We start from the raw sequence: 72,089 nt of genomic DNA, 5'->3' as shown, positions 1-72,089 counted from the left end.
GACCTTCCAACCACTGCAGTCCAAGGCGTACTGACCTACACTGTGCGCCAATGCAGCGACTATTCGGCTTCATATATATATATATATATATATATATATATATATATACTCATCTATTGTGTTCGTCCTTTATGTGTGTTCCTATCCCTTTTCCTTATATCTGTTTCTGTATATATGAGTATTTATTCGCCGTTTGGCGGGATTTCGTGTTTGAATGTGTGTGTATATATATATATATATATATATATATATATATATATATATATATATATATATATATATATATATAAAACACACTTTGAAAGTCTCACATGTGTGAGACTTTCAAAGAGTGTTCTATGTGAATAATAATGTATAAAATCTAGCACTAGTGGACACAGACAAAAACACAGAAACACGCACAAAAGAGACTCACTAAGTTTCGAATTTTCGGTGGTCGCAGCCACCTACCTCATGGAAGAGAGGGATAGAACTGAAGGGAATGCGAGGGCTGGAACGATGGATGGAAGGGGAAGGTGGGGAGAGAATTTGGAAGGGAAGGGTTTGGAGGGGGATTGTTAGAAGGGTGGGGGGAATATGGAGGGAGGATGAAAACATGTGCGGGTCAGAGTAATTAATGCCTAATATTAATACCTGGGCAATGCCAGAAATCCAATAGCCAGATGAAGGATTACTCTAATGTTTTGAGTATCAGTGGAATATCAGAGGGTGAGAGGGATGCTAAGATGGATACACTATAGCATTTATCAAAGGGAGTGTTGTGTTCGGAGGCGTGTTTGGGGATAGTGAGCATATCAATCAGGGAAGAATTCTTGCATGAGGCCCAGTGGTTATTGATTCTAATATTAAGGGGTGTGGTACACTGTCCAATATAAAAGGTAGGGCAAAGTTGGCACTTCAGAGGTAAACTACATTGCTAGATGTGCAAGTAGAGTAGGGAATTCGAGGGAGAGACCGCTTTTTAACTCTCTCCCATTTATGTATATATATATATATATATATATATATATATATATATATATATATATATATATATATATATATATATATATATATAATATATTCCGACTTCTTAATACTGAGCCATTTTGTTCAAAGTATTCAGTAGTGTTCTGTTTCTATTCTGTTGTGGAAGTGTGATCACTTTTGCAAAATAAAATTATTTAAGAATGCTGGGTTTCATTTGTTACACCAAGAAACCGTTCGTATTTTTAGGTGCAGATTGAATTCATCGTCTTGTGATAGGATTTGATCCAGATTAATTGATTCCCTTGGCATTCAATTGAATCTTTCCGAAAGAAAGAGATTTTAATCACCCCGTCCATAGACCATAGCAATCAATTATCGAGGAATTGCTGCGCCCATCTTTCATTAATCCAATCACATGCCCTGGATAGTTTCATTCTTTCATCCTTTTAGATCGCCCGTATTAATTTTCCCCCCTTCCAAACCATTACCTGCCCTTTTATCCATTATTGGGCACGGTATCCAATTTCCCTCATCCCCCTACGTCCCTCCCTCCCTGGTATTTTGCTAATCCTCCTCCTGCCATCTCCCTCTTTACTTCCTCAATCTTCTCAACTGCGTCATCTTTTCAAGCAAGCGTCCCTCGATTCAAAGTCCCCCGCCTCCCGTCCCTCTTATCCCCTCTCCCGGCGGGCGCCCCTTCCTTCTCCGCTTTCCCTCCGTAAGAACCGAAAGATGAAACCGCGTAACCCTAATCTTTATTCCTTCCACTCCCTCCTATCTCACACATCCTCTTCCCACACAACTTCCTGTTATTCCCGCTCCCGAACTAAACATTCCCCCCCACCTTGATGGGATCTTTCTAGTATTTTTACGGTATAATCTTGATTGCAAAATGAACCCACTTTATCATTAAAGTAATTTCTATTTGAGGAATGGAATTGCTGGCGAAACTCCTAATTTTGAAACGTCTCCTCTCTAAATTAGTGTTTCGATTCCCACTAAAAAAGGAGATGATTCCTTAGCTAAAAAATGAGCCGCCTTGGTGTTCTTAAGTTTGTTGGGAACTCTCTGAAATTAATACCAAGCTGTTTTTCAGAAGATATTTCCACCTTGTAAAATAATATATTTTTCATTTATTTAACGTTTTTATTTGGGAAATATTTAGGTTACAAAGCCCATTCTGCCACCTAACCACTTGAAAATAAAATGGAGAATAAATTTAATCCGTTAAAGTGAATTTATATGGTACATATTTCGGTTAAGTTGTCAATTCTAAGGTTCGTTAGACGTTTTTTTACGGCCCTCTAATATTTAGATTCTCTTCTTGGATAGTAATTTACCAACTTATTCACTAACTTAGATTTAAATATATAATACGAATGACCAATGAAGCAGTCCACACTCTTGAAATCTCCGACGCCTCTCGTTTTAATTTACTGTAGAGGAGCACTTTTTTTTACATCATCGATACCATGATTCCAAGGCTCCCGTGAACTCCTTCCTCTGCCTTCTTCCTTAGCCCACTGAGAAAACTGGTTGGTTCGTGTTCATCGCCGCCCGACATTCTTTGAGCTGCCGAGTATAAAAACATTTTTCGCAGTCATGGCACCATCATCCCTCATGACGCAGGCAATTGAAGATGATTTGCAATGGGTACTAGAACACGTAAGTGGTGAAAACGGATGATCACGGCTGTTTTAGTGCAATAATGAGCATTAATATCAGTATTGAAAACGCTTCTTACTTCAGCGGTAGGTGTGCATATCCTGTTCGTTGTACGGTGCATTGATCAAGCATGCGTTGTGTTCACAAACATTTCCCGCGTGCTATGAGTTTAATCGCGTCTTACTATCTACATACTCCCAGTCCATTGAAAAAGTTGGATGGCCTCAGATTATGTACTCACCTAATATATTTACTTATTTAAGTGCCATATCTAAACATTTTGTTACATTTTTACCGAGGTTAGTGGAAGTAATCTTAAATTAAAAAATTTCTCAGCCCTTCTCAGGAAAACATTTTCTCAACTGATTCCATTTTTCCTTTTTAACTTGATAATTTTGGGATTTATTGCGAATATTTTTAAAAACAATTTTGCTGAGTTCCAGCATAACTGATTAAAAATCTGTTTTAAAATTGGAATGCATGCCTTTAAATAAAATACTTTATTTTCTTTCAATTTTTGCATTGCTGATGTTTTCATAAAAAATATGCTAATTATGCATGAATCGGTATGCTAATCATGGCGTGATGGCAAGTGACAAATCCATGGCCAGCCGACACGCAGGATTCATTGCTCAAAGACTAACCTGCAAAACGTGCTTTAACTCTGATGATAACTAATGATATCGTTCTCATCCTCGTTGATTCCCAACTTGTAATTCAACTCTATTTGCAACTTTCTCACTCGTCAATGGGAAAAATATTCTATTCCCTTTCTATCTATGTTTAATTTAATTTCGCTACTTTGCGTTTCGATTTACAGCCTCTCACTTGGCCGATTGAAATTGTTTTAGTTGATAGCCAACAGTTTCGCAAAATATTAAATGTTTTTTTGCCTAAAGGAACGAAATAATTAGATCAGATAAGGGATAATGTAACATTACCACAAGTTTAAATGCTTTAGTAATTACGAATTAATCCTCATCAATATTACGTATGAAACACTAATGACATTCAAATACAGAGATAGTTCCCATCTACGCGTAGAAAGTATCCATCGGATACAATCCGTGTGAGCGTCATTGTTGGATATGAAATTGGAGCAATGCAATTACCTACGCTCATAACTGGGAGTGGATAAACGTCAGAAAATAACCCATTCTTTCGATAAAAACTGGATATGAATAAGAATGGCCTAAGTTCACAATCCATGGAATGATTAAACCTTTATGCTGTGCCTATGCTATGAATTATGATATGAATAACGTTATTTGAATGTCAAAATGAAATACACTATGTTATCCCACAGAAGAGCTTTATTGTACGACCCGGGTTTCGTCGAAGATCGACATCATCAGGTACAGAATATTCCCAGTCTAGGTTTAAATACATTTTTCAAACTGTGAGAGGGGGGGCTGGAGGGGGAGAGGGAGGTTTGCAAAAATCGTTAGGAGGTGATTGGGATGAGAGGGAGAAAGGGTTTGGGTGTGGAGATGAGTGTCCAACTTGGGAAGGTACGGCGGTTGAAGGTGAGGGGAGGGGAGGCACCACAGGTGGTAAAGCACCTAGGTACTTACCTAAGTTAAGGAGGGGGGAATTGGAAGAGTCTATAACATCGTTAAGGAGAATATTTGACCCGGGCACATTTCTTTATATTAATTTGAATTTGAATATAATATTTGAATGATAGTTGAGGCTGATACTTTGCGAATCCCATTGCAATGCAAAAGAAAGAATCATAAACCTTCGCGTTTCCAAAATAAATATACTCTGTGGAAACGAAAGTTATTTGATTCTTCCTTGTGCACATTATGATTAACCTCGGAATTTAAAACTGTCCCAATACGCATTGCTTTCGGATGTACGTATGTTTCATTACGTGCAACTGCCTATGGCACGCGATTTCATGTCGGAACTTTCAGTGAACCATTAATTACTCGTAATTATCACTAACCTTTATTTTACGTAAATAACAGAAATCGAATATTTCGTATCCCATCGTTCTTCCACTCCATTGACCACCACAGTTCTTTGCACAGTTCGTCAGGGGGGAGGGGTCGGTCCTTTTGGGGGAGGTGTCCACGAAGGGAGGAGAGTCCGGAACCGTCACTCGAAAAGCGTCGCGTTCGAGAAAAAAACAGGGGTGGGGGATGGGTGGAAATGGGGTTCGGGCGGGGGACTCCGCCGCAACCCACTCCTGCTCCCCCCGACCTCCCCCTCTTTCCTTATTCTCTCCTTCCGCCTCCACCCCACCTTGACTGACTCCCTTCACGGGGCTTGAATGCCCTCCTCCCCTCTCGAACTCCACCATTCACCGACTGCCTGAGCACACAACGCAAACACACACGCACAGACACCCGCTCAACAACCACTTCTCAAATGTCCTCTCCTCTTTGGCCCATTCGCCTTGCACCGCGCTCAATTAGTCCTGGGGGGGGGGCGGAGGGTGTACAGGCAGGTCTTTAAGGAGGGAGTTATGGGGCGGGGGGGTTGGGGTGTGGCCCGAGGGCGTGGAGGTGGGAGAGAGGCGACGACAGAAGCCTGGGATGATGAAAGTAGAAGGTTCTCCTTTTTCCCGTATTTTATTTTCAACCCCGGGTTGTTTAGAAAAGAGCAGTTTAAGGTAGTTTGGAGTTCGGATTTTTTTTACACACACATACCTCTTCAACGTCTTTAACGCTTTAAGAGGAGGGATTGTCGCTGGAGCATCTTCGGCCCTTCACATTTTTTGCCCCTAAATGCATGGCGGGGGAGGAGAAAAAAAGGTCGTCGGGGTTGGGGTGAAAATGAGGGAGGCCGAGAGCATGCTGAGCCGAGGTAAGGTGGCGGGGAAGAGGAGGAGGCCTGAAAAGAAAGGCAGAGACGGAAAGCGAGGAGGACCTTGCTTTACCTCTTCCCGCCACCATTCTCCCACCCCCCCAGGAAACTTGTGTTTTTGCGCTTGTTTTAAAAATGCGGAGGGGGATGAGAAACAGAGATGTAGGACTCGGTCGTGGACAAAGGGACATCACCCCTTCATGCCCGGGAGTTTCACGGACCTCTCTCCCACGCGCTGCGGACCACTGGTTGGTCGGCCGCGCACGTGTTGAGTTTTGGTTTTTGAGTCCCCTCCAGGAATTTCCATCGAGAGCGTTTTGTTTGCGTGCGTGTGTGTGTGTGTGTATGGTGCGTAATTGCGTACGCAGAGGCACTCCGCCGGTCTTTCCTTCTCTTCTCCCCGGACTCGAGCGCGTGTCCATGCGTGCCGATGCGTGCGCGTGCTCCCGTCCTGCCCGCACGCACGACACGGGGGGGGGGAGTGGCGGTGGAGGGAGAGAGGACGATTCTTTCAGCCGCCCACCGCTTCATCTGCGTCTCTCCTACACACCCCGTCCTGACCCTTTCCTGCCCCCCTCCCCTGATCCACCGAAACTCTTCTTCCACCTGCTCGCCTCGCCCACCCCACCTCTCTCCTCTCCGCACTCCACGTTCCTTCGCTCCCGCTTCCACTCCCGCCCTCAACCCCTTCTGCTGCTCTCCCCGCCGCAATCCACTCATCTCCCCGGCCCACTCAACGTTCCCCCTCTTCCCCAGCCCCGTTCCCAAATCCTTGTTCTGCCGCCTTTCCCCTCCGCCACCACTTCCCGCGCCCTCTCTTCCTCATCGGGAACCATTTCACACTTTCAAGTAATGCGGCTCGCCGTCAGACATCCGACACGCGAGCGTTCCGTCAGAAAATATTTTCCTGATTAATGCGAGTAGAATGTTCACACCGTGAGCCACCCAGACTTGAACGCTGCGGACACGCCAGTAACTGCCACTGTCACACCACCGCCGCCACCGGCAGCTGTTTTTTTCTCCCGGACAGGTTGTCTTGAATTATTTGTTCGTGTCAGTCATTGTTGATATTTTTCCCGGCTAGGGACCACACAGGTAGAAACCTCTTTAAGGGAAGGAATTGGTAATGAGTGAAATAATGTCATGAGTTCCCCGTTCATCTTCTTGTAATCAAGAGTTTTATAATATTGAATTTATTTTCTTCGGCGATACTCCTTGACATTAATGTATGCTGATGAAAGCCAGTCTGCTCGTGGGTGTCATGCTGCTAGGAGTCAGTTTATATGATTTTTTCTCAGGTCTCCAGTTTGTCAATATAGATTTCTCTCTACTGTCAATTTTACTACCAAAATTGTTTCATTGAATTAGATTTTATTATGGATAATTGTGCCAATTTATGCCTAGAGTAGGCATTATTTTTATTCAGGTTATATTCTATCATTTACAATTGCCATAGCTTTGAAGAAGGATTTCAATGAAATAACTTTATTAAAAGTTGTCTATATGAAGTGTATGATGAGGTCTCAGGCGTGATATGGTGGAAGCGTAACATATTAAAACCACAGGTATTGCAATTTTCCACTAGATATTTTATTTCAACACTACCGGTTTCGATGTTTTCACATCATCATCAGGTGTGAGCACAAGTGCGTATCTTCTCCACATATATAGTTGCATACAAGGGGTGGGGGTTTAAGGGGGGGAAAAGGAGGGGAAAAAAGGGGACAGGGGAATTCCATGAGGGGAAAGGATGAAAGGAGGGGTCAAAGAGGCGGGGAGGAACAGTGGGAATTCCATTCATTTCCTCTACAGCTCAATGTCTTTATTTTATTACCTGTGCCAATCCGGCTGTCGTATTGTTAATTCTCAGTATTGCCCCCAAAAAACCCCCCACCCCATGGAATTCCCACTGTTCCTCCCCGCCTCTTTGACCCCTCCTTTCATCCTTTCCCCTCATGGAATTCCCCTGTCCCCTTTTTTCCCCTCCTTTTCCCCCCCTTAAACCCCCACCCCTTGTATGCAACTATATATGTGGAGAAGATACGCACTTGTGCTCACACCTGATGATGATGTGAAAACATCGAAACCGGTAGTGTTGAAATAAAATATCTAGTGGAAAATTGCAATACCTGTGGTTTTAATATATGAAGTGTACCTACAGGATCTACTTGTGATGCTCTGCAGAAGTATGTAGATCAGCCTCCCTGGCTGTATCTATTTTACTCTCCGCTGATTCTAGGTTTTTTTCGTATGGTTGTTTCAAAAGGGTGATCCCGAAGGATTTGATCTCTGATGATTCAGCTCAAATCAAGTGAGTCAATGCGTTGGGCTTAGTATATTGAATGGGTGCCGAATGCTTTGAAAGGTAAGTATGAATAAAAATTATTTCATAAGGTAATATTACCCATACATTACGTCAAAAATTACTTTATTTACTTCCTGCAAGGGTTACTTTTATGGTGTATTTATTTCATTTGAGGAAAGTTTCATTTCCGTGGTCACCCATTATTATCTCTTCAAATTATGTTTTATGTTTTCCCTTACGTCAGGCGAACACAGGATTAGATTTGACCAAAGATATTTACGCCTGTGGTACGAAGTTCATGAGCACCACCTAATTCTATATAAACTAATGGTCGCAGGTATTCGAAATAAATCCTTCCCCAATTCCACTTTGACCTTCCCTGATTGTGCAAGATTTGTTGGACGGGAATGATGGAAAAAAGATGAGATAGTACCCCTCATCAGTTTCCCTTAAATTTAATTTAGGAACTCCCCTAGTTATTGGTGTAATATTTTTACATAGACTTCGCTTTCGATGTGATTTCGGTTTCCTGCGAAGTTCTGGTAAGCAGGATATCACAATTGGATTTTCAGGTTGAAAAGGTACCGATTTCAAATTCGTGGACTTTCTTCTTGTGTCGAAAATTCAGAAATGTTTTTTTACTATCCTGCCTCAAGGGGTAATTTTAAACGTTACTCATTTATCGAACCCATTTTTTACAACTGGGTAATGTGCATGCCTCGTAGAAATAGCAACCGATGCATTCGAGTGGGCCGAAGCTAACTGGAATTGGGGTTAAATACAGAAGGGATTGGAGGGAGCGAATTAGAAAGAAGAACCCATGCTGGCCCATGGTCTCCCATTTCATCCCCACCCCCTCCCTTTGTCCCCTTAGTTTCCCTCCCGCCCTCCTCTCCGCAGTTCGCTTCCACCCCTTTACCTTTCCTCTTTTCGCCGTTTACAATCAGAGTAGGGTTCGGACAAACCCTCCCAATGGCCGCCCTCCCACCTCTCTTAATTCTCCCTCCCTTCATTAAAATTTTATTCGCCGTCTGCCGGTGTGCCCTTATATCCTCCCTCTTTCCCTCCCTCGCCCTGGTGCCCCGCCCGGTTTTATTCAGGTTGGTGACAGGGGCAAACTTTGTTTTCTCTTTCGCCCAACCACTTCTTCTCCCCCTTCACACTCTCATCCGTCAATCTTCTCTCTCTTCTTTCTCCTGTCCCTTTGAGAGAGCTTTCTTTCCATTCCTTCGTCCTTTTAAGTCATGAAACCGGTACGTTTCTGTTTTTTCCCCCTAATTCATCTTGTGTCTTGATTCGCGATGACGATTCTCGTGCGCATGCGTCACGATATTTGTATGTCCTGAACGTTCGCGCACTTGAGCTAGTGAACCGTTGGCACGTGGCAAATTGGCCAACATGAAGGAGAAACGTAAATTAGTGGAACGTTCCGACTTTTTCGAGTGTTTGGCCGAATGAGCTTCAGAGCGTGATGCACGAATAGTGTAACCCTCTTGCTGCAGTCCGTGATCCTACGTGTGGACTCGAAGTTCCGATCTTTGAACGACTTTCTCGAATGATACGATTCGGGTGCAGAATATCCTCAGCCATCGGAACAAGTTGAACTGAACTCAGTCGTGACATACTAGAATGCTCACTTGACCTGTCCTCAAAATAAGAGTGCTAATAACTTTTCATGAGTGGCTAAAATCATTTCAAGGCAGTTAACTAAAAATAATTTACAAGCTCGTCAAATAGATGTCGAGGGATAGAATGAAAAACATTTCTATTTTAGAGCATCTAAGTTTGAGGTGAAATTTCTGCGATTATACCGTCAGTTATGAGGACTCAGGACTAGTTAGAGCCCTATAGAGTTATCACTTTAATGTCGACCTATAATAAAGTATCCAAAATAATTTTTACGGTGATAGCATGAATATCTTGACAATGCCTTTGTTAATATATATCTTCGCTTGAGGCTTAATTATTGACTAAGGTAATAAAGATACAATATTGGTCATTTTGGTTCATTTACCGTATTTTGAATATGTAACTCCTATTGAAACTGAAAAAAAAACAAAGAGGGTTAATTTTAATGAAATAAATAGTGCATTATAAAATAATACGTAAACCAACGGTTAATTATCCTTCCATATTTTCAGTCGAGAGCAGAGTCTGCACCGTGCAAGTTTAGCCAAGGCAAGAAAATCAGACAATATTAATACATTAATTGATTTTACGCATTTTGATTGGTTCTACTTAAGCTAATCCTTTATAATTCTCTCGTATACTTGAATTTTGAAGGAATCTCTCTCCTCGCTTCCTTTCATTTTATAATGCATCTAATATGAGCATTATTAATTTAAAAAGAGCATTTATTTTTAATTGCTTTAATCTTTTTATTATATTTTACATTCATAACGCGTTTTTTCCAGGCTTCATGCCTATTTGGCACGCAGAGGAATGCATTCTCCCAACTTAACCGTAATGCGTTTGCAGCCGAATAAAGGTTACAAAGATTTTGCCAATGAATAAATATTTTCATGTTTTAGCATGAAAAATATTGATGTCCTATTCTTTCACCCTTGACAAATGACATTAGTCATTTAGATGTTTTATTACCTTTATGATATTATAATTCCCTAATGGAAATGGAGTAAACGTTTTCACGCAGAAGTATCTACCTACACGCGTTACTCGTAAATTGCATTGATTCACTGAGTTTGAAAGCTCGGCATAGCCTTCAAAGTCGAGAAAAAATCAACTTCAAATACTTTAATATCCTTTTTGAGTGAACCACCGCAATCATAGGTTTTAAAGACCCGTTTTAAGTGAGAAATTACAAGTAATGTCCTCGTAGAGAGCACGAAAAGTCGTCTAATGAGCTTGTTAATATAATTAAAGCTAGGCCACTGATGTACTATGCACTAATGTTTTTAGTGGAATAAATATGATTAGACACTCTACTCTAATTCCTAGAATGTTCATGAATGATAATTGAGATGGATGTTCGGTTTTCAAAAAACGTGTGCATGCCGGGTCTTCTGGCGTTTTGTTTGATCTGCCGCAGCTGGACCACCGCAAGCTGCGCATGCACTATTTTTTGCGAATCAATAGCAAAAGAATGGTGACTGATAGGCTCCCCACTTGATTCTGTGTATTTCCTTGTTCTCCTTCCACCTGTTCTCTCGCAGAGGTTGCACTCCCCTCTCCTAACTTCCGTGCGACCGTTCCGAATACAACCGAGGTAATGGCTGAATACACGTAGCGTAGAAGCAGTGAAAATAACTTCGATTGGAAAGAGTGAGGGGTGAATGGATATTGTTAATATGATAGGTATATTGAGAGCATAAAATAATTATTGCATTACTATGTGAATACCAGTATCCAAGTGCGTGTCTTCAATTCTCTCCGATGTATGGCATGTAATATTCTCCAATTTGGGAAGTGTAGAACGCGTTTCAGCCATAGAGGCCTCTGATGTAGCAATAATTCCGAAGTGGAATCCAATGCATCGCAGCTCACAGAGCCTGGATATTAGTTAATTGATGTGAAATATACCCGTAATAAATCTGAATTATTTCTACATTTACGATCCACTACATGCTTTTCAATTAGTAAGTCCCACTATGAGCCGATGAATTACGTGCATGGTTTGAAAGCAATTAACTATTACCGTTTTCGAAGTGATTCATTAATAATATTAGCTTCGCTAATTTAAAACTTTAACATTTGCAGTGTCAAGACGTTACTCAAAGTGACGAAGAGAAGTTTCCACACACAACTTTATAAGCAAAAGCATAAAAACTTGAATATTACAATTATATTTATGTATATATAGTATATATATATATATATATATATATATATATATATATATACATATATGGTGATTCTGATGATGCCGGCCGTGACGTCGAGATGTCAAGAAACCTGGTGCGATGAAACGTTTGGTATTCATAAAACAAATTGCATTGTTTGTCCACACGGTGCGGTGAAGGATGAGTCATTCGGTGCCTTACACCTCGGTGAAATGAGACACATGCTCTACGCATGTTGCAAAAACGAGGCCTTATCGCCAAATTATATCCCTGCAGTGTTCACAAGGTCTTCCTCTAACTTCATTATTTACGTTTAAACATTCTATACAGTTGGTCCTGGGCATTTGATATTTTGAAATTATTTAAAACGTCCTGGTCATTTTTATAAATTCAACGCAAGTCGAATGTTTGTTGCGCGAATCTGCTCACCAATAAAATCTAACTGATGCAAATATACTTCCAGTTCCCAACTTCAATACCTTATTTGTAAATCATTTGCCTGGTAATGAAATAAAATTGCAGAAACTATTACTTTGAGCGCAAGCCGAACGTTTATTCTAAGATTTCTCTTCATCCAATAAAACCCGTCTGATGGAAAATGCAACCACAATTCTCCATTTAAAATTATTTTAATATTAATAGTTATAGAAGAAATATGCTTGAAAATATTATAGAAGGTATGTTATTTTTCAAGCGTATAATCTCACGCGGATTCTCCATGGGGTGTATAAATGTGCTTTGCCTGATTATTTCCCAAATTACAATAACCAAAGTTATTGCCGGATTCATTCATGAACCACTGCATGAATAATCCCAAAATTACCACTTTTAGTGCCAATGCTTTGCTAAAAACGATTACAAGCGCTAGCAATTTTCAAATCATTTCAGCACAGGCTCTGCCACTGTAATTGTAGAAATTAAAAGTTAAGCAAGGTTTAAGCAACGGAAAACGGTGTGGATGTAATTGGTCTCCGATTAAAAACGGCGTGCACTCGTGGGTCCAGTCCACTTGCGTAATTAAACTAGTGTGGATATAAAAATAACAATAACCTGCCTAATACGATGCGCGAAATGGCTTCCAATTGGGTGAGTGGATGTGTGGTGCACTTACTCGAAGCGCCGCTCCAAATGGACCTCTGTATTCCTCGGTGTTATTCTCGAGGTAAACTTAGTCGTGCGATTTTCAAGAGTTTCGTGGTACAAAAAGTTTGTAAAACGTTTCTTATATATTTTTCGTTTATCCTATGCTTAAAAACTGTTATTTCAAATGTAATGGAAAGTTGAACTTAAGCATTTTATGTGCAAATCTGTTTCGCCTGGCCATCGTGCATGTTACTGTTAAAAAGGAAGGGGTATTGGCATTTTAAAACTCATAATAATAATAATGATTGATATTCTAAGGTGGACTCTGAATGGATATAGACTATACAATGTAACAGCGATCCTTGTCTCCCAGCGATGTCCTTGTCTCTGCTAACGAAACTCAAACTTACATGCGAAATCACAATAAACCCTTCTTGATTTCTGCATACTTACTGCTTCCTTTCATTTCGTTCAACATTCCCATTCTATTCATAACGATCATAAAATCCTCTATTCTTTAGGCAGTTTGATTTGCGCTCTGTCCGCTTCGCCTTCCCTATTCTTATCCAAATTCTAAAAGCCTCCAACCAACGCATGCCATCTTGTTTCAATGACTACTTTTTCTCGCCATAAAAAGCCACGCTCCATACCCAAGTTTGGGACAAGCCATTTCTTAACATCCTTACTAAACGTCTCTGTCGTTAATTCCCTTCTCCTAGTGAAAGGTCCTTTGCGTGACCTATCTCTACGCCTTATGTATCTACTACTTTGACCATTTTGGTCCACAACACTTCCAAGATAGGTAAACTGTTGTTCCATCCGCTCGAGTTTATAAACATCTATTTTAATATTTAACTTAGCCATCCTATTTCCCGTAAACTACAAATCCATTTTTTTGTTTGCATTTATTTTTTCCCAAGCCTATCGAACTGAATTTTCAATGTGCTCAGGAATGCTTGAAACCCCTTGCTGGCTGGCAAACTAAAGTTTGATTATCCGCTAATCTATGTGAATAATTTCCACCGACTTTGGCCTCTGACCCCAGTTGTCCCCATGCCTCTCTTTGACCATTTTCTCCACATATACGTAGAAAAGAACTGGTGATAAAGGACTGTCATAAACCTCTCCCACACCCCTCAACACAACAACCCCTCTCACCCCTCCTAACACCCCCCAGTACCGAGCCGACACTCCATCCGCAACTCGCTTGCTAGCAGTTTGAGACACCTAGAGGTTGCTGATAAGTTTCCTATCCCTCCAATCTACTCCTTTTTCTACATTGTATTAATTAACTCTAACTAAATAACTCTATCGAGCACCTTCCCAAAATCTACGAAACAGGCAAATACGATACATTCTGATTGTATCACTGTTCCTCTCTATTAGTGAACTCATAACTGCTATGACATCATGCGTGTATCTTCCATTCCTGACACCAAGCTGATCATCCTCTAAGTAATCAAACGTCCCCCTCTCCACTCTCTTGTTGATGATCCGCAGTCATCTCTATAGATGTGTGATAAATCAAACCAATTGCCTACTAGTCCTTTACCTTTCTCAAAAATTCTGCGATTTACCCCTTAAATAGTCTTTCTTCCACGTTTTTCCTAGCCATCAAATAGTTCCGAGTGAAAAATAGAAGGCCTAATGTTATTATAATATATTTCCCCTTCATATTCATTCCATTTATCTTAAAACTTTCTCGTTTCAAATTATAAATTTTCCAGACTTACTTGTGATTGTTTGCAGTGAAGTTTATTGCATATTTTCTTAGAGCGGTTTTACCTTCCAATATAGATTCCCAATTTTGGCCTTCAATTGTCTTCTTTCAAGATCCTCGCAGTCTTCTAAAAAGATTCTTTCGCCATATAGGCTTACTGCCTGAGTGTACTATTCGATTCTGTGTCCTATCTTATACCTGAATCTGTTTTTAAGTTGTTATTTTTCCTTCTTTCGTCTATACGTATTTCCAATCATCTGGTTTGTAATTCTTGCCGTTTTTTCATGCTCTCATTTTCATATTTACTGTTTCTGTAGTTACGTTTGCAGATATTTCTTTTTCGATATGCTCTCATTTTTCTTGCATTTACTCATCTCCAGTTTCTTACACACAAATTTCTCTAAGCTTACTGATTCTCCTTTATTGCTGTTCTTGTTAATACTTCTAAGCTTACTTTCTTCGACTGTGTTCCCATACTGACGTAATTTAAACATAATATAAGGCAATATGACATTTACTTGTTTATTGATTTAAACTCATATAATATAGTTTATCTTAATCTTCACTTTCACTTTTGTTTTATTTTTATTTTCCTACCTGATGGCAACACAAAAATTACGTAAGCTTTTTATATTAAGGCATTGGCTACATCATAAGTATGCTTATTCAATCGCTCACCTTCACCATAATCACATTTTCTTCAGTGACCTAAAAAGAATTCATTCCATGGTTTTGAGATTAACTTGATAATGATTACCTTGGCGGGACTTACCCACCTTCAGACTTGTCCATTTAAGTTCAACAGCTCAATGATTGTGTGCAGGAATATTCCTTTTTTGTTTCGGAAATCGAGGAAGGAAATGAATTTTCTGGAAAGGGATAGAAAAATGTTGAGATATATTGAGAGATAGTGAGGGAAAGTAGGGATGAGGCGGAGAGAGAGTGAGATGTACGATGGGAGAAAGGAGGAGTGGACAGAGAGGGGAGGATTGAGCGAATCACGTCAGGAGTGTGGTTGGGCAGAGTGGTGTCGGGCAAAATAGGATTTGATTCAGCGGACTGTGAACCACTTTATTCAGTAAGTATGGGTATTTGGAGCATTCGATATCAATCGTTAATCTGCATCCTGATGCTTTTCTCCACGAAGCCAATGCACTTACAAGGAAAACACACCTTCAGCGTAGTCTTTCTAGCACAGTGAAGCTAATGTTTACAGAAACATTTGGGTCTCTTTCGAACATACTTCATAAAAAAATTGTGAAATTTGAGATGCCTACTCAGTCTTTTTTTTAAACCGTGATGGATAATTTTACTATCCAAAATGAAGAGAACCATTAATTAAATTTTCACATTTTTTTTCAACTACAACCCACATACATGTATAGTTATACCTCCTGCAACCTGTAGTTATATTTCCTCAGTGTATGGCAAAACGTATTTGAATATATCATTTTATATCTAAAAACGTAAATTAAAACATTTAAATGACATTAATATTTCAAATAACTTTGAATATTTTCGGTTCTTGTTGAAATGGTGTATTGGTCATGGCCAGCAATTTTTCTGCTTGAAGGTTTTTTCTAGTTATTTTAATAAGTTAAGCTAAAACCGACATGTGTATTCATTTTGATGTTAAAGATAGAAAATATTTTTTCCACTCCCGGGTACTTGAAATATGAAAATATTATGATGATATTTTATGATGTGATAAAAAAATACATTAATATTGTTATTTTCCTAAGGTACGGTCAAACACAGAAGTATCGAGGGGTCAGGGAACAGAATGAAGTTAGCTTTGGAGGAATTAATGTGACTTCTTTGGTTTCTCTTAATATAAAGAATATAAAACGGATTACCAAGAGATGATATACAAGTGTTGTCCGAAGGTGAGCGAAATAGGGTCAAGCGGGAAACAGTATGCCGGGGAAAATCCAGAGGTCATTATTTCGTGCCGTTAGAAATGTTAAAATTTGGTATTTCCATTGCACAGCATAACTGTCAAAAGATACGAATTAACAATTGTAGGATGAGCACGACGAAATTTACTGAACACATCAATGTTTTTTTAAATTAAACCCAGTAATTTAGAGCCATTTTACATTAATCACAAGTAGGCTGATAATTCCATATATATATATATATATATATATATATATATATATATATATATATATATATATATATATATATATATATACATCGAATCCATTGCATATCATGCGATTCATTATGATTTTCCTAAACAACCCAGTTACCAATGCGTTTTTGAGTTCATAGACAATGCAAGTAACGTAAGGATAAAATCGGAAATATTATCATACCATTAACGAAACTCTGGGCAGACAATTTCTTTAAAGAACCATAAGTCGCAGCTAGATTCAAAGGAAAGAATCACTTTGATCCAAAAGCATAAAATATTCAACATAATAATTTATCAGGTTAGAATTGAAGAGATGGCTTCTAAAAGGAAATTAATTATGGAAAAAGATTATTCTACCGATTGTCTGGATACGTATTTAAGGTAGTAGAGTTGCAAATTAAAGCATATAGGTTGAGTGGGTAGTTGCTCCTTGTTCTTTTATTTTGATGTCGCATTGGAAAATCTAGAAGGAATCAAATTCAGATTTATTCCCTTATAATTATTTATCTTCCTAAAATACGATGTTCTCGTACACTCATAGGGACGATTAATTTCCAGGTAAATGCAAAAAATAAATTGAGGATTTGCCATTATTACGACATTTTCAAACCAGCAATTATTCTAATTGCCACATAGAATTGGTAATGGCTATATATCGTAACTCCACACAGTTTTTATGAGTTGTAATTTATAAAAAGTAATTTCTGATTAATCGACCAGAAGTAGTTACATATGCCAATGGTAATATGTGTAAAAGTACTTCCTATGTTCCAAGCTTAAATATAAGCAAATCATGCCTATAGGTTGCCACTGTAACCATTTGAATGCGGTAATCTTTTTTGCTGTGAATGTTCAGAGTCAAAGCAAAAGGAGTACACTTGTACGTGCTAAAAATGTTTAGTGCCCTGAACATTGGTCATGCCACATTTATGGGTAGAAGCTGCGTCCTTTTCCTCATATTTTCCATTGCCTGCGTTAATCCTCTTTCCGCCTCACTTTCCCGCACCATTTCCCCCCATTAAAACAACCACCGCCCCCCTATTCCAGACAAAAGCAACGGGGCTACAATGCCCGTGCCTATTCCGGCAGTTGGGGTGACGGGACCCGGACGCGAATTAATCAGTCATTTGAGAGACGCGGCAGGAGAGCCGCTTGACTCCGTTTTAAATAAGATCTCTTCCCTTTTCTCTTCCCTCCCCCCCCTGGGGTTCCCTCCATCCCCCCGGTGTCGCGCACAAACACACGCATAAGACCACCTGCCCCCCTCCGAGCAATTTTCGCCCTCCCTCGCTCCTCCTTCGCCGTCATCATCATCACCATCATCATCGTCATCATCTGGCCAAAAAAAAAGAATTAAAAAAAAGAACCTCCGGGTACCATTCAATCTTCCCATTTTCCCTCCCCGCCCCCCTCTCGCTCTCCAAACCCCACCATTCCCTCATCGCCCGCCACCTCTCACCGCTGCAAGTTACGCATAACCGTCCCCCGCCTCCGAACCACGCAATCCTCCTCCCATCCTACTCACTCCCCCAAAGCCAAACCCATCCTGTCCCCTCCCCAACTCAAACCAACCCGTTTCCTTCTTCCTTTCCCTCCATGCACCTCCCCCGCACCCCCCAATCCATTTCCTACCCCTTTCCACGCTGCAATTCCGAGCCATGACTCCCACCCCATTTCTCTCCTCCTCCCTTCCCTTCCACTCCACTCCACCTCAAATCCAATGCAGCCCTTCTTTCCCGGTGAATTCGTCTCCGACTGCCCCGGTTTGATTCGGTTTGCTTCGGTTATTTCCACACCACAAAGAGAATAAAGTCTCCCACTTCGCCTCCGTTTAGCTTGAAAAAGAAAATTAAATTCAAGGCACTAACATCCATTTAGTTGTCAATTTCCCAAAACCATTAAGCGCCAGAAAACATACAACTACTGCGGGCGTGATGTATGCTAAAAAATACTAGGAATGGTTATTAATCAAAACTGTGTTGTTGCCTTCGTGTTTATCAACTTCTCCTTCCGCTTTTGAAAGCATTGCTGGAAGAATAGCAAATAGATTCATGAGCCTCTTAGTGGTATCTATATTGATGTGTCTCTATTATGGAATCTATTCCGTATTTACTTAATTTTGGTTCAGAGTGCGAGGCAGAAGGAACGCCTGGCCAGGCGACCGGTTGGTGGGGTGCCAAAGAATTCTCCTCGGATAAAGATTAGCTGGGACAGTTTTGATGGTGGCGGGCACTAGATCATTTTCGAAATATTGAAACCGTTTTTATCAGTCTCCCAATTCGGCAAATGATGTATCTTCATCTTAACGTTCGTTATTTTTTTTACAAGAATTAAGTTCACTAAAATTTATAACGATGTGTGAAAATAGATTCTTAAAAGTATCACCATATAGCCGGTTTCTTATTAATACTCGGGCCATTTAATCCTTTATGATGTAAAAGCCATCTATAAGCCAAATGATCAATGTTATATTTATACGATAGTGCTAATTTTAAGGTCTACGCGCTCGCAGGTCCGCGGTAGCATTCATTCAAATAATAATAGCTATAATTTTGATATGAGGTACTCTGAATGCTACGAATTCGTCGAAGTAAAATTGCATGTCTATGTATTTTTAAATGCCCTCCGAAGGATAGGATCATCAATGTATTATGATCTTGGAATGACATTTTTCTAGTGAAAATTTATTAGTTCCGACATTTAGTGATAGGTAGACCGGAAAAAGATGATATTTCGTTTTCCAAACGGCGAAAAGTATTAGAAAAACCGAACGCTAATGTTTGCTTTTGATTCGATGGGGGCGGAATGGAAAAGGAGTGATTACCCAGTCTATTTATTAAATTTTCTCATAATACTCAAAAATTAATTAAATTTTAAAACGTTCTTTGATAACAATAAATCAATATGCAATTAAAATTTCTAACTGGTAGAACTGTTTACAACTCAATATTAGTGATATTATTAAAAGGAGCAAATCCATTATAAATAATAGAAACGAGACAATATTTCAGAGATATGCATTAAATTGATGGATTATTTTTTTTCACGAAGGAAAGTTATTTTTCGTATTGAAATGCTGGTCTCGTACCTGAAATTATGTCAGTCAAACTAAGATTCACTTCTTTCGCTTCAAAAGTGTGGCTGTGCATTGAATGATCTCTTGCCAACGACCTCTGTGTAAGACAAAATTAAAATCTCAATTTTTTCCCCAATGCCAAGCCGTTGCCATAGACAATCGTATAGAAAAAGGTCTCGTTTTTTGAATCATTCTTGTTCACTAAGAATTGTGCTTTAATTCGTGTGATTGCTACGCTCAATTTGTTTATACCATTCTGTCCTCTCTTCATTGAAATTGTAATTATTTAAGAAATGAATTTTGTCAGCTATAGCAATACTTTATAATGCAACAATTTCAGAGCGTAAAAATCATTCGCCTTGACTGGGACTCGAACCCAGATCCCTCAATATCCGGTCGAGTGCTTTAGCCACTTAAGCTACCGTTGCGAATGATTTTTACGCTCTGAAATTGTTGCATTAAAATGCACATTAGCGGATGACTCCGTTAAAAGTTACTGTTGCGGCATCTCCCGCAGTTTCTTTGGAATTTGCAATACTTTATATTTAAATGCATAAGTTAGTGTTCACAGAAGTGCTTTTTTCTAACGTGCCTATTGCAATTAGTTTTATGAACGCTCAAATTCTCTAATTACCCTGAAAACAAAAATATTTAGTTACAACATTAATAGGAGAAGTTTGGATTGTATTGGCGATTTAACTCTTAACAAACGCCCCGTCCTCAACTCTTCCGTCTACACGCCCGTTCATTGAAAATGGACCGAGTTGCGGAAACTGCTCCCCTAGAACGTCAGTTCACCTTTCAATTGCTCTGAGTCTTTGTTCGAAGTTTTCCCCTTGGATGAAGTTTTCGGAGTCGATAAAATCTTGAATTTCTTCCTTTAGGAGACGTGTGTTGAAATTACAGGCAACATTTTGAACACGCTCAAATTCCAAAATATTACAGAGAATCGATCTCAATAGTTTGATTGCACTTTTAACTTGATAAATAGATCGTATTCAATGAAACTAGTTTCCTTTATAAACATTTCTTATCCAGGTACGTAGTTCCTACTTCAATTCCATCGCGTAAATTTTCGACGTAATCTTCGTCATCAGAGGTAGATTTTTTCAGAATAAAGGTAGGTTTTCTTGCTGTCATTTGGAACACGCATGACTTGAAGCAAATAAATAATTTTTAAAAACATTTTTACATGAAATTTTAAGCCTCTTTTCCGTGATAAACTGAAATCACGGTTATAGAAGAGACGCTGTGTTTAAATGGTTACCCACACGTGATTTGGTGCACCTGATTTTAAAAGGTTGCCAAAATCAAATTCCGATGTCTTAAATAAATAAATTGCTATCATATAAGAAATGGAACAATGTCAAATCCTCTGAATTGAAAATATTCTCTGTAACAACAGGTAACTGACTTAAAAGAGAAATATAGTTTTACTTAATTCCACCTTTTTGTCACTTTTTAGTTATAAAAATTGATCCGAGTATATTTTTCCCATTTTTGCATTAGTCATTAAAACTCAGAAGAAATAAAAAGGTATCCTTTTAGCAATCGGTTCATTTAATGAAGAATGGCGGAGAACGGCCGAAAAGGCATCAATAGAGAAATCAGTTAGCGTTTATTTATTTATCCGATTGGTGACCATGGCTGTAAAGTTATTTTCCTTCCACGAATTAAATTAGATATTGGCGATACTTCTTAAAGTTAGTTACAATTTATACTAACTCAACGACATTTATCAATTATTTTAGCGTTTGCTATCGCCATCAATGAAACCCAAGAACGGAGCTTCTATAATATTAGTGCATTCATCGATAGACTATTTTTTCTTCCATCGCATGTATGGCTGCGGAGGAATAGAAGCGAGGCCATTTAGAGAGTTGAACCACGAGAGGAAGCGAGGAGGCAAAGCTCCCTTGTGTTTCCATAAAATCCCACCGCGTCCGATATATTTTTTTTAAATCATGATGCATTTGCATGGCATTCTCCGAGCTGTTTCCCCCCTTATTTCGCCCCAAAGTATAAATAAACCATCGAAAAGATTAACAGCATTCAAATATCAGCATCAATCATATGGAAAGCAATCCATTGCTATTATTATTGAGCTTAATTCATCATAAAAACTAACTTCTATAAACTAACTTCTAAAAACTAACTATTTCGTCATAATCTGAAAGAATGTGAGCACCACGGAAAAGAGAAACAACCCTTCCAAGTCCTAGGACTGATGTCCAAAGATCAATTGACGATTACTACTCAAATAGATTTTGATACCTTTGGATTGGGATTATATTATGCTCTGTTACATAGTATATGACGTTGTTTAAGTTTTAAGTGAGTTTTCCTTATTTAAAAAAAATCTCTCTCATACCTACCTAGTTCCTGAAAATGGGTGAAGTTTTTCTTGAAACTGAGTAAAACAAAACTTCTGCGTGTTTCCTTCTGCAAAATATCCAGAGAATTATTTTATCCTCTTTTCTTGGAGTTTTTTTTTCAAACAATCGCGGAAGTTTATGAAGACTGGGAGATCCCGCCCATCTGCGGATTCGTTACAGGAAGTCGGGAGGGTGACCGCTTTTTTTTCAGAAGTGTTGCCATAAAATAAATGAGACTGGGAGTTAATTGGTGTTCTTACTTATCCCGAGCGGCGTGTTCATGGGCAGGGGTGGCCTCGAGGACCACGCGAGTGGAAAGGCACTGTCCATCATGCCACGAAGCGAGCCAACTGCGCAAATGGCCAGCCGGTCACCTCCATTGTGTGGGGCGTTAGGAAATCGGGGGGGTCGCCAAATAATTACCCCGGCCAAACTGTTTGGAAGTGCACCATAACACAGCCCGGCCAGACCAACCAGTCACTTGATCGATTGGCCACAAAAGGTTCCCCGAGTCAGCTTTTTTCGTGGTGCCATTCAGAAGGGCACCACAGCCTTCATCAATTACTTCCTCCAGTGATGTCATATTTAAAAAAAGGAGGCACCGATAATTTTTTTTAACGCGCTTTCAGCCGAAAGCTTCAGAATGGCAACTCAAAAGCCCGACTTCATGGCGAAGGGGTGAGAGGAAGGCAAAGATGCCTTAGTCACCGTCGCAACGCTTAAAAAGACGTTTCTGCTTTTAATGAGCGTCCCCTGTGATAGAGACACGTCCACCGCACCGTGACGACACGCCTCGGAATAAAACCAACCACCCTCCCATTGTCCCTCTTCACTTGACCATCCACTACTCCCTCTCCTCCACAGCGTCGCGCGCCCCTTGACCGCTCCAGGGGCCTGCAAAGGAGAGAGGATTCAGCACCCTTTCCAGGGACCCGCGGGCACGCGCAATAATTCATTTTTAAACAAAGCTCGGACTCCTCCAAAATATTCTCCAGCATAACGTTGCCCTCCGTTGCGGGAAGCCTCGACCCCTCTGTGGTGTCCCTCCCGACTCCAGGAACCTGACCCCCTCCCCCCCCTCGCGCCGCCGTATGTCACAGTGTCCTCCTGTCCGCTCCTTCGCCACAAAAAGGGACCAGAAGGCGCACGACTCACTCCCGCCCGTCCTCCTCCGGATTCCTCCCTCCCCTCCCGGCCCTGCCCGCCCACCCCTGGAAAACACGGGTCACACCGCCGCGACCACCAAACCGAAATGGAAGGGGATGTTCAGACGTCGACAGGGGGTTGGAATGACGGAGGGAAGGGACGGGGTGAATGGAGTGTGGGGAGGTTACCGTGAGGGCTCGGAGCAGGGGAGAGGGAGGGTTTTAATGCGAGAGGTCGCGCGTACTCGCATCGTCCCCTCACCCCTTCGGCGAAAGTCACCACCACTCCTCCCCCCTCCTCGCGCTTACCCCTCCGTCCCCCCCTCACACCCCTCGGCTCCATCCGATACGGGTCGTTGGTTTCATTACGCACTCAGCCACCGCGTCGCATCAATCCTAAGGAGAGGGACCGAAAGGACCCAAATGGGTTAGGTTGGGGCAAAGAGTGCCCCACCGTGTGCATCTCACCCCTCACGCACACACACTCCGGCGAGCCTCCCCTATTCAACAGAGCCCATCGCCATATTTCCATTCCGTTTATCCCCCCCTCCCTCCCCGCTCCTCGGGGCACATCCCCTCCAATACACCCTCCCCAAGGGGAGTCCAAGCTATGCACTCTCTCTCTCCTCCCCCATGGCCGAATGAACGGAAAAAAACACTCCACTGTTTAAACCCATAGGGCATTAATACCTCAAGCCATCCCTCCATACATATAGGGGACGGACTAACCCGTCGCCTCATTCCAATCCCTATCCCTCACTGCCCTCCCTGAAACACCCTTGGAAAAAAAACATTTCCCGCCGTCGCCTTGGGATCCATGATTTTTAATTCGCCATTAAAGGGTGGCCAGCTTTTTGTCCGTCTTTCACGCCAGTGAGGGTGTCGATGGGCGAAAGGGGGGAGGTAGCTGGTGTGTTTAGGGAGAGAGAGCCCGATTTCAATATTTTTTGTGGGCGAAGTTGATAAAAAAGAGGTTTTTGGAAACCTTTTAAAAAAGATAGAGGCATGAATAGAGGTTAATCATAATCAGTGGAGTATTAATTTGTAATTTGCGTCTCGCTGTGCCTTGCTGCGCCTTGCTGCGTTGCATCTGTTCAGATGCAACAAATGACTTCCTATGGATGCGAAGATTTTTTTTGTTAGGCTTGAGAGAGTGGAGCTCTAAAGCAAAGGTACTGCCAAAGCTTCTCATAAATCTTCGGATGAAATAGCCGTACAATTTTTCACCAAATCTAAAATTCATAAACTGCGGAAACAAGTTTGTTCGTTGCCAATCTGATTTATTATACTAAGAACTTCAAATAACAAGGTAAACTTTGTACTTAATACTAAGAATACGATTTTTACCGTTTTGCTGGTGCCTGAAAGTGCGAGAATTAATATTGAAACTCGTAAATAGAAAAAAGTTTCATTTGTTTTGCAGTCAAAATTCGCAACTGTTAATGTTACTTTCTGTAATTAGCGGTCTAAATCAGCGAATAATATAGTAAGTTTTTGTATATGTGAACGCATTAATAAATGGCAATGAGGAGGCACTTTGGCTTTAAATAGATCGAATCAACTGGATTGACAAGCATGTTTTCACACTTCTCAATGTGGAGAGTGGATTGATGCTCAACTAATCGACATTATCCGCCTCCATGTGTCATCTCTTGCTCAACCAATGAAATATGCTATAAGAATTGCGGCCTGAAGTAAGATTTTTAAAATGTTTTTGTCTTTCTCACACCTCTGTGTGAGTTGCTCTTAATACTGTCTAATAGCTAATAGCTATTTGTACTTAATATAACTGTATAATTTGCACTGAACTTAATATAACCAGAAACGACACGGATTTCAGGTATACAACAACAAAAAAACAACTCGCAAAGCACAAAATATTATGATTATTTTTTTTTGACTGAAGCCATAACCTTTTTAAAACCCTAATTCTCCACATTTATTCAAGTCGTTGCTCTCTTTACTGGGTAATTAAATTAGTAAAAAAATTTCACGACGAAGTAGTTTTTGATTTTGGGTGTCAAATAAAAAATGTAATGATACACGACCAGAGGGCTACAAAATTTTTCTTTTTACCAATTGTGAGTTCAAAACATTTAGGCTTTGAACGTTTCTACATATTATTTGAATAACCAGTAATGGTACTCGTACATCGTTTCTTGTCTAGCAATAGGTATCATCTTCTCCAAATCCTTATTACATCTTTGTTCGTAGCCATTGTTGTCCTAAGTGTTGGTCAATGCTATTCGTTCACTCACAAGTTTTCATCATGCGACCCTTGGCAATTATTTATGAAGTCCAAAATTGGCTCGTTTGAACAAGTTAATAGGGCGTTCAAAGCGGTCAAAATAATGTCTCTAACGCTCTCAACTATTTTGTTTGAACTGTACCGTTTGTTTTTTAAATCTTATAACTTTGAGGTATCAAGAGGCATCAAACTTTTAAGTAAGGTATCAATGTAAATTTTAAAACTAGGACGATCAACTGGGAGTTAAACTTCTCTATATCTCATCCAATGTGCGATATGAGGTTAATTCGAGCTCATTTTGGAGTTGAATCTAATGGGATCGAGTACTTAGGGGAAGAGTGTTTGAAGAAATCAACACTATTTAGATACAGGGGAAAAGATTTCAAATTTTTAAATACAAATCGTAAAAATATTTATTTCTCGGTAATCGCCTTCTTCTCCCCTTTTAAGAGACATTATTCTCTTCCTCCTATCAAACTCATCTTCATCCTCAAATTGCAAAGAACAGACGCTCATTGGTACCTGACATGCACTCAAAATCTCCTTTGTATCCATTGAATTCACATCTTAATGTTCATCGGAATGAAGATTATTATTTAAAGGGTCTGCTAAAACTACGTATTTCTCCTATAAAAAATTATGTGATATTTTAACGTATGAAGAACATTTTGCGGAGAATCGGAGCGAAGTTCATGTCCGTATAAATCAGATAACAAAATGATTTTCACAATGTTTCTCAGAATTGATGTTGGAACTTCGGAAAATTACGTCACGTTCTCTCAATTTAAATCAAAATATTTACAGGTAAAAAATTATTAAATAAGGAATTTAATCTATCTCCTGATTACTAAAGATGAACTGAGAAAATTTGAGGTTATATAGCCAATGAAACTCGTTGCTTATCGATAGCTTGACGCATTGAAAATCAAACTTTTGATCGAAATTTATTTGCTCAAGTACTAAGGAATTTTCAAGGTGTAGAAATAAATACTTTTCATTTCAAAGGAAATTAGAAACTTTTGAGTTATTAGCAAAAATTATATTTAAGTACACAAAGTGAAGAGAGTTGCAAGAAATATAATTTTATACTGTCAGTATGAGCAGCGTCAACATACGGAGGAATGCACCTATCGTCGCTCAATAATGCCTCAAATAAATTTAATTTTCACTCACATAAAAATCAGTGGCTATCAAAAGTGAATAAAAAGAGTCAGTAAATAATATAATTATCAATTTTACCAGAATTAATTTTTGAAGATAATTTCTCTACACTCTTTTGAGTTACCTTGTGCCGAAGAAGAGATGTCTCTGAAATATAACGACATAAACTAAAATTTTGAAATGTATGCATCATTATTTTACAGCAATATATATGGCAAAGACCTATATATTTAGATAAAAATAAATAAATCAATAAGTAAAATAAAATTACAGAGTGTTTCATGGAATACTTTTGCAATGTCATATGATGTAAATAGAGTCTCGTAATGACCGATTGGAAAAACATTCTCCAATGACTTTTGCTTGAAAATATTTATTTTCAAATTTTTGTAAACATTAATTTGCGAAAGAACCATAATATCCAGAATTAAAACACCCTAAAAAGCAATGTGGTTCATTTTGAAATTGGCTCTCTCATTTCCTCGGTATAAATCATTTTAAAAATTGAGTTTTCATAATCCCTCTGTCGACAATAGGTAAGAGATGTTTCTCAGCTTGTACGCAGTCCAAAATACGCCATGAATAGTTTTACAAGGGCATTAACAAAGTTAGTGGGACTTTTTTACCGGATAGACGGACGGACGGGCGGAGGTTTCTCTGGCTGGGTTCGATCGAGGGTAGTCCCAGTAAATGCTGGAAGCCGGTGGTGGTTTGCTCCTAGCCTTTACAAAGTGCGGATTCTTTGTTTGCGAAACCTATTCAACATGAAATCGTTACACTTTGTCAAAAACTGGTTATTGGAACAGCGCTACGCCATCAAATTTTGCGTGAAACTGGGCAAAAAGGGAAAGAGACTCATGACATGCTCGAGGCATCTTATGGCGATAACGCTAAGGGTGGATCGGATGTTTCAGTGGCACAAGTTGTTTCGGGAGGGTCGAGAAGATGTTGAAGCCGCCGAACGTTCAGGACAAAAAGTTGACCTCAAAAAGTGGCGAAAATGTTACAAGAGTGAAAGTTTTGCTGGATAGAGATCGCAGGTTAAATGACCGCATGGTTTCTGCTGAACTTGTCATCCCTTAAAGTGATGTGTATCGACTTGTGCCCCAAAACATGGGCATGAGAAAAGTGTGTGCGAAGTCGGTGCTGTGAGTGCTCTCGGGCGAGCAAAAGGAAACTCGCACGCAGAGCCCCTCGACCTCGCCTCAGCCACTCTACTGCCCTAACGTTGCCCCACCAGACTTCTTCTTCTCCCCCCTTCTCAAATTCGTGCTGAAGGGACGTCACCACGGCTCGATGGAAGCGTTACAATAGGCCGTGACGAGGGAGCTTAGCAGCATTCAGGGCGCCACCCCTCCAGAAGGCGTACGAGGAGTGGGAAACCCGCTGGCAGCGGTATGTGGACGCAAAAGGGTTCTACCTCAAAGAATTTTGAGTAAATGTATACATTCTAGCAATAATATTTCTTCAATCGACTCAGTTCTGCTACTTATGGGACGGGCCTTATATGGCATAATGCATGACCGGTTTGCAATACCTAAAGTATGTCGTAGGCTTTCCTTCTCTGTCTTTTAACTCCACTTGGCTTAATACTAAGGTGAACCTTGATATGTCACGCCATGGAGCTTGCATGAAAGAATTTGTGCTTCCCGGATATTTCCGTAGGTTTTCCAGGAAGTTACACAAATAAAGCAAGCATTTTGAAATTGATAGTAAAAAATGTCTTTTTTTTCGGGTAAAATATTCTTACCACTGTTAAAGCCACACAAACTTAAATATTGTCTATGTGTTGCTCCATACAGAAAACCTTGTTTATCCTAATTGCGGAGAAGTTACTTTCAGCATTGAATGCGTAATCTCTATTATTTTAGAAATAATGTATTTAATGTATGGATAAAATTCACTCCGTCATGGAATCATGATTTGATGGTTGTTTTAGTAATTAGCAGTGTAATGTAAGAAAGCATCAATTTCTATTTTTTAGACCAATTTAATTCGAAAGAATTTAAAAATAATATTTTACATCTTCGTTAAACGCTTGCTTGAATTCGAACCTATTTCAAAATATTCAAGTTTATTGGTGACACATTTGTTATTTTTCTCCATTTCTATTTTGGATTAAACCTTAAAGAAATTGTAAACACTCATAAAGAAGGTCTGCTTTCAAATTGAAGTCTTTTTACGAAAATTCTAATAGTGGGCTAAATTTTACATGCCATAATTATTTTCTCAAATAATTTCAGTGTCATCAATCGTTTTTAGAATTACATGTCTTACGCAATACTTGTGTAACATATATATTTAGGTTTAATATATAACAACATAAGTAATTAATAGCTGTTACAAATCTTCATCAGTATTCCGTTGATATTCATTTTAATTTGATGAAACTATTATTTGTTTGAATACAAAACCAGCATTTTTAACCCTCAAAATGTGTTATTTATGTTATGTAAGAAGGAAACCGGAATAGTGTTTCAGAGATTGGAACATTGGGTTAAAAATAAAAAACTCTCGTGCCTCTCCTCTTGGGTTTAAGCGCTCGGGCGTAGAAAGGGAATTAATGCTGAGGGAGAGAAGAGGAGCGCAGGTATATGAACTGAATAGTGGGTAGGTTTCGCTGGTGTGGAATGAGAATAGTGATTCTCTGACGAAGGTGAAGCCTTTTATTTCTGTATTCCTACTGAGATAAAACGAAATGCATTCACTTTGGGATTAGCCATTTCTCGCAGGAGTGCAATTTTATACACAGCGACCCATTTCAGTCGACATGTGTCACGCCGTTCATTACACGGTGTCGTGCAAAAAGAAAGGTGGCGAATCGGTTGGGGCCATTTACTCAAATGAAACGTTTTAGTTGAGTACATCTTGAGATGGCTCATATTAATGTGTCGAGATAGTTATGTTATAGGTATGTTATGTTATTTTAGGTATTCTGATGTAGATTACTATGTTTTTGCGAGTTGAATAAGCTTGGAAAATTACTTGGAAATTGACCTTCGGGACAACGACGAAACGTATCAAGTAAAGATTAGTTGACTCCCTCGTCACTTGCGCCTCGCACACATTCGGATAAATGCCAGCCTACAAATAATCGCCTCAGACCTCTGAGTGAAGGTCAGTCATAAAGGGGAAATCATCTCCTTTCAACCCCATTTTGAAGTCGCCTCCACTCATTTGGTGTCCTTTTAAAGAGAATTCTTAAGCCTTTGTACATGTATGTATACCTAACTGAGAAATTGATATTGGGACCATTTAAACAGTATCTGGACGGAGATAGTATATGAATGCTATATGGTCACTTAAGATATAATTACCGCCTAATTAAGAATGCTATATTTATTTGAGCGTGAAACTTCAGCATCTCAACCCTCTGGAGTTGGTTGCTGAAATCGAATTATCATATTTTCCATTTTTTTTCGGAACGCGTTGATATTATTTCTTTCCTCCTTTAGAGATTTCGACCCAAGGAACGCTTTATAGGTGAATTAATATTTTTAATTTGTTAATCTGGGTGGTTTCATGACGTCAAATACATAAACTTAGATTCCCGTCGAATTTCGCAGTGGAAAAAATGAGTTACAATACGTAGTCATTCAGTATCGTACTTAGCAGAAGTGTTAGAAGTTAGTTAAGTCCCCTACCTACGCGTATCTGTGTGCGTGGCATCTTATTATAGGAAATATATAATTGGCTACCTAAAATTAAATTGGCATATTCCGCCAATACGGCCAGTTCACTATTATTACTAACCAGCTCAGATAAGTCTTCTTAATGGCCAATCAGAAGACATTTAGAATTAAAAATCCCCGATTACCATTCCAAGGATTCGAGAGTCGTTAAAATCAATAATATTACGTATTTCCAAAGTAACAATAGTTTCAATTTCTTTTAATTGAACACTCTTTGCTTAAGATTCAACTAGGAAATTTTTTTAAGGCCTTACCTCAATGTGGTTTTAGCATTGGCCAAACTATTAATTTAGATTTTTCAAAAATTGCACCTCTATTGATTTTTTATTACTTTTGGAGAAAATCGTCAGATGCTTTCATCTTATGCCATAAAGAGAAATCATTAATTTAATCCTCTCCTCACTCTTTATCCCGTTTCCAAAGCAACATTTGTCGGAGAGCACAAAAAAACTATTCTTTTCATGCAAGGCGGGTGAACAAAAACAGATGCCCCCTCTTTCCTTTGGAAACACGCCGAAAGTAATTTGAAACGTCGCCACGAATTTAAGTTTCAAATTCACTATGCGCCAGGGAATAATATGATGAAAAATCATATCCACTTATTTTTCCGGAGGTTTCTCATAATCCTTTTTGCCAATCGTCGGTGCAGACGTGACCGTCATCACACGCCGATTATGTCAAATTATAGTGTAGAGGACGATGATGGACAGTGGTAAGAGGGAGGGTGGAGGGGACTGAGAAAACTTAATTTCCTCCGACTGGAAACGGACGGGTCGGGAAGGTTCACGCGAGGATACTTATCCGACGTACCGCGCCACTTTGCGTGTGGCGTGTCGAAATTTTGAGAGAGACGGTACACGCGTGTGAGCAACAGAGAGGAAAGGAAACGTCCCGAAATTTCACAGACCTCGGGAAGTTACAAAAAAAATAGAAAACTCCACAAAAACAGAGCACCCGAAACGACACGTAATGACACGAAAGCTCATCTCCTTCATTTAGTTTGGGTGGGGTGGGTGGTCGAAGCTGGGAGGGTAAAGGGGGTGTGTATCCCGTCGCGACATCTAGATGACGGAGGAAACGACGCAGTGATGAGGGTGGTGTGGGGAGAAGGGAGGGTGGGTGGGGAAAGGGGAGTCAAATGGGACAACGAATGCTCATCTCGGAACCACTCATTATCATCGGCCGAGATATAATCTCGGAGAACCTCATTATCTAAACATGTTGTTCGGGCAACAGTAAATATTGTTTTTTCCCCCTCCCATCCCCTCGCGTCTCCGCCTCTCCGCAGCTACGTAAAACGGATAACGCGGAGAGGGGGGGTGGGGGCGCGTGGTGCTCGTTCGGCGTGGGGGGTGGTCGTGTGCGGAGGGGGGAGGGGACCAGGGGGTGTGGCGGTCGTGCATCGAAAGAGAAAGGACGCGCGCCGGGGTTTTTGGCGAAGGGAAACATGGTGAGCGTGCCTCACCACGCGTTTTAATTATCTCTCCCTCCCTAGACGTGAGCCCTTACAGCTGTCACTCGATCGTTGCCTCTTTCCTGTCGAATAACTTGCCGACACAGGGGCGGCCGTCGCGACACGCGCGACCCCCACCCTCGCCAACAGGGGCCGGCCCACCGCCCGAATAGTGGAGAAGGAACCAACCCCCTCTAGCGCGCTCTCCCCCCCTTCTCTCTCTATACATATCTCTCTCTCTCTCGCCTGCCCAGGAATTTCCCCGACTCCATATTTATTTCGACTCCTCCGCCCCCCCGTGGAATTTCCGAGGGGGTCCTTATCTGTTTGCCGGCGCGTGCTTGGCCGAGTGCGCACGCCCGTTTTGCGCTCTGAAAGCACACACGCACACACACTTGCCCCCCTCTCTCTCCCCCAGCCCCTTCTTACCCCCCCTCCTCGGAGACCCGCCGTGGCAAACGGGGGCGGAATGGAGTGGGAGGGGGTGCGGCGGGAAGGGTGGTGGCGTGGTGGACGGGGGATGACGTTTTGTCGTTTTCAATTGCGGGCTGGCGAGGGGTTCGCGGGCGGAGCGTCGCGCATGCGCCGCCGCCCACGGGGGATGGTCGTTGAGTTTGTGTGGGGGCGGGAGGGGAGTGGGGGTGGAGGGCCGCTGTGCGGTGGAGGCGCGCGCGGGCACACACATGCGAGGGAGCAAATTGCTGCAATTTCCGCACAATATGATGACACGTGCAGGTCGTCCCCGGCCGTTGGTGCTCTCCTCCGCCATTCCGTGCTGCTTGCTCTGCTTGGCCGTTTCAATGAACGGCGTCGCAATCGCGGGTCGGTGGTTTGGCTGACGAATGGATGCTGTTGTAAAAGATCGGAGGAGGATATGACCTTTTGACGGAGGCCGGGTGCGGCTTTGAAGTGGATTAATTCTTTTATTGTTTCCAAGGGGAATGAGTGAAAAATATTGGCGAGGTAGGAAAATAGCATATTCCATATTTGATTTCACCCGTGACCCATACTGTGATCATATTTAATTGAGAATTACACTTATTTACTTATTTTTCACTATGCTCTGCAATTGTTAAAGTTTGAAATATTGGTAAAGTACTTATTCCGTTCTGTAATGTATACTAATCGTGTCAAGAGCTGAAAGGGGGAACCTGAAGACTTTGACATCCTGAGTAAAATGATGATGAATCTGAGGTATTTACACCTCAAATCCTAGATGGTTAAACGGAGACAAAATTGCTTCGGTACAGCTAATGTCAAGATATTAATCTTATCTTAGTGCTTAGTGTATTAATCATTGTGTGAATGATAATAAACATCCCATCTTATGGTCAGTGTGGCATCCTTGAATATCTACTTCAATCCCATCTTATGATTGCATGGAAAATCACTAAAACTTGTTAAAGATTGTCTATGGGGAAAAATATCCCTATTTACGACGATTTGCAAGTCAATGAACATCAGTTCATTTCAATTAAAATGTTTTCTATCACATTATTTTTACCGTTTCATCAACTGCTTAAGATCAGCCATAATAGGCGTAGGCATTAAAATTTAGTCAATTCAGTTAAACTGAAGTATAACTGTTCTTCTCTAATGGATTAGAGGTAAGTTACTTTATACGATATCCAAAGATAATAATCCTGTTAAAACTGAGGGAATTTAATCAGTATACATTTAGGGCCAAAGAGTTTCATATATTCTTACAATAACTTCCCTTACGATTTATTGGTTTTAATAATGCCACCACAGCATAAAAGGTACTCATTGTTGGGCATTGCACCAGAGATATGAAATGAGTACCTACCATGCGCTAGGGGATTACTTATTTTGTATGATAATATGGCCCCATCAGACAACTAAGTCCTCTTTAATCTGCTAAAGGATCAATTAAAATTGACATGAGAAGAAAAAGTTTAGGAAGTCCTTTCATCCAAAATGATTCGGAGGCCATGGTTAAAAAAAAAAGGTTATTTGATTATTTGATTCTAAATCACTGACGATGTGTTTTCGTCAAAGATGGAGGCATTTAAGTCTCCTTCTGCTTCTCCAGTATGATATATACGCCCAGTGTGAGAGAAATTAAGGCTAACGACGCTTGGAAACCACCGCCCTCGGAAGCCGAGACCAACCCATCATCAGGACGCAGATCACTCTCCCCTCACTGACCCTCTTACGAAACCTCGCGAGCTATTCGGCGATAGGGTGAGTTACGCTTGGTTTAGCAGTTGTCACCCCTCCGGCGTGCATTTAGGGATCGGGGGCTGTTGCCCACCATTGGAACTCTTTTTCAAGGATCGTTGGGCGGAGGGGACGTGAGTTTAGGGGGGGGGGGGCGGACACTCTTGTTTGGCGCGAGGGCGTTTTGGGACCCGTCGTTGGGGGCGGGTGGGGAAGGGAGGGAGTTTTGGGATGGAGATGGATGCCGCAGGGGACGCGGCACTGAGGGATGGGCAGGGTCCTCCTCCCCGGGGAAGGCCTAAACGTGTGTGCGGCCCGCTCGGCTGGTCAAAGGGATACGGGGCCCATCTCAGCAATTTGGGGCCGCGGAAAGTGTCGGGTTGTTGTTGCTCGGGAGAGAGAGAGAGAAAAGGGAGGTTTTGTGCGCGTGTGTGAGTGTAATTTTTTTCTCGCAATTTCCAGTCCCTCCACCCCCATTCCCCGCGTCAAGCCGTCGCCTCCTCCCTTTCCTTTCAGCGTCCCCCTTTCCGCCCCACCTTGGTCGCCTGGGCACCAACTGGGGGAAGCCCAAGCACCGGTTTCCGACCCGTGGTTGCGGGGGTCGACGAGGAAAAGAGGAGATGAGGAAGACTCGAAACTTTTTTTCCGCATTTGAAACTCGATGTGCTCTTTGATTCCCTCCTTTGGATTCGTCGTTTGTTAACACGACTCCTTCCTTTTGTGGAGAGACGATTTTATTTTTCCGGCGGAATCCGTTTTGAAACTCTCTCGCTGTCCAATCCGACAATGGGCGAGACTGCAGCACCAGGAAGATGGCAACATTATCCGATACAACGTGTCACGAAATGTTTGTTGCGTGTCGAGGTAATTTAGGTAAATTCCCTCAGGTTTTTTTTACGCAGACAGAAAAAGTTTTTCTCGCTCGTTGGCCATGGGAAAATGTTTCGTAAATCCCATTGCCTCCGGAATTCGGCAGCCCGGAAATTTTTTTTATCCCCATCACCTTTTTCATTCTTACAAACTTTTGTAACATAATCCATCAATTGAAATCATAAAATTGTATGCTATGCGGCCCAATTTTCATTTATAGTAAGAACCATTCCTATTTCAATGGTGTGCTGGAGATAAGCTTCAGAGCTACTACATCACAACAGAATGATAGCTTCCGGAAAGTTTCTAAGTCCCTTAGTTATACGGTGTAAGTACACTTCGAATTCGCAGCACAATTGTAATGCGTGCATGTGCTAGCTTTTCCGGTGTTAATATTCCCTCTGATTTGCCAATTCACTGTTTTTCACCGTCATGAAAGCTTCACGGTGTTATTTCTTTGCAATCATTTATTACAAGTTCAGGAATCATATATAATTAGAAGGTGTATAAACTACGTTTCTGTATTGATCTTTTCGTAGCATAATGATTGCTTAATATGAAGACGGCCCATAAATTTCATGAATTGCTTCATATTTTTTTCGAAAACACATGGAAACATACTGAATGAGTATTCCAAGCCGTTGAATAGCCTATGAATCTAGCGAGTAGAAACTAGATAAACAAACATGTATCTAGCCATCTAACTAAACTACTTCTCTCACATATTTTCAAAATTCTATTTGGTGGGATAATGAGACTATTGCCAAGCACAATAGGTATCAGAGTTCAGATTCTTGTATCACTGATAATTTTTCAAATAAACATCATTATCGTAAAAACGCTGTCATAAGTTACATTTTAGGATTTGGAATCCGTTAAGTTTAGAAACATTTTCAGTTTAACTCTGAGGGAACTCCCAATTCAATGCGTAGCTTCCATTTTAAAGTAATGTCCACCTCTAAATCTCTAACATTTGATGATCATATAATGTGCATTCCTATCAAGTAATTGTTCAACGAAAGTAAAGGCTCAAAACTAATCCATACACGGGTGCCACTTCAATTATTTCTCCTAAATTGCTCATAAGGATTAAGATTTTCTGTCGCTCATTGTGTAAGCAAACGGAAGTGGTGGTTCCAGTACTATTCAGAAAACGGGTGGAAATGGCACCAGGGCTGGTAAATAAACGGGGCGGTCAGATTATAGGGATTCGGGGTGATGAATAGAGGGCGAGTGATATAATAAAATGGAAAGGGATGCCGAGGAGTGTAGGGCAGGGCAATTGGGGGGAGGGTGGCCTCACACGTGCTATGTGCAGGGGCCAGAGGATGTGGGGAGGACAGGATAAGGGGGGCGGCCAGGGGGCGCGAAAGGGGGCAGCGAAAGGCGAGGAGGGGGCGGGGGAGAGGGGGCGGGGAGGTTGCGAGGGAAAGGGTGGGCGAGGAAGGTTTTTGCGGTCAGAGCGACTCGATTACAGCCGCGCACTGGCGTCCTGCGAGGGACGTTGGGGGCCGTTTAAGTGGGTTTAAGGGCGGAAATTAGTGGGGGCGGGGGAGGACAGGAAGGGGACTCTCCTAATAAAATGGCGCTGAAACAAAAGCAAAGCGGGTAGATTTTACTATCGTGCATTATCGAATGGTGTGGGACGTACTCAGCGCCACAAATCGAATGATAATTTTATTTGGCAATGGGTGGATGGTACTTACATCAATTCAGGTAACCGTTAGTTGGTCTTATTGCCAAATGAGACTATCTTCTTTGACGAATCATTAAAATGCTTTATGCCTTCACTTCAGTGTTTCGAGTTTAACTTGCAGACTTCATTCTTCAACATTATTCTCATACCTATTCTCTTTGACGTTTCAAATGATTAATCAATAATAAAGCAGCAGGCTTACTCAATGGTATAATCAGCTCCATTGTGCCTCTTGTCTCCATTCTCTTGTATCCATGTCTCCTTCTGTGCCATTCATCTTCACGGGTGGCGAGGTGAGAAGATATATAGAAAGGGTTTTGTACACTCCAATAAGGGTTAATAAACATCGGCTGGATATGCCTTACCCTGGAACTCTTTTCCTCTTCAGTTCTTTATGTTTTCTACCACCCTTCACGCCAGTGTCGCACAGCCTCGTCTCTTCCTCCTGCTTATTCGGCATTCTGCCGTTTAGTAATATTTTCTTAGAACAGCAACATTAACATTTTCTTTTTTCTTGGATAATCTCATGACTCTTAAATGACGATTTTGACTATTTTCTCTGAGCATAATGTTAATGGCAATTATCTTTTTGAATCTTTATTGGTATGAATAATCCATCTTTGTTGCTTAGAAGAAATGAGTTTTACTTTTTTGTTTTAGGAGATCAACATGCTCTAGTAAGTCAAAAGTTATCATATTCGCCAACTAAGTGGTCTTGATAGTTAGAAGACCTATGGTTTATGATTTCGGTCCCAAGGATACGAGAAGCTTTAACAACTAATGAATAGTCATGATTAAGGCTACTTTAGACCGGTCAGGGTCTCTTTTTTCAATCATTAGCGTCTTAAGAGTCAAAGTAGTACTAGATGGTCACCATCAACACCTGTTGGCTTTTGTCAAATTGTCAATTAGAAATTTTCCATGAAGGAAGCGAGAAAAACGTAATGGGCGTTGTAGGCATTTAATTAAGAATATTTCATTTTTATCATTAGACATGATTATTTCCTTTTGCCTGTGCCAATCCTGTTTCTCGCCTAAAATTGTAATTTTATCTTGCTGCTTATGGAAGGTATCTTAAAGAAGTATTAGGCTGACATCTGTATCGTTTAAACAAAGTTATAGTGTTTGGCTGCGGACTGGCGAATTTGGTGTGTAATACATGATAACACTACTAGCTTGTGCAAACAAACTGCATGTTGCAAAAAAAATATTATCATCATAAATATATTATTTATTCACTTAGTAGCGTTAGGGCGACGTTTATTGGGCAAACATTTGAGTTATTCCATTGTTATTTTATCACCCTCCATGTTTTATGGCTAGTGTCATAACGTTACCAGTAATTTACTCTCAACCAGTGACGATTGGCATCATTAAAAGATTCATTAAATCTATACGGCTTCATTGTCGCAAAAGTTAAATCGAAGAGCGTAATCTTCAGTAATCTAAAACAACTAGGATGGCCAACACGATAACTAATTATCGTGGTATTTTTGGAGTTGAATTTGTGGTAAATATATACCTCATAATAATTGTCTAAATCTTAGGTTAATCACATATCGTAGATAGAAAGCAATGAGTGAAGAAATTATTAGAAAGAGGTTGGTTGCTTCGAGCATTCGTGTAGAAGAGCAACGAGTTAACATCTCTCTCCTGTTCCCTTCCTTATTCTCCAGTTTAGGAACTCCTTCCGGAGAGATGAAGCGGTTAGGGGTTTGTTTGCGGTTGTCAGGGCCACTAGCTAGGCGGGACAAGAACCGGAGTGGGTTGGGGAAGGTCTTCCCTAGCCGCCACTCCGGTTCGAAGGGGTTGACGGTCAAAATTGCTCACCAATGCGTATCAGCGGACTTCCTGAGGCGGGTTAATACAAGAAAGCAACGAATGTGGACGTGGACGAAAGGTATGCGCGCGTACGAAGGCCAGTCGGAGACTTGATCGTCGAGAGAAGCCAAACCATCATTAAGGAGGGAGTGCTCTGTGGAGCGTCAATGTCCCACCAGCGCCGCAACAAAACATTTCGTCTCTATTCTCTTGGAACTTGAGACAAGATATTTTCATGCCAGTCACCCTGAATCAGATGCGTAATAAAGAGTGTAGGAATGAATACTGAAGTTATTCAATAGGTTGAGGAATGGAGAGCCGATTTATTCCACATTTAGGATTTTTAGATGCAACTTTTGAAGATTGTGGGTGAAACAGTAGAGACTACAAGGAACTGTCGGGTTTTGCAGAAAATTTCTAAATCATTGAACTTACTCCACGTTCTTGCTGCATCCTAAGTTACATATGATTGCGTATGTATTTGCATGCTTGTAAAATGAAAGGATTTTTGCATGAATGTATACGCCACTGTGGGTATAGGTTTGCATGTATATGTTGATTTTGCAATTGGTTTAGTCCACTTTTATAGGTGGTGACATAACATCCCCCGCCACACGCCCTTTTGGCGGCTCGCAGGGTATAATGTACATAGATAGATGTTCTTAACACAGAAATGCTATTCAGTGTCACCCGGAAGTGTCGTCTGCTAATATCACTGGTGAATTGTTTGAAAGCCCTATAAACTTACACTACCGTCTGCTTCGGCCTTCCACTCTGATTTGCAGTATAGAGTAACCTTCCTCATGGCCTATGGATATACTTACCTAAATACAATTTTCCAAAAAATGCATTTGCATCTTCAATTTGTGTTTTGTATTTATCTCCCAAGCTCTTAAGTAGGCGAAAAATGTATATGTAATTTTTTTAATTTCACAATGAAGTGCATCGCGCCAGCAGAGACTATAAAGGTATCCTTGAAATTTTACGAGACTACATCTATAATGTAATGCTTCTGCATCATATTGTTACTTATTTCTGAAATTCGATGAACTAAATTCCTGTATTTTTTTATTTGATGATAATAATAGTAAAACAGTGGCGAGCTAAATTGTTACCCTGTGTGTGGGAGACAATCTGATGTCTGAGCAGCAATTTCGACAACGTATAGTGTTTGCACAGTTTATGCTTGCGATGTGAATGCTGCTCCACAACTTCTGAAAGTATAATTCAACAATGAGATATCACGCAATAAAAGAAGAATTATGTACGAATATCAAAAAATAGAAAACTATGAGAAAAGAAAGGGTTTTGGAAAAGAAATGGCTTCACCAGCTACGTATAAAACGACTTAAAATACACCGGAGATGGAAAATTCAAAGAGATAAAGAGTTATCTGAATTGTGCAATCGATGAAGGATTATTTCTAAAGCATTCATTCGGGGGCAAACAGTTTTAGCCAACATGCCACTCTACGGCTTGGAGATGCTTCCAGATGAAGCTAACTTTTACATGACCGTGTGAAATTTGCGATCGCAGCAACAAAGAAAAGAAAATTAGAACCATCAAAACGTTGTCCTAATTAAGAATGATGGGCTTCAAAGGGTATTTTAAGCAAAACATACTATATGTCTTCAAAAATCTTCAAGATGAGGAAAATATAAGAAAAACCAATTATCTCGTGAAAATAATTTTTCTCAATTCCGTTTGAAAAAAAAAAGGTTTAAGGAAATTATATAGCTAATCGAATGATTTACTAAAGAATGTTTAGTACAACTAGACATTAGGGGACCAAAAAGTAGGACATTTAACGTGGAGGTATGCTAAAACCCAGCAAACAATTTTTTTTCTGCTAAGAGGATCAATTAAATAGTAATAGGCAATAAATCATTCTTCTGATACTATTTCTCACCTGTTAGTTTCAACGTGAAGCCCCGATTCCCGTCTTAGACCGGAAATTTGAGAAGATATGGCGATAAAATAAACGGAAATGGTCGTATGAGGTAAAATTCTACGGTGGCAGATAAATAACAACAATCAAGTTTAAAATGAATAAATGATAAAAAATGTTGGAGGCTATGCTTGTGAACGCCAAATCAAGATTTAGTCCCATGATTGATACTTATTTTGGATTTGAAATCTTCAATCTTTAATATGTTGTAATTTTAGTTTGCCTGACAGTTTAATCATGTGAGGTCTTTTGAAATCGTGCCCTAAATAGACACAACCAGTGGAGTCATGGGTAATAGCCACTATTCGTTGTTTTCTCAACAACCTTGTGGATGGGACTCTTTTCATTATTTTTTTCAAATTCCAGTATAACTACACCGTGATAGCGGTATTATAACAGAAACTTGCTTCGTGAAAGAACTTGAATACTTCTTTGTAAAATAATTGTGCTTTAGGCACTTGTATTTTCTCCTCGCATGAGCGAAAATGGAAATTATTCTCTTGAGAAATTCTGATTCTAAAATTAGGTGTTAATATTAATGTACAATTATTCTTACTCAATCCTCAAATCCTCACAGCGACCATGGTTATTATTTTAGGTAGAAACAGAATAAACAGAATCAAAATATTTATTACAGGAATCCATTTATTACACACATGCACTAAATAAAATAAATTACATGCACCAGAGAGATAATTTTCAAATGCAAATCATATACAACGAGCAGTTTCATAATACAACGTCTTTGGATAGTAGGTGCATTAAACGACTTCCACTGAACAAAGTACACACTCCATAACAAGAGAATGTATCCAGGCTTTTATGGTATTGCATTTTATGTATGCTTATTTTAGGTTTATGCTCTTTGGAAAAAGTGACATTTTCATATCAGTCACTCTCGGAATTTTTTAAAAGGCTCAAAAAAAAGCGAAGAAACCTAATTTTTCTCTTCACTCAGATTTTGAAAATATCTTGCATTATCTTCGTAAACCTTTAAAAGTAAAATGTAAGAATTTTATCAATAAACTAATAGTTGAAAATAAAATTCCTATGTTTCACCCCATTTAATTTTTAGAATACTTTTTTACTGCGAGTACATGCTGGCTCATTGAGTTTTTGCTCAATTTTCATAAAAGCGCGGCAACATTATCAATATATTTTGGAATGCATTTCAAATGCATGTTATTCAAATCGACCGGAATATTTTAATTTTTTTTTGCCATGGATTTTTCCACGTGAATCCCTGGGAAAAGCACGAAGTGTGGAAATCAGTCATTTCTTCGTCGAATGATATTTTTGAATGTCTTCTTTTCATGCTCTGTGTCCTTTTAGTTAGTTATTCCATACTATGAACTGACAAAGAGATTAATAAGCGGAGAAAGGTAGGTGGTTTTAAAGACTAGAAATATGATCCGTACATTTGGATTTCACCCGATCTGAGGTAATCGCATGATTTCTTTCCGATCCAGATCGTTTAAAAAAAACACCACCTATGTAATTTCATGTCTTTCCTTTCTGAATACGGTCCAGTGTCACATATTTTTATCAATCCTATGATAATGTCACTGCCTGCTGACTGCTAATATCAAACACTTTTGATAACTTGCTATTCACATGTCACCAGTCACACCATTAATTTACCTTTTGCGTTTTAAAATGTCCTTCATAGCGTACCTATTGACCCATAGAATCGATTTAATCCTATAATTAACTTCATTGTAAGCTAATTAGTAGTCGTAGTTGTCCGTGAGTTTAATTCAGTTAATAGTACTTTTCGAGAAAATTTGAAAAATTCGGCTTCTTCGCTGCCAACTTCGCTGATTTGTTAATACTATACACCATATCACACGAATATTACACCAGGATAGTAGTTTTGCACCGTAAACCGGCACTCGCTAGCAAGTAACTTTCGCTTCATTTTTTGGTACATCTGGAACCAGAATGTTTTTGCGTTAACAAATACTCATATTGTGGGAGCATACCTTTTTTCTAATATGTATTATCCGCACCATGGTTCAGTTTCTTCCCTATGTACTCATCAGTCTACACTTAATAATGAACATATCCCTGCAATGCATCCCACATTCGTATTGTGGCCAAAAATATTTTAATGAGAGCGTCCAGTCAGTCATTAGTGCATTGCGAGGGAACGGAAACCAACCCGTAATAAAAGTCCGTGGCATGTCCCGGGTGAGGTGGCGCGGGGGAGCATAGAAGAAGGGTGAAGGTGGGTGGGAGATGAGTCGGGAGCCTTCAGCACTTCCACTCGTATCGCTCCCAGGAGAGTAGACTGGTGGCACCAATCAAGGCCGCACCCTCGCCGGCGAGGGGCCGCCCGTCTGCCTCTCAGACCAGGCTGGAAAGCGGAGGCCGGGACACTGGGCTGGAGGGGTAGGGGGAGGACGCCGCGCCCCCCGGCCCCGCCCCCGGGTGGTGATGATGGTGGTGGTGGTGGTAGTAGAGGGGCGAGAAGGGCGCCGGGTGCGGGGGAGGGGGCGGGGGTCCCCCGGGGGGAGGCGGGCCTCCACCGGACGCCGCCGCGGCCGCCGCTGCAGCCGCCGCAGCTGCCGCCGCCGCGATCCCACCCCCGGCGCCCCCACTCGCCCCCGTCCCGCCCCCGTCGTGGTACAGGATGGGCACCCTGACTAGCCTCTGGGCCGCGTGGGCCATGTTGGCCGCCTCCAGCTCTGCAGCGAGCTGCCTCTTCCACTTATTCCTCCGGTTCTGGAACCATATCTTCACTTGCGTCTCGGTGAGGTGCAGGGAGGCGGCCAGCCCCGCCCTCTCCGACGAGGACAGGTACCTCTTGAGGTCAAAGGTTGACTCTAGCTGGAAGACCTGGCTCCTCGAGAACACCGTCCGGGTCTTCTTCTTCCGCTTGTTTCCGTTGGCGCCGTTGGAGGCGTCGCCGTTGGAGTTGGCGTCCCCACCGCTGCCGCCTTTCCTCCGGCCCTCCTCACCCTCCTCCGACTCCTCCCCTCCTCCCTTGTCCTCCTCCTCCTCATCTTCCTCATCCTCCTCCATCACGGAGACGTCCCTCCCGAGGCTGTTGAGGTGCATGGGGTGGTGGCCCAAGGAGGACCCTGAAGACGGTGGTGGCTGCTGGGACATCTGGGGGCCGCCACTCGGGGACTTGGGGCCGCCACCGTTGTGCGGGTGGTGAAGGTGCAGGGCGGGGTGGAGGTGGCCGAGCAGGAGATTGGAGGAGGCGTTTGAGGGCGAGGAGGAGGAGGGCAGGAGGCAGTTTGATGCCGGGGAGGAGGAGGAGGCCGACGAGGAGGCGGAGGGAGAGGCCGAGGAGCGGTGGCCGCCGTGGGGCGACGAGGCCGGCGGGGAGCGTCCGCAGCGGTCAGCTGATGCCGGGGGCGACCCGGGGGCGCTGTCGTTAGCCGACGTCGAACCCGGACCTCCTGTTCAGAAAAGAAGAATTTCACTCGATTAGGAACTATAATTCGTATAAATAGAGACTTTCTTTGGCAATAAGACAAAGTAACTAGTTTAAAATATTTTAACGGCAATTTTCCACAACTTTTGTTCAGTGCTCTCAGTTGATGAATGGGTGAAAGTGGTTGTAAGCTCAAAATCCAACCTTTCCAGCTAAGAATGCATTAGAAAATTGTATGTAGCTTCTTTTTGAGTATTAATATTTCAATCATTTTCAACTCTCTACCGACAGGTTTAGAATATTTCATTTATTTCTTTTTTTCGTAATATTCATTGCCGCAAGTATTATTAATATATCGTTACGCGTATATTTATAACTTAAAGAAAACGAAACACATTTAAATATGGAAAAATATTAAGATTTCATACCCTTCAGGTACGAGCCAGATGAATGATAAGGCCATATATCTCATTTTAGTTTCGTGCATTTGTTCATCATTTTCATCAGTTCTATGGAATCTTATTTTTTATTATTCCATCATCACTTCTTCATTTTGATTTTTTCTTAAATGATATAGCAATTTTAAGAGAGATAGATAGAAAGAGGTCTTTATTTTGGCGAAATTGATAAGAACGGAGAATAGTGTTCTATAAATAAATGTCCAACCCTTGTCCTCATCCAATACTATATCCAAATAGTGATTCAGTGGAACTCCATTTCGGATTTCAAGATAAAATATCTTAATGGTTGGTAACCGAAGGGCTACTTGAAAATTGAAAATTGTTTGAAAAATTACAAAATATTTTCTGTAATTAACATATCAGGCGTCAAATGCCCCTGCTTTCTGCAATGAAATGCACTAGCTGATCCTCATGATTCGATGAAATATTCATATAAAATAATTATGGATTTCTAATAGACCTTAGGAACCACAATACTTCCATGCGAGTGTATTGGGAAACTGTATCTCCACCAATACAACATAATTCACATAAAGGATCTTCACGCCAGCATCAAATTTCTTCATCAATATAAACATACACAATTCATTAGCTCCTTCATCTTCAGTAGCATAAGTCTCTTTAAAAATAATAGCTATAATTTCCTTGTGACTTAAAATATATCAATCAATGGGTTAAAATGTTTACCTTACTCACTTTTATAAAAACTAACTCATGAATTCCAGTAAGTAATCAATAAAATCAAGCCTCAAACGTAATATGAATGCCAATATCAGCGCGCAAGTGACTCAGATACACTCTGAACAACTGCATCCATCATAATAACCTTTATCCTTGCAAATTTAGGGCTTCTTAAACGATAAATTCGAAACCTTTCATTCACATGGCGTCCCGTTCAGCGAAAATCACATCCAGCCATTTTTGCAGGTCCCCCCATAAAGTGCCCTCCTTTCCAAGCATCCTTAAATTTCAATCGATTGGTTTCACTTTACCGAGGGCGCAATGTCTTCTTCCTCCGGCTCCCGTCGCTTCATGTCTCCAACATCACCCCACTCCCCTCCCCCACCCTCCCCCTCCGGCCGTCTCGCGAGTCTCACTTCATCCCTCACACCCCCCTCGCCTCCCTCCCATCGCCCCCTCCCCACCTCCTCCACTCCCGCTTCACCCTGCGATGACTTCCCCCTTTTGAGATAGAATGTCACCTCACTCGCCACTCTCTCCAGGGGAGAGACCGTTATCGAAAAAATGGCGATTGGTCGGGGGAAAGTGGGGGAGGCGATTCTCTCGTTGGAAGCGAGAGGTGTGCCCGAGGGCGAGCGCGGTGTGTCGGTGTGAGGGGGGATATTCGTTGAGGAGGGTGGGATTGGAGAGGGTCGGGGTTAGAACGGAGGGATTAGGACGGTGAGGGAAGCAGAGGAGAGAGAGAGAGAGACCCCGTGTTAAGGCTTTCGGAAGGGAGAGAGGCGTGCGGTGGAGAGCGGCGCTAAAAGGAGTGGGTTTGGTGGGGGAGGGGATTGCGAGGAGACGAGGTTGAAGTGTGATGGAGATGGAAGGGTCTTCTTTCCCAAAGTGGGCACCAGAGTGGCGCCAAATGGCCCTAGAGTAAAGGGCCCCCCAAAGCGAGACACTTTGGGAGTCGCGTTATGAGGAGGCCTTAGAGGGAAGGGAAGGTTTAGGAGATCGGAGAGAGGAGATCGCGAGCTACGGGGATGAAAGGGGAAAGCAAGAGGATCCTTGGCGGGAGAGAGAGAGAGGGAAGAGAGAGGAAGTGGATATTTTGAAGAGGGGAAACAGGGAGGGAGATCCACAGAAGATATTCACCACCTATTTGTTTCAGGTCATCCGCCTTAGACGCAGAGAATTAGGGGGTGAATTCGTAAAACATTTTTAATTTTTAAGATATTGGAGAGCAAATTAAAAGCCATGCTTGTTTTATTTGAACTCAGCGTACCAGAATTTTCGGTATGGCGAAAATAGAAAGAATATTGCTAATACACACACACACACACACACACACACATATATATATATATATATATATATATATATATATATATATATATATATAGATATAGATATAGATATATATATATATATATATATATATATATATATAGATATATAGATTTATAGATAGATATATATATATATATATATATATACATACATACATACATATGATTTCGTCGAAGTAACACGGAAATGTAGAATAAAAAACATGGACAGCAACAAACAATATAAGAACGCATAAAAAGAACACTCACACGTTATTTCTCGATAATTTCGACGGAATTTAGTTCGGTTAAAGTAGGTTTTTGGATGGACGCAAACACCATATATATATATATATATATATATATATATATATATATATATATATATATATATATATATATATATATAAATATTGACTATAAGGTTAAATGATAGAACAAAGTAAATATATATATATATATACTACCTTGATCAAAAATTTCCCGGAATTTATTCAGAAAATTAAAAATACAAGTTTATTCATCTAAATCTATATTGTCCCCTTCAAAGTAATCCCCATCGACTGCAACACACTTATGCCAGCGCTTGATCCAATCCTCGAAACATTTTTTATATTCGGTTTTCGGTATGTCCATCAGTGCTTCCTGCGATTTTTCCATTACTTCCTCTCGGCTGCTAAAACGCGTTCCCCGTAATGGTTTTTTAACTCGATTGAACAGAAAGAAGTCACAGGGAGCCAAATCAGGTGAATTCGGTGGCTGTTGGATGGTATTTGTTGCATTTTTCGTCAAAAAATTACGAATAATGATAGCACTGTGCGACGGTGCGTTATCATGGTGCAAAATCCACGAGTTTTCTGCCCACATTTCTGGTCTCTTTCGGCGAATTGCTTCACGCAAACGTCTCATAACGCCCAAATAATACTCTTTGTTTACTGCCTGGCCTTCTGGCAAAAATTCATGATGCACTACACCGTTGTAATCCATGAAAACCGTCAGCATTGCCTTCTTTTTTGACTGAAAACGACGTGGTTTTTTTGGTCTCGGCTCATTTGGTGAACGCCATTCACTTGCCTGATGTCTGGATTGCGTGTCGTACTCATAAACCCACGTCTCGTCTCCAGTAATGATCCTTTTGATGAATGTGGGATCGGATTCAGCCTCGCAAATCATGTCTTTTGCGACGTCAACACGGTCTCTTTTTTGCATGAAATTGAGGTCTTTTGGCACCAACTTTGCTGCTACACGACGGAAACCCAAATCATTAACCACAATGTCTTGGGCGGATCCATAGGCAATGTTCAAGTCCTCCGCTATTTCTCTGATGGTTAATTTGCGGTTATTGACCAACATTTCTTTTACTTTATCAATTTTTTCACCGACTTTCGATGTCGATGGTCTGCCACTGCGTTCATCATCTTCGATTGACTCACGACCACTTCTGAACCGCTCGTGCCACTGGTAAACGACCGTTTTTTTTAGAGAATCGTTGCCGAAACACTTTTCCAACATTTCCAACGTCCGTGCGCCACTAAATCCGTTTTTTACGCAAAATTTAATACAAGTTCGTTGTTGCAAATTTAAATCCATTTCTGAAATTGTAAAAAATCGCCAACACACACAGAGATAGATGTACTCTTGGCTACGTAACTTTTGCAAATGTCAAGTTATGACACTAAGATTTAAAGGGAATATCAACAACAGATGTACCAATTTAACAAAAAAACAGAACTCAAATCGGAACGATGGGAGCGCCACACGGTGGTTATTCCGGGAACTTTTTGATCAAGGTAGTATATATATATATATATATATATATATATATTTACTTTGTTCTATCATTTAACCTTATAGTCAATATTTATTTTTAAGATACGTTTATCATAAATGTTTTATACGAGGGTCATCCGGAAAGTAGTACCCGTTCGTGAAATAAAGACACAAAAGTAAATATTAACAAACATAAAAAATTTTATTTGAAAGAGGATACTTTAAACTACTTCTCAACATAATCTCCAAGCAAATTAAGGCATTTGTCATAACGTGTGACAAGTTTCTGTATTCCTGCTGCATAGTCCTTCGCCGCCAGCTCATTGAGATACGCGAGGGACCCATCTTGCACAAATTTTTGCATAATGCAGATGGTGTTTAACAATTTCATGAACAATTGTTCGAGAAACATTGGGAAAATGCTCACAGATGTCATCAATTGTGACGCGCCGATCGTTCCTCACGAATTCGTCAACTGAGCTCACCAGTTGGTCTGTAATGACAGACGGTCTCTCCGAACGCTCATCGTCGTGTGTGTTCCCCCTCCCCATGTTGAAGTTGCGACACCACCGCCGAACAGACGACTCGTCCATTACATTGTCTCCATACACCTCCTTTAATTGGCGATGAATATCACATGGGCGAACGTTTCTTGCATTGAGGAATTTAATCACTGCCCTCACTTCACAACTGGCGGCGTTCTCAATTTTTTTAAACATTGTAAACAATCACAGAAACAACACAGGCAATGCTAGCGTCACGCAACTTGGCTCAGAGAAGGCAGACAAGCCACTGAAGCTATCTGACCTCGTCCAGCGGCTACTCGCGTCGTCAGCACTTCATGCGGCACGAACGGGTACTACTTTCCGGATGACCCTCGTACGTTAGGTTAGGATAATTTAGAAGCCTTTGGAGTTGTAATTTCAACTTAAATTATGAATTACAAAACTAATTATTTGGCTGGTTAAAGTAAGGCAGACAAATATCGAGACAGATCTTCTAATGAATGATTTCCATTCTTTGCTTCTGGGCCGCCTCCTTGCCCCAAAACGTCCACCATTCGTGAGTTTGAAGACAATACTTTTATTATTCTTTTAGTTTTTATGCTTAAATTAACTATGGACATGTATAACGTGTGACTGTATGAATACTCACCTTTGAGGAGGTATATGTATTTTTGTGGCACTTTAGCCGACTTATCTAATATTTCCCGATTAGATTTTCATTTCAGCTATGATTACTCTACGTTAAATTTAGATGACATTCAGCCAATCTTTCGACGTGCAAGGCTAAATCGGAGTGAACACCGCAATTTAAAACATCTGCAGAAATTGACAAATGTTGAACTGAGTAAAATATTATGCTTGCAATCATAAAGCTATCATATTTTTGGAACGACTACACCACGGAAGAATATTTAAAAAATCCTATCCAAGAATCTGTTTAATGGAGTTGATGCCGATCAATTTGGGTCAATCAAACACCACGAGCATATCTCAAGAGAGTAGCAGCTAAAGGAGCACAAAGGTGATGTCGTCCGTAACAAAGACCAATTTTTCTAGACCGAGAAGAGGAGGATTTCGCCAGGGACGGCTGGCATGCGTGAAGCAAGAAGGAGAAAGCGGGGAGAGAGCGTTCCGAATGTCAGGACGGGGGAGGGTATAATTCACGGGGAAGAAGACGAGGAAGCTGGAATGAATGGATGGGCGAAAGGGGGAAGGGAGAGGGAGATGAATGAGACGGAAGGGAGAGAGAGAGCGGAAGGGAGTAAGGAATCTCAGCAAATCTCGTGGAAGCTCGGAGTAATCTCGGAGTGACCAAAAGTGTCACTTGACCTTTTCCCCCGCACGACTCCAATCTCGGCTCTCTCGGCCTCCCCAGTCCTGAACTCTCTCCATCCCACCACCACTTACTCACCCACCCCAGCGCTCCACTCCATTCCGCCGCCCCCACTTCCACTCCTCTCCTCCGCCTCCCAAAGGCACGTCACTTCGCCTCGAAGTTCAAGAGGCGGTCGGCCGACTCCTGCCACAAAACGTGAACCTACCAACGACGACTCTTAAAGACTTTTTTCCACTAGCTTTCGCTTCGCTGCCCACCAAAATCTCCAGTCTCTTAGGAAGGGTGAGGGAAGGCATTTTCAGCATCTGATCAAAAGCCCTCTCTCTACAAACTCCTGCCCACAAGTACCCACCCGCTCCTTCGATCTCGAACGCCTGGCAAAAGAGCCACGTTGAGCGTCATTACCTTCCCCCTAATCCTAATTAACAGTTAGTTTGACATTAAATGGTTGTAACGTTAGCTAAAATTTTGTATTTATTCTGCAAAACAAATATCATTTTACGTTTCCGTATGGAGATTCATAAATCCTAAAAAAAAAGCGTACGTTTACCGAGTAACAATAAGCATTATTTTTCTCGATACGAATAATTCTCAAGTTTCGATCGCATGCAATAAATTCGTATTGCTTAAAAATATAGCCGGCGTGAACTGACAATTTTAGTATCGAAGATGCTCATCAGGTCATATTATACACTCAATATTATTTTTTTCTCAAATATAAAAAAAATTGAGTCCAATATATAAGGAATTAACCGACTACAGAACTAAAATCTAAAAAAATGCCCAGAAGATAAGTAGGTCCTCGTAAGGAATCACCACCGTAAAGAACGATATACTTAGCTTTAATTTGCGTAATTTGTCGGGGAGGAAAGTACCGCTTTTCTCGGGACATAAAACCCCAAGCGCTTACACAAGCTTTTCTTTATTCTCATTTAATTGGCTCCAGAGGAGAGGGGGGCCTAGAGGTAGGGCTGTGAGGAGGAGGTGTGGGGGAGGAGTTGGCCGACTAGTCCACAAAAAATGTGAAAATTGAAAAAAAAGCGAAATAAAACCTCGGATAGAGCGTGGGGAGGAAGAGGAAGCCCGCGAGGTGCCCTCCTATGTCCGTCATCCCTTCTCCCCGCGCCCCCCGCCTTAAAACCCTAAAAACCACCTCCCCACCCCACGACACCCATCCTCCACCTCACCTCATCTGGTGGCCTCCGCCCCTTGGAAATTCCTGCTCTCCCACCCGCACACACACACACGTTAGAAAACACACGTAGTCCGTGCAACACTATCTCCCACGGGAATAGAGAAAGAGGTGGAAGGGATGGGGAGAGGTTGAGGTTTTGACGCGGGTGGGTAGTCTGGGTGTTGAGGGAGGGATGGGATGGAGTGGACGGAGGATTTTGGGAAGGGAACGGTGGAGAGGGGCTGGGGGGTGTACCGCGGCGGGGGAGGTGTGGGGCGACCGCATATTTCATGACCTTATATGGGGGAGGGGATAGAGGGACGGAAAAAAAGGTAGGAAGGAAATATTACAAAAAACACTGAAGGGGAACACCTCAGATGTAACAAAATACGGCGTTCGATTGCGTCGACGGGGAGGTGGAAACGATGTAGAATTTGATACTCGTCTCCTTTCTCTCTCTCTATCTCTCTCTTTCTCTTTTCCCTTCCCCTCGAGCTCTCAGGAGTGTTTGAGGGCTGGGGATCAGAGAGGGAGTGCTTTTTTTGTTAATTGAGGGAGCGGGGAGGGCGGTCGGAGGCGTGGGCGTGCCGTAGGAAGGGAGGTGAGCGGTGGTGGTATTCGTGACTCGTTAGTCATTTGTCCCCTCGTTTCTCTCCCCGCTCGCTACCCCTCTTTTTCCTGTCTCTTAATTTTCCGCCAATAACCCCATAACACGATTGGTTTCGAGGGAAGACCAAACCGTGCGTACCCGCAGTCAGGCGAAGCGTGAGCCTGTGAAGGGCGTAAAAAACATTGAGGAAAACATAAGAGTCGTGTAACCTTCGAGGGACCGTGATACCTGAATTGCCGATTAAATGAGATTAAGGTCGTTTTGGGTTTTGATGGGAAATCTCTTCTCGTTTTGTTAATGCCTGGATGAAAAAAATTTGATCAAGTGTATTATGTTACATGCGTAACTTGAAGTTTGTTGAAGCATTGCAATAGGCTTATCTAACGAAAGGGCTGGCCTTTATCCTTTCATGAACATGAATAGCCCTCGCGTGAATGAGCAGAAAATTTGGAAAAGTGTACGCGAAAACAAAAAACACCACAAATATTTTCCATCAACTGAATACATATTTTATTCATGCAAGAATAGAATGGTTTTCACATATCTGCCATATTCAGGTAGGGAAAACTCCTGGCCTATTCTTCTTAGGATGCCCGTGAAACATTGATTCTTTGATAGAGAGATTGCCACAGGAATATGACCCCAGATAAAATAATCATAACGTTCGTATTCGAGTATTTTGCCAAAGTGAGCGTAGTCATAGTTAAGAGTCTTGCGTCGCCATGCGTATGCATAGGGACCAGATTCAGTAGTTGCCTTTTGTTCTATCTTATCTTGGTACAAATGAGTAAATATATAATTTATAAAATTTGAAAATCCAGGAATGCTAATGAACGCAGATATAAATAAGAGATGCAGAAAACGTTATTGCTAGTATCTGAAATATTGCAACCGAATGAGTATAGTGTTTACATCAATGCACCAAGTATCAGATATCATTCAAATGAGGGAAGACTGAATTAACTAATAAAAACATTCTGGACAATAAATTACATAAATAGAACTAACAAGGAGAACGTCAACTTCCATAAACGTATAACGATATCAGTGCATGAAACGATAATTATTACTTTCGCATGATTAATGCCTCTGCAAACAAAACTTATTGGTGATAAATTGGAAAAAACCTGAATTCGTGTGTACATTATGTCTTTCATGTCCTATCGTAAATGTTCATGGTGTAAAAGTTAATTGAGTGGATAATTACGCATACTATAAAATATCCATCTTGTCACAGTAGTGAAAAGATTATTTCACGGGAATATTTGTATAATAAGTACCAAATTATCCATGTGAAACGCAGAGATTGGGGAATCAAGACAGTCAAAGAAAAGCTGTTTTTTTATTAATTTAAAAAGGAGAAAATCAGTTTTCTCCATTCTCGGAGCGTGTCGCTACCTTCCATGAGATGGGATTTAAAAAATAAAGGAGAGATTATTTGAAAGAGTGGATAAACGTGTGGATACGACGAGTTTCCGACTAACACAGAGGAAAAGAAACACGGAGGCACACACTTTGTCCCGAAGTAGGGTCCATACCCTTGGGATCGGAGGATCGATCGCCTCAGTTCTCATTTTTCCCACCAGAGGGAAAAGCGCTCTTTCGAGAAAGCCTCTCTTTCTCCCCATCTCTCTCTTGAGACGGCGAGGGAGATGGAAAAGGAGAGAAAAAGGGAGCCGTGAGAATTTAACTTGCCGTTTATAAAACATCATGAATTCCTTTATTAACAGTATTAGATCTCCCACAGATTCCTGCCACCATGATCATCGATCTTCATGCAACCATCCCTAGAGGATAGGGAGGGGGGATACCTCTGAAACCCTGACCCGAAAGTCCATTCAATCTAACCCCTAAGGAATATTTTCGGGAAACTTGAGCCTTCCTTCTGCTGAAGCGTTATCAAATGCTTGTTTCTTCTGGTCACAATGAAGACCCTGACTGCCAGTCCTTTCCACATAAAATTAATGATAGTTTTCCATATAATTAAGGTACTTAAAACAAGGAATTATACGATGAGAACCTAAAATAAATATTTTACGTAAACTGAACGTAGGCCACCCTAATGGATACATTTTATTTCTTTTGCCCTTCGCATGCCTGCCAGGATATCGCTAGATCCTGGATTTGTGGGAAATATTTACAGGGTGTATCAGAGTGCCACGTCCTGTCCGACGAGCCGTGCGCTGAACTTGAGTCAACCATGCGATGATGAGGTGGGAGTCAAAATGCCTTTGAAAAATCCGCCACATCCTGGCGACGAAGCCAGACCTTCTGCGTGAGTAGAGTGCAGTGCATCAGCCACCCGTGAAATCCGATCTTTTTCCCACCCCATGGCCCACCGGACTTCATTCCTGAAAGCCCAAATCACTTTGTGCGGCGTTGTCGTCGGATGGATGTTGAGAGCTACTGCTTTAACTCGTTTCAGTTTCAACGCTAAGCTTCCGATTTCTTCCGAGAGGGGGGGAGAGAGAGACACGGAGATAGGGAACCGGAGGAACGACAATTTTTCCCCTGGGCCCATCCCCCACGGAGCGAGTGAGTGGCGTCGCCCTCCGCACATGCACCGAGAGCATGAATGTGCCAACGCACACACAAACGCATGAATGTGCGCGTGTGTGTTTGCACACACGTGTGCGTCTGCATCCTATGGGAAAGTGGCATTTAGTTGGGTGCTTTGCGGCGGCGTGAGCAGGTGTGTGCGTGGGGGTCGGGAGGAGGAGGAATGGCGAAGGAGGTAGGTAGGCTGGGGTCGGGTTTGGGCACCGGTGCGCGGCGACGTGGGGGTAGGGTGGGCAGGATTCTTACGGGACGTGGGGCGTGTGCGTGGGGTGAAGCGGCGGAGGGGGATGAGGGGAGACAGGGTTTAAGGGGGGAGGGGGGGAGGAGGTTGGGGTAATTCGAAGCGCGCCGCTCGCTTCGGAAACAGAAGGTGATGAATGAAAGAGTCAGCGCCGCTCTTTATTATACGTACGCCCCCGTTGGAAACTCCCCAAAAAAACCAGTTTTATTTTTTTGCTGATATATATTTCTGCATCCCCCCGGTCTTTTATTTGGCCAGATCGTAGATAATGCGTGTAATAAAGAGGGGAACATGGCGAAGTGAAATAAAAATATATGGAATTTGGCGCTGTGTTTTACAAACATTTTAGCTGATCGAACGCGTACATGGAGCATGTAATTGTGCTTTCCATCTCTTGGGTGCAGGTTTTTTTTCTTCTAATTGTATTCGTCGAGTTGTTTAGCCTATGATTTCCAGTGCCGGTATGATAGGGGTTTTCGGATAAGCATGCACTTTTTTGGTGAGACTATCCGTTATGAAGTGAATCGGCGTTCTAATTACACAGTATTCGACCTTTCATCGGGATTCCCTATTATATTTCGCGTGCGTTCACCCCACGTCTTCATTAGGGGTCCATCAATTTCCCCTCATTATATAAGTGAGTGAGGAAACTTGGGTGGTTGGCAAAGGCGATTATGGAGGTGCGGGGAAGCCGAGAACGGGCGCAAGGCTCAACGGATGCTCCGACGAGGGAAGGCGTGGGGAGAGGAGAGGACGGAGATTCGAAGTCAAGGATGCGTTCAGGTGAAGAAACATCGGTGCAGTCGAGGCGAACGCGGGGGTGGCTGGGGGTGGGTGAAGGTGGGTGAAAGGGGTAGTTAGGGAGAGGTTGAAGCCCTCATGGGCAGGGAAGAGCAGGAGGTAATGGAGGTGGTGGGTGTGGTGAAGAGGGAAGGGAGAGATGGGTGAAGGGCGAAGGGGCTTAAGTGATAATGGATGACGAGAGATTGAGGTGTGTGAAGAGCGTTTATTGGGAAGTCGGAAGGGTTGAGTGGAGTTGAAAAGGCCCGGGTAAACGGGTGGGAAGACGACAGCCATGAGAGAGAGAGAGAGAGAGTTCGTATGGCTCTTAAAGGGTAAAATGTGTGCTCAAAACTTGATAGATCAAGATCGAGAGAGAGAGAGAGTTATCTCTCTTATTTATGCATAATCAGTTGGAAAAGCATTAATAACCTTGGACATGAAAATCTTCTTGTCCCTGAATAACTCCTTTTGGTCAATGTGCAAGGTGTATTTACCAGAAGTCATGCTGCAAACCTCCTGGCATGGAAAACATGAAGAGTACAGGTGGCTGATTTTCGGTCTATAATTTGGTTTAAATTAGCGTGGAAAATGTGTAGTTCCCTACGCATAATTATGACAAAATATCCATCATGATAAACGACTTTAGATTGACTCTGATGCGCAAATTTATGTAGAAAATACAATAAATTACTACTACGAGATAGTGCCAATACTTATTCGATGCGAATCCAAAGAAAAATACCATTAGTTTTGTATAAATGTTCCGGATAATTTACTTAGGCTTGATTTTATTGAAAGCTTTATCAAAACCGGTTTTTTCTAAACTTTACTTCTTTAATTCTATACTTTACTTCTTTAGTTCTATACTTTAGTTAAAATCACGTTATTCTTAATTGTTTGGGGTCATATGCCATTTTTTACATATATTCTACGAATTATTTTACATAATTTGTATTTGTATGTAGGAAACATAATGCCTTCAATGCAAACCATTGAGAATATGCTATGATAGTTGCGCATTTCACATGCCACGAGGCAGATTTTATTTAAATCAGGGCTATGATTGAAAAATAATGTTATCAGGGATTAAATTTAAAAAATTAAGGATTGCCGAAATATACGGATACATGCATCGCGCAATTTCTTGACGTCATTGAGTGACGAGAGAAAAGTCTGCGACTGGAATGATAGGAATCTAAAAAAAATCATCTATTTTAGGGAATGGCAAAATAATCTTACCATTGCAATTTCGTCAACATTAAGTTCAACTTTTATGAATTGCTTCTGCACATGATGTAACCCTTGATATTGACAAATTAATTTTGAACGACCTAAAACACTAACTTGCTATTTTTTAACATTAAGCATTTTTATATGGACTGAAAAAGAAAGTCGTCTTAGAGACCGATATCCTTTCCAAATATTTCCCTTCTTAAGGATGCCGCGTCACAAAATTCACTCCGTGATTCCAACCCCTTGTAAACTCACTCCTGTTCAATACGTGGAACCTTCGATACGGCTCCCTTCCCATGAACGCGCGAAACCCAGGAAATGAAAATAGGTGCTTCTGTCGTGGGAATCGAATCTGAGTCTCCCTACACACACACACACACCTCTCTCTTCACTCCGTAACCTTCGGATATCACTTCGGAAAGGAAGGGGAAAACAAACGGCTAAGATTGGAAGCATTGAGAGGAGGAGAAAAGGAGGAGGGTACGTGGGACGGGGGCATAATTTTAATGAGACGAGGCTGGTAGGGAAAGGAAGGGAAGTCGGGCACGCAGCACGAGCGGGGCTGGAAAGAAAGCGAAAGGCCTGGGAGGGAATGGCGGAGAGTGAGAAAGGGAGGTGAGAAAGGGTTTAGGCTAGAGCTGAAATAAACGGGGAGTGTAGGAAAGGGAGTCCGGTGTAGAGAAAGAAAGAGCGAAGAGGACGAAGAGAAGTTTTTGGGGGGGAGAGAGAGAGAGGTGGGTGCGTTAGAAGTGGAGTGGTTGGTTTTACCGAGACTTACTATGGCTGCTTGCAAGGTTTCCATTTGCTGCTGGACAGACAGCGCAGTCAAGCGTCCGAGCGTAGAGGAGAAGGGCTCTTTCCCACACACACACACACACCCTCACTCCAACCCCTCCCTTCCTTCTGGGCTGTCTCCCAGTCTTTTTTTTTCTTTTTTCTACCAAAAAAAAAGAATAACCCCCGTTTCACCTCTCAGCGCACACGCATATTCTCTCTCTCTGACCGCGCTCACTCCGACTACGCCTTGGAATCCCTCTGCCTCTTTTCACCTGGAAAACGTCCTTTCTCTTTCAAACGGACGGATAAAAAGGGTTAATAGGCTCATCGCAGGTAATTGAAAGGTTATTCATCGCCCAAATAATTATATAATCCGGACGTATCGCTTGTTCACTCATGGCGTAGTGCTTTTTTCATTCAACTCAAATTTCGAAACGAAATTTGTTTAGTACTCAAGTTTGTACCTAATTATGCGACTTTAATTAGTTACTTTATGTGAGTTGAAATGATAGGAGGATGTATTTAATGAATTATTACTACGGCACATTATTTCTGCGAAATAGCCTTTCGATTATTTCATTCAATCTGGAGTGTTTTCACACACAGAAATACTTTGATGTCCTGTTACATTTTAAACCGTAGCCATAAGATAGAATGCTGTGTCCCTACATGGTAATTTTTAGAAATAAAATTACTACATTAGGCTAAACGATTGCATTAACGATGATTGTCACAACAGTTCCGTCGTTCGTCGTGTATTTTTTTCCTACAGCTCATTAGTAACCATTTCCACTATTTGATCAAAGAAAAAGTAACGCAGAAAACGATTTTTATCCTTCATTCACTTGACAACACGATTATACCATTTAGCTAAAGATATTTTCAAACTGGCGTTCATTTATTTATTCATGTCATTTTCAATGGTTGATCATTATTCTGCATTTTTTATTTGGTGGTGTTTTACAAAATATATGCAATTAAAATGTAAGTATTTTGTGTCAAACATATGATTTTTATTTTTATTTTTGTTGTTTAGAAAGATCGCTTTTGAGAGAAAATATTCCCAAAGCCTGTCCCACCACTGTACATGGGTTTACAGTGAGAGCGTGAGAGAGGTTTTATATTATGGAGAGAAATTAGATGGCAAAGAATCTGTTGATTTTGAGTAAATTGATACATGACAATGCCCTAAATGTTTGAAAAGCATTAGGCTGGAAACGGAATGGCTCTTTGTAGTGCGGGTACTCTAAACTCCACGTGCTCTAAAGTCTTATGAGACCATATAATCTTTCTTCTTGAACTTCGGGTTAAAATCACCAAGTAATATTTCTATAGGTTAATTTTATGTTCCCAATAGGCGGAGGAAAGTGGAAAATCAGCATTCACCTTGCGTTTTCGTCGGATTCTACATAGAAGTAACTTTGAGTTGGAGGCCATTGACGACGGCGAGAACTCTCTGAAGAGAGCTTGTGGGCGAGGTTTCGAAAGCGTATGGCAAACGAAGAAACAAATCCATATGTCAAAATTCCATAATTTCCGGGAGAGATTTATTCATTCGTTCAGTTACCCAAATCGAAGCTTGGCGTTTGGTACTTTGGAGTGTTTTCCTCATCACCATGAGACACCATTGAAGCACACTGACCAGCAAACCATGCTAAATTTCGGACTACGAAAAGTTTTAGTTGGCATGTAACGAGAGAAACACATAATTGATAGAATTTAATATTCTCTATGACTTTCACTTATTTAGTTTACTTTTGAACCTATCGTGCCCTCGTATCCCGATAATCCATTGCTATAATGTATCCCAACGGTTGAGCATTGGATTATCTATAGCCATGACAGGGGGGACTCCAACTCGAGAGTCACCAACTCTATTCTGGTCGGCCATGTGTTAATAAAATATTGCACCAACCACAGTTATCAACCTGAAGGTTGGTTGGAAACGTGAGGGACATACGTAGCTCATCTATCACTATGCCCAACGACATGTGACATTCCCACTTTGGGGGGTGGGGACCATTTCCTTTGCCTGTGCCGCCTATGTCTTCCCAGGAAGATGTGGTGCTCAAAAAATCACACAGCTTGGGTGAAGCTGAGGATAACCTGAGGCGTCACCCGGAATGGAACCCAGACCCTCCGGTCAGTAGCTCTACACACAGGACTACCACGTCCACCTTAACCAAGTACATATGTTGAACTGATTTTCACGAATCAAAATATTCTTCAGCAGGAATGGCAGTGAGCAGATATTTGCATTGAATTGAGGTGATTCCTTCAGCGCTATACTCGTAACAGCGTTATACACGTGACATGATTTATCTCGTCATTTATTGTCAGAGCGCTTAATCTTGGTTGGCAGCATCATTTTCGGTCGAAAGGAACGCTGAAGTTAATGAAAATTTAAATCTTATATTGCGTCATTTTTTATATAATTATATGTTATCCAGTAAAAAGTGAGCAAGTTACATCTTATTTAAAAGGGAGGGGATTGAGATAGAAGGTATAAAGTCACTGGCAATTTGGAAAGGGAAGCGGCAGCTTTACACGCCACTCCCATTCAAACCGTTGAGTGCCAAAGGTGACACGAACGGGTCATCAAAACGTTCAAAAATCCTGCCGGAACGTAGTGTAATCATCAGACATCTGGGCGTCGTGGGAGAAAATTCCATTCTCCTCCGGAGGTTTGAAACCAGTGTCGTCGACGTGGGGGGCCAATGCACCAACGGAGGACGTGAACCCGATCCTTTTACACCGTGCTGTCGGATCGCGGATCGCCTCTATTCTCCCCTTCCCTCTCTCTCCCTCCCACTCAACCACCCCCTCTGCCGCCCACCCCCTTTCTTATAACCCCCCCACCGCTTTCCTCCTGACGCGTACCTGCTTCTTGGAAGAGACTCCTTACTTGAAAAAGGTTTGGCGACGAAGGGACAGATGCGGGCGGGGATGGCGCTTCAGGATGGCCCAGAGGAGGCGTCGGCGTGCGCGACGCCAGGGGGTTGGGGAGAATGGGGCACTGGCGTGTGAGGGGATGCGGCACGGGATGGCCGGGGGAGGGGGCAGGGCGGCGAGGGGAGAGAGAGTCCGAAGGGGGCCGGCGGGGGAGAAGATGATGCACGAACAGTTACAGTTCCGGGGGATCGATATGCTCTGCCGCCCCTCCCCTCCCGCAATTCCTGTACCTCTTGTACTCCTCCCCCTCCACACGGCACCGACGGCCCTTGATGCCCCCACCCACCCCGTCACCATCCCCCTCCACCCACTCCGCCACCTACACACTCGCCGCCGCCGACTCCACGCCGCCCATCGACGCCCCGGGGCCAATCAGACGAATTGGGCCCCCTTCCCCGCCCCCTTAGCGGCGCCGTCCCATGAGCTACCCCCCCCCCCTCTTGCTCCCTCGCGCCAGTCGCCATTTCTCCCGCCCCCCTCTTCCCCGGGACACCCCATTTCACTCCCCCCTTGCCTCTCTCCCTTTCACGGCTCACAACGCTCCCCCATCTCTCTGAGCTGTGTCCTCTCCTCTTCCGAGATCGCGCTATTCAGGGAACGAGGGGGCGGAAGTCCTTTGGCGCCGAGCGGTCTGGGGAAGAGAGCGGGTGGAGTTGTGGGTGGATGACTATGATTCGAGGATCGCAGGGAACTCCCACCGTGACTTGGGACTCGACGGGCAGGCTTTGGTGGCCGGTGAAAAGTACGGGGTGCGAGCGAAAAGAGATGGTGCTGACTGCGGTTGAGGGTAGAGTCATATTGCGTGCTTAGAAGGTTTGGAGCGCAAAAAGAAATTCCTTCTTGTTTTATAACATAAGCTGACATGATGTTCATTGGTAAGATTTTACTGCCGAACGTGTCGATAGCAAAATATACTTTGTTTGACTTGATCCATTTATTATATTAGGACCTTATTTGTACAGGCGTAGAAATGATAAATAAAACTCATTGAGCTACAAATTAATGCAAAAAGTTTACTTTTTTCTCTAAAAACGGCTGTCTTACTAATATTCCATGAATCGTAGGATTGGATAAATGAAATTTATTTGAATTTACAAATGACAAATAAACTACAGGGACTACCCTGATACTTGATCCATCAGTTTCAAATGTAAACGCAAAACCGCTCGCTACGTCAAACAAAACGCCACTTTACAGTTTAAGTGTGTGCTTTTGTGTATCGCTAATTTCTGCGGGTGGTCAATGCACACTGCCGATTTATAAAGAGCTTTAGATGGATTAAAATGCTCTGAATCATGCGCAATTGATCGCATCCTTGCGTAATCACCTGATCTCATTTAATGGAAAATGTTCTCTACGCACAGGAAAGAAATCTATGAAAACAGCAATCCATTCCGGGAAACTTAGCTACTTGTTTCCGGAACATTAATCTTTGAACTCTTATTCTGTTCCGAAATCGGCCTTCGAACAGTTTTGCTGTTTTTTTCCTTATAAGATATTTACAGAGCATGGATAATCTTTCGCTCTCCTCCGTCACTTTTTAAGGCGCATAATAGATAGAGGATAAAATACAATCGTAGGATGATAGTGAGACTGATACCATCTACGGTTTTATTTGTGTTTCCTTATTGTTTTGACGCACGGCGTCATCATATAATTCCGTACTCTGTTGTCAGAATTAATAACTTACATGTTAAAAAATATGCCTATTTTATTCCTCCATTCTAGCGCACAATATTCATTAAATTGAAAATAATTTCTTGAATTGAGCAATACTATACGGAATTCATTCATTATCAATTAATACTTAAACACTTGATCATCATGCACGTGAGATGATGAACTAGATACATACTCAGTTTCCACATACACCGATACATGAGGACGCCATGTTAGACGTACATAAATGACTACAAGAAATTGAGTCTTTTGAGTCTATTAAGGATGAAATGTGAGCATTCATTATGTTTACTATATTTTCTTTGAATATTTCTGAAAAATTGAAACCCTATCAGCAGTATAGCACATATTTATGAGAGACACTTTTTCATAATGCATAAATGGAATAAATACTGCCATAATACCTGGGCATGCCTGTTTCACTGTGTTTAACAACAAAACCAACAAAACAATGCCTGTGATCGGTGCATAGAATAGTGCATTTCCGATACTCATATGGAACGCTTGCTTCTTAAGATTTCTTTCTTAGAACTCCTTTACTTAGAAGGACACTTTTCTTATAGCACGCAGCAAAGGTTAAGTTAGAGTTTGAAGATCTTGCATAAATTGGAAAGGCATCTCTTTAGCAGTGATGTTGAAAATGTATTATTACCCCCATTGTAGTACGGTAGGAGAGATCATGCTAGTAAAATTAGAGAGATTAAGTATAAAACAGATATATTTAATATATAATTTTTTCCACGAGCGACAGAGGAACATTATAATATCGTTCGACCGCGGTAGGGTCATGTTCGGGGAAAGTTTTTCCGGTACGTATTCACCCCCTGCCACATATTCTAGCGGTGGCTTGCAGGGTACATGTACATAAATAAAATAAATAAATTAGGGATCAGAATAACATTGTCCGACCATGGTAGGTGTAAAAATATTCTGAACAAAATTAGTCTGGTGTGTATTTACATGTGCCAGACACCCTAGCGGTGACTTGCTGGGTACTAAAATATCTAAAAATTTCTAAAAGGCTACTCTATCAAAATCGGAAGCATAACATCGGAGAAAGCTTTTAAGAGTTCATTTCGATTTTAAGCTTGATATTGAAAATGTATAGCATGTATAGTAATTTAAAAACTAATATTATTATTTAGCCCAGCTACGCTCTAAAATTCGGATACAAACATCTTGGCTGAATTTGAAGATAAAGGAACTAACGCTCTTTCCAGTGCCTAGGCGTGCCTGAAATAATTTCACTCTATTTCTACGCCAACGAAATTCTTCTCCTAATATACGTTTATTCCTATGCCCATTTTTCTCCAAATTACCGCCCGACTATGTGAGCCGTACAGGCTGTCTTTATACTTCCTACCGTAACGTTGATTCTTGAAAATCTTACACATTTTCGAAAGGAAAAATTGTAGCTTTGTATTTATTTCCACTTACTTTGTTACTTATTTATTTCCGTAATGGATAAGTTTCACAAAGTCAAGCCTGAAATTACCAATTTCAATTCCAAATATTGCTTACCTTTAATTAGTCTTCGACGCATAATTCATACAATCATAAAATAAATACATCGATGACTTTTAAAATATAACTGGATATCCCAATTACACATTGTGTTCGCGGCTAGAAAATTTAGCCAAGGGGGACAGGAGGGTGGAGGGAGGAGGTAAACAAAGCGTGAGCGGGTGCATTCGGAGGAAACATAGCACCAAAATCAGGTGTTCCTAAAGGCTTGGTTGGCCTGGCGGCAAACGCCGCCGCCCTGCTGCAATATATGACAACAGTGCGCGGGACGACGTTCCCTCTCACCTTGCGGGGTGGGGCTGTGCCTGAGATGCGGTGGCGGCGCGTGCGGATGGTGCGGGATGTGGTGCGGCGGGAGGGCGTGGTCGCCGCCCGCCGAAGCGCCGGCGAAGTGGGGATGCGGATAGTGCGGGTGCGGGTGGTGCGGCAGCTGCGGGCCGAGGCGCGGGGCGCTCCCGCCCCACGTGTACCAGGGCGACGGCGCCACCTTGCCGCCTCCCGCAACCGAAGACTCCGACGTGGGGTAGACGGAGACGAAGGGGCTCCTCGCCGCCCCCGCTGCCGCTCCACCGCCGGGGGATCCTCCGCCGCCGGCCGCCGCACCCGCCGCTGCGGCCGCGGCCGCCGCTGCAGCCAAGGCGCCGAAGTGCGTCATGAGGCCCAGCCTAGGTTCGGGTGGGGGAAAAAGAAAGAGAGAATTGGACGGTAAGTTACGTCCGAATCTTAAGTGGCATTTGTTTGCATATGAATTTCAGTTAGCCTCCATTTTCTCTTCTCCGTGAGGTCCCAGAGGCAAGGGAGAGGATTTCGGTCCACTTTCACTGACCTCAACTGATAGAGACTTTCTCACTTGAGATTCCCATTAATTAAAGGATGGTAACTCATGCAAGATGAGATATAGTTTCCAAATTATTTTTGCTAAGCACAATAAAAGTAGAGTGTTGCTTAACGGTGAATAATTTTAATGTATAGGCATGCATTTATCACTTTTTCCTCAACTGTTTTTTGAGGGCATAGAGCTAATTAAATACGTACCTTGGTGATTGTTGATCAATTTCTAATTCCATGTAGTGCCAGCGTTTTAAAAAATAGTCTTTTACATCTTAATATGCGATGGATTTGATTATGTATTTTAATGGATATTCTAAAGTATTACATGAATACTTTACAATATAATGTTTATTAAACAGCGAATTGTGCTTTTCTGCATTACAAATTATTACATTCTCCATTAGTATGAGAAAAAATAAAAATTGAACTTTTTCATAGACTGCCTAGTGACGTAGAACGCGTTTCAGTGCACCGAAACATCTTCAGGTACCCGACCATTTGTACCTGAAGAGGTATTGTACCTGAAGATGATTCGATGAACTAAAACGCGTTGTATGTTACAAACAAATCTGTGGAAAAGTGCAAATTTTGATTTTCTCATAATAACTGACTTCCTCTACATTTCGCCCGAATCTGTTGAATATATTCCCCATTAGTAATATAGGTTAAGTTACTGATTTGAAAAAAGGATCTATTTTAAATCTTAAAATCTGGAATTTAAATAAAATCAACAATAATTCACGGAATTCTTATTCAAAACTATTACACTAAATACATACTTATCTTGTTAATCAGTGAGAGTTGCCAGACCAATTTAGTCATTTGAAGTCGATAATTTGGTTATGTAGTTTTTTTGATGAACAGAATAAACATTTAGAAAATTCGTTGACAGAAACGAACGGCGCTGGGGGTTCAAATGAGTTTACATCCAATCAGAAAAAAGGCTAAATGATTTTTAACAACGGTCTTTAGGGAATCTTGGGATCGGAAGCGAATTTATTCGGTAGACGCTGATATTTTTATGTCAATTGCTATTTTATTACTAAATCCTCATGCATGTATTAAACCTAGGATGCCGTATTAAGGGGTATCTTAATATGCCACGCTATAAAATTTTAAGTTTGTAACATCTCTATATTACTGATGAGTAATATAGAGGGCTTTATAACAATATATATGATATAAGCATCCTCGCAATGAAATGAAAAATGTTATTATAAAATCTTCATGCGTGTAAAAAGCTAAGTAGAATAAAAGGTGTCTAATGAAATTATTGTCTATTACCTTTTCCTCATGATAATTATCTCACTTTCTGTTGTTTGTTCCAAAGGGCATCATATATGCTGTAGTTATAGTTCGCTACAATATTGAGAGATATATACTGACGTCTTCAAAAATATAAATTTTATTTTGGTAGCACGTCTAAATTTCATTGGCTACAAGTTACAACGCGAATCTTTCCATCCTCAATTGAGAGACAGTACGTACAAAATCGTAGCAAGGTTCAGCGTGTTAAGTATAATTATAAATTAGATTTTCCAAATTTTATAAATTAGATAGATAAATTAGGTTTTAAAAAAACCCTATTTTGTAATGATCTCTGGTGAAAATTTTCAAAGATGCTAAAGTTATAGATTCATAAGAAAGAATTTGGTTCCTTTCAATTGCAAGTAGTATTCATGGTACTAGGAGTCTTTGTTCGAAAATATTTGCAAATAGTTAATGGAAATTTTTCCTTTTCCATTAATTGCCAGTGTCTTTAGAAAAATTTTACGTTGTCTTTGTGGATGTTATCCTTCAGCAAAATTTATCGCTACAGTGAAGTTATCTCATATTTTATAAATTTTCAAGGTAAAAGCCTTAGCGCAGTAAAAGTCAATGTAAAGATCAATCGATCGGTCGATAGATCGATTTATCTATGCATTAGCACTCTTTAATATTTAATATCAACTTATCGTTCACGAAAAACAAAATTGGATTCGTTGCTACTACGTAAAGCTGTTGAGTTTATTATATGAGAGGGTTGGGAAGTGTGGGGGTGGAGCGAAGAGGGAATGGCGGTAGCGCATTGGAGGCGAGGCAGGAAAGGATGAACACACGGGAGGAGAAAGGAGTAGGTAAGTGAGGTCCATGCATAATTGCTTCCTCCTCCGAGACACTTGAACGTTTTCATTAATAATTCACGACGCCCATCCAAGACTTTTGCCCCCTGCCAGAAATCCCTCCCTCGCCCCCCCTCGGTGACTCCCTCCACTCCGTAATCCCCCGCGCGCTCGGCTCGTGTTCTTCTATCTTATCATCCCCTTTACTCCCAGCCTCTCTCCTCCAGGAAGGGGAGATGGCTGGTCCACCCCCTTCCACGGCCAAAGAAGTAAGTACCTACTACCCAAGGTGGAGAGGGAAGAGTAAAGGACGCTGAAGCTGGGCTGAAGCACGAGGGGCGGTGAGTCGGACGATGGTAGGGGGTGAGAAGCCCCCCCTTGGGAGGGAGAGAAACACAGGAAAAGTGGGGGCGGAGTGGAAGGAGGGAATCGGGGGAAACATACTCCTCGGTACGGGGCGGTGAAGAAGGATGACTATTTAATGGCCTCCCTCTTAGCGCTAACCTCAAGGCACTGTTCTGGGTCCCGTCCCCTGCCGCTGCCTCCTCGTTTCTTCCCCGTCTCCCGCAGCCGACCCCTCCCCATACATTCACCGCGATCGAACTAGGCCCCATCCCCCACGCCCCTTGGACCACCTCCTAGGGGTCTCTACCATCTTCTGACATCACCACCCAGGCCCTCGTCTTTGGGGGCACGGGGAAGGGATGAGAGAGACAGAGAAGGAGGGTCGGGCGCCTCCATCCTCCTCCGCGGAAACTCCCTCCTCTTCGGAGCTCTTCCCGCTTGATGATCCCCCTTGCAGTCGGGGGGTGGATGGGTGTGGGGTAATATTAGTTGCCGTTTGGAGGGTTCGAGGGATCTCAAGGAAAATGGAGACCAATCCGCTTCAAACGGGTTTAACCCGAAGTTTCAAATATTCCTCTCTCATTTATTTTCTTTTGTTGTCCTTAACTTCCAAATCAGGTATATCAGTAAAAGCTGGTAATGTTGAGTTGTGATGCAGCAAACATAAGGTATTCAGCGTTTGGTGAAAATGAGTAGGCCCATTTACAAGGGGGGAAATTTTTGTCAAATTCTGCTTTGAGGAAATTTTACGTCATTCCAATATCGTGGATTTTAAGCTGCTTTATCAAACGTACTGTTTGAGTATTAAAATTAGAATCAACGAATCGAGCCTAAAATTATTAGTGACCCATTCGTCGGTTGCTAAATGTACCTGTTTAGTGTACATTTGTAAATAAATTACTATCACATTGCTTCTTATTAAGCCCCTATATGTTGTGTAGGCACCTCCAAGTACTTACTGCGCGATAGGAACTGTAGGGCTTCCACAAGTGTGAGGTAGGCTCCCATCAATAGAGGCGAAGGGTAATCGTGAGAAACCCAATTAATTATAAACCTTCCAAAATTAGACTTTTAACAAAGCGATCAAAGCATACAATTTCTCCTATGATCGCCAAAAAAAAAATATTTGGAGTATTTTGAATGAATTTGGACCTTCATATCTGACGATGGGGGTAAAAGCAGTGGTTTTTCTTTGAAAAATAATTACCAATCAATAAAATCTGGCAACAATGGTTGGATGGTCTTTTTGTCAATTATATGACCTACTAAATAATGGAAGAATGTAAATATTTTTTTTGAAACATACAATTACTGTATTTCTAAAAGTATTATTATTGAAACCCTTATTCCCATTGTTCTTATATTTTATTAGACTAACACTGGAAAAATATGACGGATTGAAACCTTTGTAGTTGAAATTTCTTTTTCCATTTGATTCTTGTTCTCCATGTTTCCCTGATTTTAAGAATCTGTGTTTAGGTCACGTAAAAATGGTGAAAAAGATATCAGTAAACTTCTTATTAATAATGTTTTAAAGAAAAGACTTGCAAAAACTTTAAAATAGAGCTTAGCTTTGAATGGCTTGGTAAATTGGTCGGTGAGGGAAAAGGATAAACGTTGATTTAGGAATTCCGAGATGTTGGCATGGAGGGCGGAGAAAATGTAATCGGCGGAAAGGAAAAATATGAAGATTTAAGCATGGTAGGGGACGTTAAGCGAATGAGGGAAAGTCACTGAAAGAGGCAATTGGATGCTGAAGACAAAAATATGAGGGGAAATGCTGGAAAACCAAGGTGGTGGAGAAATGAATAGGCATTTTGGATGGCATTAGGCAGATAGAAACTAAGCAGGACTAACAATTTGGTTACAAAAATATTCAGGTATCATTAATTATATTAAAGAATATTTTGTGCATCACCCAAATTATTATTTAATGATTACGAGTGCATTGCGTAGTGATAGGGTCCGTCAAAAGACTACAGACTTTTCCTAATAAAGATACAATTACGCATAATTCCTTAACAGTGCGGAATTCTTTATCTTTCATGTGAATAGAATGTTTCCAACTTATTCGGCTGCGCAATCTATTGATCCATTAGCGCAATAAACTCAAATAGTTACAAAAATTAATTCAAATGGTTTTGCAATTAAATCCACTTAACTCATATTTGATGACAGCAGGCTGATTTCAATTTTGATGTGGTCAATATTCCTTCGTGACATAGAACTGAGTTTTTAATATCGGTAAAATAAATGCATTGATTCTCAAACTTGTACACTTACACAGTAGTTGATATATGTAGGTCAAAAAAGTATTTATTATTGAATATTACTTATGAAATTTCTACCATAATTTGGTATATTTTCATTTAATCTGCTCTTGTGTTTGATGAACCACGTCATTTAAGGCAGGAAACTACGGATTTATGATCAAAAAGTTCTTCGAAAGTTCGATTTGATTGTGTTTGTATATATTCAATCACGTTATTCACCACTTTTTTACTAACCACCTGCATAGCTATTGCACCAGAACTTTATGTGAATGATTATTTAAAATCTTATAGAAGTGAAATTAAACTTTATGCCCTTCCAAGGAAAGCAGTCACATAAAACAATAGGTTTTCACAATTGTATTCAAAGTTTTAAAGGAATGCAATAAAAACTCAAGCAATGAAACAACTGCAGCACATCTTAGTAGATTTATCAAGTAATAATAAAAAATCGTTAATAACAATTAATGTGCATTAAAGGCGTAATAAGAATTTCGGCGAGGGTAATTCCTCTCTGGAAGATTTGTTTCAGTTGTTTAAATAAGTGCACCTTCCGTTTACAGTTCATCCTCTCATATAAGATTATCCTTTTTCTTATTCATTAGTCTTATCCGCGTATCTAAACCGGAAATTTATTATTTGTTTATCCAGTCTTTCAATTCTGAAGCACTCTGGATTTCACGGAATTGCTTAATTCAGTATGCCTGCCTGCCCACCAGGGCCAAATCATCGGATCCCAAAAGGGAAAAAGAAAAGCGCTCTCTCACCCACCGATGAAACTAAATCCACTTAGGAACTTCCGCCTCAGCTAAAATGGGTACTTCCGACCGTTAAAATAAAGTTGAAAGCTCGATTATTACAGGCAGGCAACTACCGGTGAAATCCTCTCTAAAAAATTGCTGCATCTTCGTTAATCATTTATATAAAACTAAAAATAAATACCCTAGTGCCCACGGTTGCTGTTGGATCGTTTTAATATATCTTTAGTGTTCAAGAAGTTCTCTCGGGTTTCCCACCGGGTCAGGTTGCAGTACACCGACGTTTCGAAGGCTGACTCTGCCATCGTCTTCACCCTGAAGACGATGGCAGAGTCAGCCTTCGAAACGTCGGTGTACTGCAACCTGACCCGGTGGGAAACCCGAGAGAACTTCTTGAATACCATACGCCGGGAAAACCTGAGATCCTTCATATCTTTAGTGGTTTATTAAGGTAATGAAGTTCCGAATCGTTGTAGATTCATCGCATTGGTGCATGAGGTATGTATGTCCGAATTTATTTCCTCTACACTGATACACAGCATATTTTAGGATTCAAGATGCCACAGCAATTTCTCAACTTCAATTTCCACCCGTCTGAGTAATATTAATGAATAGCTTTGGATTGCTTGCAACATGCAATTCTCCACATGTTGCTTAAAAAGTTGGTAGATCTTTCCCAGGTGTGCATAGATTTTTAAAAGTTTTTCATGCACATACTATACGTCAAACACACACACACACATATAAGAATAAACTAAGAATTAAATAATGGGCGCTAATTTACGATGATTTTCTGTCCATATTGAATTCCAAAATTACAATGGTACATAGAGAATCTCAATATGGAATGCAATGAGGAAATATTTGTTTCCTTGTACCTTTATTGTTTGAAAAGTTATAACTTGTGTCATTTTTATATATTATACCTCTTATAAGAACGTCATTAGGTGCATATGAATATAAATATCACTGCTATATAACTAAAAGGCATGGCAAACTTAGATGTTTTTAGATAAACTTAAATTGAAAAATTTGTACTATTTGTATTAATTGGCTTAATGAACAACAGTGGTGTTTATGGTGAAAATGCGAGGTTGCAATTTTTTTCAGATTTAGAAAAATATATGGACTAAAATACATTTCGAGAATATTTCGAAAGCTAGGTTGTGGAAGTCTGTGGATCCGGAATGTGTCCTTTTACTGTTAAGTTCGTTTGCTTGATATACTTTCTTGGCTTAAATCACTACTTATTCCTCCAAATATTCACATTTCTCCCCAGTTACCAATGTCTCCTTTACGTTCTCTCTTGCCTTTTTCGTAAAAAACACCGATCCAGTTGCGCTGAAGGTATGCGAAAGAAATAAAGCCTTTGCTATTCGAAAGGAAGGCCCGAAGCCTTACACTTTCATTTGACGAAACGTGTGACAGCTAGGGGGAGAGAGTAGTTTGGTGGAAAAGGGAATCTTTTGGTGGGTTGTCCATCGGTATTCCGAGAAGTGTATCTCTGAATCACTTGTTTTTATAGGTCTGGAGGCTTTCATGCCAACAACTCGGTTTTACCATCGATCCCCTTATTTTCCTTGTGGGGGACAATGAAGAAGAAAATACTCGTAAGGTCATACATTATGTACCTTTGTCCTCACGTTGTCCTTAACAAAGTTCTTAAATATGTAGTAAGCTTTGTCACTTTGGAAATCGCTGCATTTAGATGAGAAGCCTTACTACTAAGATTTTATGCGTATTAATCAGACAGCTCCTAAAAATAAAAATCGTATCAAGCTTTTGTAACGTTGCCTACACCATTTAAGTTTCCCGGAATAAATTTACTAATCAAAAGGTGATAGTCTCGAGTTTCGGTGTCCCTGCCACAATTTGATTTTATGGGAATGGTGAACAGGCTTCATTCGCTATGTTGAGGCCTAATCTTAACATAGAAAACAGAAAAATCGTATTGCAATGAGCTGTTTAACTTCTTTTTTAAGGATTAATTAATGAATTTTTGTGATATTCTCCTTTGAGTATCAATTAAATTTATTCTTCCACGCTTATTTTCCTCACTATATGTACGGTTTTCCTTGAGTTGATTCCAACTTCGACAAACCATTTTCACTCCAAAAACAGGAACCAAATCTTAAAGAAATGAAGATGAGAATGTTGGCACATAGACAATATGGGCAAAGAGGATTATTACCTAAAACTCCTTGGATCCAAGAGTACATATCCAGAATTTTTTGCATGTATTTGAGACGCAGAGTAGGTCCCAAAAATGAGAAGTCCTTTAAGTAGGGATTAATAAGTTAAACTGAATAATCAGAAATATTGACATTTGACAGTATTTTGGTGGCACGTGGGCCGTGTCCCCTTTCAAGAAGCCAACAAAAATTCCACTCAAGCCCATTCCTCCCTCGATTCTACTCGTTTCATGTTATGCTCATGGCTAAGCAATAATTATAACTAATATATTTTTAGTGAACCTTTATTATGTTCATGCAAAATTAGAGTATTTTAATTTCAGTTACCTGTCATGAATAACCCACCTTTATAATATTATATGTCACTCATTTACATGGTTGCTCCATATTGCTATATTAATTTTAGAGGGTTTTCGGAGAAAAGAGAAATTCCTTTTAAACACC

The 72,089-nt window shown here is 41.2% G+C and overlaps 1 protein-coding gene across 1 annotated transcript; it reads right to left on the bottom strand.

Annotated features, from left to right (window-relative positions):
* Nucleotides 1-42,508: 42,508 nt before the first annotated feature.
* On the bottom strand, nt 42,509-63,802 carry LOC139688202 (homeobox protein HMX1-like). Its single transcript, XM_071585630.1, has 2 exons — nt 63,433-63,802; nt 42,509-43,572 (listed from the first exon to the last, which is right to left on the bottom strand). Exons 1-2 carry the CDS (start codon nt 63,800-63,802, stop codon nt 42,509-42,511), a joined length of 1,434 nt encoding a protein of 477 aa, XP_071441731.1.
* Nucleotides 63,803-72,089: the final 8,287 nt, after the last annotated feature.

The sequence above is a fragment of the Hetaerina americana genome, unplaced genomic scaffold, assembly GCF_022747635.1.
Source record: "Hetaerina americana unplaced genomic scaffold, ioHetAmer1.1.p SCAF_2, whole genome shotgun sequence".
NCBI classification, from domain to species: Eukaryota; Metazoa; Arthropoda; class Insecta; order Odonata; family Calopterygidae; genus Hetaerina; species Hetaerina americana.
The sequence above is the reverse complement of the archived record's forward strand: the minus strand, read 5'-3'. Positions and strand labels throughout refer to the sequence as shown.

Bases quoted from the DNA above. Each gene is read 5' to 3' on its own strand.
- LOC139688202 (XM_071585630.1), bottom strand. From the start codon at position 63,802: ATGACGCACTTCGGCGCCTTGGCTGCAGCGGCGGCCGCGGCCGCAGCG. The intron at 43,573-63,432 runs GTGAGAGGGAAC...TTTTCTGAACAG, and splicing joins GCACAGCCCCACCCCGCAAG to GAGGTCCGGGTTCGACGTCG.